General features: G+C 41.7%; 1 protein-coding gene and 1 long non-coding RNA gene across 4 annotated transcripts; both read left to right on the forward strand.

Annotated features, from left to right (window-relative positions):
- Positions 1-20,657: 20,657 nt before the first annotated feature.
- FOXG1 (forkhead box G1) lies at positions 20,658-23,384 on the forward strand. The gene has a single exon (XM_064148227.1). The coding sequence runs from the start codon at positions 20,998-21,000 to the stop codon at positions 22,375-22,377; it is 1,380 nt and encodes a 459-aa protein (XP_064004297.1). The 5' UTR covers positions 20,658-20,997; the 3' UTR covers positions 22,378-23,384.
- A 1,455-nt stretch (positions 23,385-24,839) lies between these two features.
- Positions 24,840-37,583, forward strand: LOC135177814 (uncharacterized). Of its 3 annotated transcripts, none has more exons than XR_010303167.1 (6): positions 24,840-25,989; positions 27,428-27,498; positions 27,959-28,025; positions 33,430-33,474; positions 35,200-35,269; positions 36,213-37,583. It is a non-coding gene; the product is annotated as an uncharacterized LOC135177814 (long non-coding RNA). The 3 variants fall into 3 exon arrangements; XR_010303168.1 differs by lacking the exon at positions 24,840-25,989 and adding an exon at positions 35,627-35,644 and having other exon boundaries at positions 26,078-27,498; XR_010303163.1 differs by lacking the exon at positions 24,840-25,989 and having other exon boundaries at positions 26,091-27,498.
- The last annotated feature ends 34,506 nt before the right edge of the window (positions 37,584-72,089 follow it).

Raw genomic sequence — 72,089 nt, forward strand, 5'->3', positions numbered from 1 at the left:
TTCAAAAAATGGCATAATATGAATCATCCTTTTTTAATTTTTGTTGCTTAGGAAATATTTTTTTGTTAGTAAACTACAAAAGTCTTTCATTTCTTAACATTAGAAAGTGACTTTGTAAAAGAGCAGGGAGCAGAGTTGCAGCTAGCACCACATGACCCTCAGGCTTGTGGTGAGGGTGTGAGAAATTTGTTCTTAGGAATCTTTTGCCAATTCATGAACATATCTCACTAGCTTCCTTTTGTCCTATTTCAAGGGTCTCACTAATCCATTAGGAGCCTATGTCCACAAGACATTATTCCTCATCCAAAAGCTTGTGAAAGTCAGTCATAGATAACCAGCTTCCTCCCAGCCTCTTCCAAATGCTGTACGTTGCAAGAGAACTAAACAGTATCTTTTCCCCAAAAACTAGGGGTCTAGGCTGATTATCCTCCCCTTCAGCCATTGGATAACAACATAGATATGAGCTGGTTCACATAGAATCACAGACATCTTTGTCCTTACCTGATAGAGGGGAAACTTTTCATCCATTTCATGTCACTTCATTGTTATATGGGGGAAAAAATAGCAGGCTAGTTTCAGATAGTATTAAAAATCAGCACCTTATTCAAAGTACTTTCCTTTAAAACTTCCCGACAATCAGAATGCTGCACACTCAATAGAAAATAGCTACAGCTTGGTCACAACTGAGGAGACTCAGCAGAGAACTGTGACAAAGCAAAAGATCTCTTTTTTTTTCACATTTTGTGACTCCTTCCTTTCGTGTTTTGGAGGTTCTTAATGAAAAAATGTGCACTCGAAGATATAGATGAGCTTTTTACAGTCTGGCATGAGCAAAGAAGCAGCTATTCATAGAGGCAAATGCCCAGCAGCTTACTTGAAATACTGTTCCCACTGATAGCAGAGTGGCATTCGGAACAGGGAGTCTGTGTTTTGGACAAAGCTTTTTTGCCTTTTTTTGCCTTGTTTTTTTCAGTTACTATGTGATATGACAAGAGGAGAATACAAAGAAAAGCAGTAAGAGGAAGGCAAGGACAGAGCTGGTGTGGTTTCACCAGAATTACTGTAATTACAAAAGTTTTCAGAAGTACCGTGTACGTGGGTGCACTGCTCTTTATTGAGTACTTGAAATGTATCGCCTGTACCCTGAGAATGCTGACAGCAAATTCAGTACTGGCAGGAAGGTGTGGGGACCTGATGGCATTGCTAGTCAGGCTGTGAATCTCCCCTATCATCATGGTTTGTTCCTCTGCTCTTGCACATCGTGTTCCAGCTCCTTGAGTGGTGTCAAACCACCCAGAGTCACTTTCAGAAATGGGTCCACAGCAAAGCAATTGGATCCCAGCAACAGTTTTGTTGGCTCCAGAAGACTTAAAACTTGGTAGGTGTTTTTCTGCTTTCTGCATCCAGACTCAGTTCTCATATTCAAGCTTAAAGATGCCACAAAACATTTCCAGAGAACACTTCTCTATCGTTTAAAAATGCATGTAGCCAAAGAAACATAATTAAGAAAGCATGTTTGGAAAGGAAAAGAATATCTCCATCTCATCCAGAGCAATAGACCCAGGACAGACCACATTATTATAGTCTCATGGTTTGATATTGTCCATAAACTTCCCAAAAAGGGGCAGCTTCATTCACTATAAAGTTGTTCCTTCCTGCTTAAAGAAGCTTTTTTTTTAAGAGTAATGGAAAGCACTTTAGTACCATGGCTTTACTTGCATCTTGGTTTGTTGTTGGTTTTGTTGTTGTTGTTGTTAATTTTTTAATACTAGCTGTGACTTTTGTGTCACAGGCATGTTGAATTTCTTACAGAAGCTAGCAAAGGAGTCATCATTAACTCACTTCATTCTGTCTTTGTTAAGTCATGCAATAAGCTAGTAACATGTCAACTGACTAATGCACTGTGGAACCTTTTCTTATTTTTTTAAATAATGATGAGGTCTTTTTTTCTCTCTCTGTCCAAGCACTAGAGGTCTTGTATGCTGTTTCCATTAATGTAGCTACTTATGCTATAAAACATCACTGAAATCAATGGGACTATTTATGGAGTCATTTGCTATTCAAAGGGCTTGATTCTCTGATTATTTATTCTAGTTTTTCACTAGTGTTACTCTGCTTACTTGAACAGAGTTACTTCTATTTTAAATGATGCAAAAAGAAGTACAGTCAAAGGTGACAGTCTAGCACTAGATTGCTTTGCAAATAGTTGCTTCAAAATAAAGAAAAATAGTATCTTTGGATAACTGCAAATCATGGTGTAACAAAAGGACCAATCTGAATTTTGTATCTGCCATTGGATATTCCAAACAAAAATGAATGTACGAAGGTAGAATCACTTCTGAAGCCTGAACGCTCCCTACATGCCTGACAAATAGCATCTGTCTAGAATTAAATCTTGACTTGCTGATGTCAGTAGGAGACCTTAAACAGAGATTAGATTTCATCCTGGGGAAACAGATTTACAAAGGCTTTTGTTATCAAAGGTCTTAATTCCATAATGCAGAGATGCTTGGTATATGGGCTGTTACAATATAGTTCCGTTATCTAATTGAGTCCAAAACCTACTTTCAGCTATCTGCTTTCCCAAACACATCAAAGATGTGGATGGAGACCAAACTGCAGGTGAGATGGATAATTCTGATAGCTGCAACTTCCCATTTCACAGAATCCTGACAATTCAGTCCTGATGTCCAAAATACAAACAGTCTGATGTCCTGACAGGTTCAAAGCTCATCCCTTTGCAGGGTGGGGTTCAAAAGCTCAGCTTTTTGACATTTCCAAGGCAGGCAGGGAGTAAGAAAAGATCTACAACTACCTCTGTACAAGCTATTACAGGAAACAAAAGGGATTCTAAGAAGCACCAGACTTATTGTGCCTGCTTTGTATGGGCTCTGCATAAATATGTGCATACTTTCAGATGTTATGCACATGTGAAGATCAGCTGTCCTGGGTATGCATGGTGGGTGGCATGCTGTGGCAGGAAGAATGGGCTCCACAGTGGTAATTGGTAAGCTTCTGATGAGCTGACTGAGCTGACTGAGCACAGTACACATCATGTAGCACTTTTCACATTGCCAAGTTAACAGCTATCACCAGAGGTAGAATTTAAACTGCTGAAATAAACAAAGTCAAGGGGAAGTATCTTGCTGAAATGTCACCTCCCACAGAGCTTGTGGAAAGCCATTGCTATTGTAAAGATGCATATATGAGATTTCAAAATGTATAATATGCCTTAAAAGATATACTTCAAGAACGCAAAACATAGGCAAGGACAAACAATTCTTCCCCAGAGTTTAAATAAGGTTGACATTTTTTATATGTTGGAAACTTCCTGGTAGCCTTCAGAGAGTTTATTATACAAAGGAGTCTTTCTAACTTGGCTAAAAGAGCAGACTTGAAAATAAATAAATAAATAAATAAATAAATAAATAAATAAATAACTGACATAATTTGTGTTTATAAACTATGTAAAATTTTCATTTGTCTGCCTTAATTTGTCTGAAAGATCAGAGAATTAACTGGCTTACAAATTAGAAGCACTGTATCTGAGTGCCAAGAGTGCTATTGTTGGAGATAGAGATGGTCAAACAATAAATAATCCTGAAACAAAGTAGCCTCAGAACTGTAGATCTCAAGGACCCCACTTTTCAGGACTGTAGACATAAAGACACCTTCAGTGTTTTGCTTATGGCATGCTTTTTCCTGAGAGAATGGAAGACCACTTCACCCAGACCAGCTAGTTCTGCTGGGCTTCGGAAAGGTAGACTGAGGAAGGGCAGGACCAGAAACCAAGTAGCATGTGAAACATCAGCCCTGTAGGTTCCCTGGGAATGTCTGACACTCAGGTCCTGAACAGGTTGTGCTGCAGAAGGAGAGATCTGCAGGGCTGGAATAGTGGCTCGTCTTAGTTTTGAGTTTTGTCGCCCTGACAGATCCAGCAGCAAGGTGTCTTGGTCCATAAGAAGTATCAGCTTTACCTGTGGAGCAACTAGAGGGAGTGGGAATGAGTGAAGAAAAAGATGATTGCATAAGTGCACGTTGCTGGTCAGAGAGCTTCCAGCTCTGCTCTCAGCCTGGGACAGAACCTCGGCCTCGGCTCTGGCTCCGGTCCTGGCTCGGGGCAACTCCGGCGGGGCGGTCCCGAATCGGGAATGTGCCTGCTTCTCTTCCGTGTAAGCGGAACAGTCTTCAGGCAACAAACTGTAGAGCATTTGCTGAAGACCGTGACAGCAGTACTTCTTTTTTCCCCCATTGCCATCACAGGTCACTCAACCTGTGGCACTGTCACACACAGTCGCTGAAGGCAAAATATATAGCTGGAATATGGGAAATAAGGAAATTCAAAGGAGCTCAAGAGCCGGCAATGGGAAAGTGTTACCTTGTCGTAAAGCCCTGATCTGTTTGAAGTCTTTGACACACGCGAAGAAGTGTATCTTTTTAGTTCTCTGCGCTTTCCTGTCCCACTCGCTGGGGGTGACCTTCACGTATACGATGTATACGATGTACGTGACGTGCACTATTGCCTCCACTGCGAATTCAGAGAGCAGTATCTATATATTCCTGGTCCTGGCATCATTCTGCTTTTCGCACTGTGAGGGGAAACCTGTCGGAAATGCAGCCGAAGTGTTGCTAACGAATTATGGAAAGTAACAAACCTCAAAAGGGACAGAGAAAGGGCAGGAGGGGTTAAAGCATTCCTCAGTCCTGCGCTGAGGAGGGCAGGCGATACCCAGCAAGCCGGGCAGAGAAAGTGGAAAGTGGAATCCACGGGACAGAGAGGACAACAGGGTTACCGAGGCCATACCCTAGGGAGACCCGCCCGGGTTCCTTCCCTCCTGTCTGCTTTGCTTTTTTGTTTGTCTTTATCAGCGATTTCGAGACCTTTTTTAACGTGGGTTGTTTTGTTTGGTGGGGGGGGTTTGTTTGTTTTGTTGGGTGGTTTTCTTTTTTATGAAGGGGGCAGACAAGTAAATTATTATTTTGCTTCTTGCTTGACTTGAGGGCTAGAGACTAATTTATTTGGCTCTGTCGTTGATTTGAATTGATGTTAGGAGGAAGAAATGCACCCGGGAAAATTAGACAGGAGAAGAATCGCCTTTTGCTAAAAATGTATTTCCGTTACTTTAATTTATTTGTGCTTATTTTCCCCACGTCGGTTCTCCGATTGTAAGGAAATATACCAAGTGTGAAATAAACACTTCGACAAAGCTAATAACTGTTATTACTTCCACGCGTCCATAAATATGGCATAAAAATAATAATTGATCACATTACTTTTCCTTTCCCTGCTTCCACTTAGCGAAGGACACCGTGCCACGAAAATCGCCAACGGTGTTCAAGAAATGCAGCGTGCTTCGGAGCGAGGATGGCCCTGCTCAGAGAGGTGGTCCTGACAGACAGGGGTGCTGCGAGACCTCTTCCTCTCAGAAGAGTTTGAGAGGGCTGTCTGAGAAATGTGCCAACGAATACGATTGCTATAAAACAGAAGGGCTGGGGAGATGTTCCCCTGGCTGATGGCAAAGTTTGAGCTAAGCCTGCGGGAGCGGAGGGCGGTCTCCCCGGCTTTCAGAACAGCATTTTCTTCCCCAAACCCCAGGATTCAGCTTGGCAATGCAGCGGGGAGTCTTGGATGACATGCCAAGGGGTGCGGGAGGAGGGGATCCGACGGTTAAACCAGGGCGGCCGCCTAAGAGCTCCTTTACGGCCTGGGCCGGCCGACTCCGCTGCTCCCACCACCTCTAGGGGCAGGCTCCGCCGCGGCCGCGGGGCCAGGCGAACGCGGCTTGCCGAGGCGACTGGGCTGCTGCCGGGGTAGGAGGGTTCCGCCGGCGGCTCCGTCGTACTCCTCGGCTCGGCCCAGCCTGCTAGGGTGGCAGGGCCTGGGGATGGAATAGGCAAGGCTTTCCCGCCCTCGCCAGAAACCGTCGGTTTAGACAAGATAGATGGGAATGCACCAAGGTATTCTCTTCGGGACGCCTCTTGTGATGCCCTCGGTGTGTTTTAGCCTCCTCCTCTCCAAAGGAGTCGAAGGCAAAGTTTTGCTTAGTAATAACTGACAAGATTAAACACACTAGCGGGCTCCTAACGCCCCAACAGGGAAGCTAACATGAAGCCTAAGATGTGATATCCAGCAGGCGCCTTTGCCCCTGCAAGAGATCAGCAGTCTCGTTTTCCTCCCCTCCGCTACTGCAGCGATGGGTTGCGGAAGATGGTTATCAGGTTATCATCTTGAGGAATCAGGCAGCCAAACCTACTCATTTCTACGAGAATCGGGAAAACACAAGGAATGTTTTAAAAAAGAAGAAGAAGAAGAAGAAGAAGAAGGAAAGTGAAATTACTGGTCTCGAGTTTTCCTTAGTTTATCTGCCAAGGCTCCCAAGCAGGAGAGAGAAGGAGCCTTTGGCTTATTGCTAAAGGAATCTCTGCGCATTCTCGACCGGAATGAGGTCTCTACGCCGCCAATTACCTCTCTTTCGAGTATGTTCACATTAGATATGATGATCATAATAATAACAACAACCCCGAAAATTATGAGCCAAGAGCACGTTTGACAGTGTTTGAGAAATTCAAATACAGCTGCATCGGCTTTGTCTCTGGTTCAGTCACATTTGTTTCCCCAAGCTAGGCAGACAGCCTGAGTGAAGCATGACAATGAGTTTTGTAAATAGCAAATGGAAGGGTTTGATGGGTTGTTGAGTTTGTGGTTTTGTGTTGAGGTTGGGTTGGTGGTTTTTTGTTTTGTTTTGGGGGGGGTTGGATTTTGGTGTTTTTTTTTTTCTTTCCTCTCCTCCCTGTTTGATTTTACTCGCAATCCAAATAACGTTCCTCAGTGAATGTTTCAAATAAGAGGAGAGCGGGAGGGGACGAGGGGGGCTTGTAATTGCAGGTTCCCTTTGGAGCTGGAATTGAAACGCTGACGGCGTATGTTGCAGAGAAAAGGTGCAGAAGCGGCCTCCGCTCTGACTGCAGGACTGCTATGCTGTCCCTGCCATAGCGTTTATTTACAGCCAAGCACTTGAGTGCAAACGCCGCTTCAAAAGCAAGGAAGTTGTGGCCCCCGCTCCCTATGCCCGAGGTGCCAGAGTCCTCCGGGACGGAGAAGGACCCACAGAAGGAGACAGACCCCCAGCGAGACACTCGGGAACGGGGCCCTGCTCCCTCCGGTAGGACTGAGCATCCCGGCACCACAGCCGCGCAGGGAACGCCCCGTGTGTGGTGCTGCCTCTGGGCAATTCTGCATTCGCACCTTCCCTATTGAGATCTCCGATTCCCGAACCGGGCTGAGAAAAATGAGCAGCCAGAGATGACTTAAAGGGATCTTAATCAGTAAAGAGGTGAACATTGAGACAATTCGTTTCGATCTTGTGAGGTTCTAGTGTCCTGTACTTGAAACTGCTCACAGACCAGTATTCCTGCTTTCGCTGGGTGAGAAATGCAGTCCTTAGTTTTATCAAGCTCTTACTTGCACTGTTTCGTCTTCTGTTGTCTCAGAAGGAAAAAAAAAATGCTTTGTCTTCAGGGACAAGTTAAAATACATTTGAAAAAAGCGTCTGCAGCACTTCAAAACTTTCCCTGCTTCCTTATCTAAAGCCACAGTCCTGGCGGGAGCGTCGGGGGAGCTTGTTTGTTTGTTTTGGGTTGGCTCGAAACCCTCAGACTGTTGCCTGTTTGTTGCCTAGCTTGCTCGATTCCTCATGGACGGCTTCCCTGAGCGATGCTGTGGTCCTGGCAGCTGTATCCGGGCCGCTGAGTACTTCACCTGATGCACAAATAACCCTCGAAGTTTCCCGCAGAGACTATTGTGCTTTGCTAAGTTTGGCTGAACATACCAGTAACTATTTTTCTTGGACCCTTTTTAGCCTCCAAGGCTTCAGTGAAAGCCTTTTCATGTGGCTGCCATTGCAGCCCCTATTCATGAGGGAGGGCAGGACACGAACTCTCTAATCCTTAACTTTTCCTGGGAGGACAGGAGGAAGGAACGGCGGGGAAGGCGTTGTGCCTTCGAGAAGTTCGTCACGATGCAGGCAAAGCCCGTTTTCGCTCTCTGCAAGGCGACGAGCGAGACTGCAATAATAGAATACAAACATGTGTTCTGCTTCCCATTAAGTCAATAGAGACCAGACAAGGTCTTACTGAGGGAAAAGATGACTTGAGCTGTTAATGAGAACTGACATTAAGAATTAAATAGTGAGGGCTCGTTTCTCCAGCGATGTATCAACTTTTTTTTTTTTTTTTTTGGGGGGGGGAGGGGGGGGATAGAGGGTTGTTTTGTTTTGTTTTGTTTTTCTTCTTCACAGCTCCAGGAATTGCCCCTGCTAGGTGAGGGCATTGCACACAGGAAGAGCTCCCGCCCACGGGGACACCTCGGACAGGGACGATGGACCTCACTGGGACTGTCACTCCTGAGTTTATGCTTTATAATCATGGACGGGTCTTTCGGGGTATGGAGGGGGAGGTTGGGTTTAGTTTTTTTTCTTTTCCGTTTGGTGTGTTGGGGTTTGGGGGTTTGTTTGAGTTTGGGAATTGATTGTTGTTTGGGTTTTTTTTTCTGTTTTGTTTTGTTGGAGTTTTGTTTGCTTGGAGAGGGGCGGGCTAGGAAGGCGAAAGCGTTTAGATTTTGTTCTTCTCAGCGCATACACACGAAATAAACATCTACAAGCACGAGTTTTGTACTGGTACCGACACTGCACCATAAACTTTGGTGGGGGAGTGGAATTTTGAGTGTGGAATACAACGGTATCTAATCCTTAAAAAATCAAAGGGAAACCGAGTGCTGAGAGGCGAGAGATTGTGAGCTGTGTTCCCCCGCAATCGAGTAGACCATCCCACGGCGAGCTGTCTCCCGCGGCACCGCGGGGCAGTGTCGCGGCCGGCGCTGGCTGCCACTGGCCGCTAGATGTCGCCAGCGCCGTTCACATAGAGCTCCCGCCCCGCAGGAAGGCTCTCTAGCGCGGCCGCCGCCGCCGCTCCACGTCGCGTCGGGCCAGGGACAGCTTCGGGCAACGCTTGGCTCGGCTCAGCACGGCTTTGACCGCGGGGAGGAGCCGGGGCCCCTTGCCGTTTCTCTGACGATCTCGGGAACCAGCTTCCAGGGGACAGCTTCGGGAGTCCTGGAAGCAACAAGGCTTTCTGCTGCCCTGGCCGGGGCTTCCTCAGTTGCCCACACAGCGGGATGGGGAACTGCTAGGTGAAGGCTTTTTTTGATTTTTTTGTGTGTGAATTACACTGGGGCGGGGGAAGCAGCAATCACGGTCTCTTCGGGAGGCGCACGGAAAGTGCCTAGCTGGAAACCTCGACACCGTGTCCTCCAGGAGTTTGTCCTCCAGGAGTTTGTGCTTCTGGAGGTTTTGCGTGGATGGAGGGGGGACATACACAACAGAGACATATCCCGGGGCTCAGCAGTTCTCAGTTCCGAAGCGATCAGAATCCCATCATCAAGGGCTGCTAGGTATCCGGCTCTTCCGCCCAGGGCCCCGAGGCCGCCCGCGACAGAGGTAACGCACGAAGTCGCGGCTGGCTCTGGGAAAACCTCCAGGGATGAGCATTTCTGTTGTATGAAGTGCCCTCATTAGCAGCCCGAACACGTAGGAAGAGGCTGGCATCTGCAGTTTAGTACGAGGCACACGAGAAATGACAGACCTCCTAGTTCAGAGAGTCTCGCCTCGGCTTCTGGAAGGGAAGGACCCATCGGTGCCCGCTGCTCTTGCCGGAGTGACTGGCTTCAAGGGAGGGAAACCTCAAGTTTAAACACAAGGATACAACACAATCCTCGATGGGGGTCATTCACCGTCAATGTCCAGAAGACAGAGGGAGACCTTCGGTATAAACTTTAACCCCGACTCCAGTGAGAGCAAAAGTAATAACAGTTTCCGGGGGGTTGTTCGCAATTTCCAAAAATTGAAGATGCGCCGTGGGTTATTCATTTTTCTCGGCCTTTGTGCCAACGTACGTCTGTCTTTGACTCCTCACTGCATAGTTCAACACACCGATCAGAACACACCGATCAGTTTTCCTAAACTTGTCCATGTCTCTCGCCTGAGTTAGAATGAAGCCAGGGCTACTTTGTCTGCAAGAATCCTCAAAGGCTGTCTGGCTTCTCCTGGTCAGGGGAGACGTTTGGGCTGTGATGGCGTGGCACAGTCAGATCGCAGTGCCCTTCGTCTCACGGCAGCCGGGTTCCGCACGGGTCTGTCCCTTTTAAGAATATACACACAACAGAGGCAGGAATTCGGAGACTTATCCATATGGGAGGGTAAATAGGAAATAAAATTTAAAAAAAAAAAAAAAAAAAAACCACCCAACTCCCCGAAAGTTTCCTCTAGCTGTTCGCTTTTTTTTTTTTTTTTTTTTTTTTTTTTTTTTTTTTTTTTGTCTTGTAGTTTGAACTGGAGCGCTGGAGTCACGTCATGGAGGACATGACATCTCAGCGGATCTGTGTTTGTGTGATCAAAATATTAAGGGTCACTCTACTTCGATGGGATTCCCAGCAAAGGTTCTGAAAGGAGCAGCACAACTAGGTGTCACATTAAAGTAATAAGCTATGGGGCAAAGGATGCACTGTAGGAATAGATGACTCTATGATTGCCACAGCTGATAATTACTGACATTATCCAAAAGGAAATAAGTTAAAGAAATGTTAGATATTCCATGACACAACTCTTGCACAAACTGCTTTCAATCAAGTTGTTTTAGTTTAGGGGCTCTTTTGCAAGCGTTTTCCACACAGTTGGTTGAAGGGAGAGATCTCATGAGCTGTTACGCATTTTCAGATCAAATCAATCTTGGGAGAAAAGAATCGCTTAAGAAAGGGAGTTCAATGTATTTTTTCAAACACCGTATCTCAGAGAAAAGGCCTCTAGTAACGGATTCCTGCATCATGTCAAATTATAACAAACTGAATCACAATAATCAATTACAAAGCAAATATTGTGATCGGTGTTGTGGGTAAAATCGGAGCTGGTTTAGAGAGGAATATTAACTCTGGTTTTAATTTTTTAATTTTTTTTTCTAAATCAACAGTGATTGGATTTGTGTTAAGTTTAAAGACCTTTTCCTGTAGATGGCGTCCTTTGGGTACTGAGCAATCAATAACAGAGTCGTACTCAGGAGACTTTATTAAGCCTTGGATAATAAAATAATTAATAATTTTTCAAATATATCTATTTATTGAAAGTGGAAAAGCGTTGATTTATCATAAGCAAAAGTGTGTTTCTCCTTCACGTGGATGCAAATAAAAACTGTTTGAATAAATAAGTTGCTTCTGAACATTTTGTTGTCAATGTGTTAAATGTCCCCAGCATTTTTATTCAAACACTAACATGATTACAGCCAATTATATATTCACCACTGTTCTTTATTTTAGAGTAATTCTACTTGTCACTAATAAAACAGACATAATGGATCGCTACTGTTCTGAATTTTAAAGCAATTTTCTGTAATTTGATTGAATTATACATCGTCTCTGCTACTTTTTTATTTCTGTATTTTGAAATCCTATTTTCTTGAAAATTGCAGCTCTATTCCTGTTTTGTTGTTCCTGAAGTAACGAAACCTTCTGTAACATTTATAAATAGAGCCTCGTCCCTTTTGAAATGTGGAAAACCATAATTTCAGCCCCAACATACCGAAAGCTTTAGACTTAAAATCTCGAAGTCTAGAGGAGCACCTAACCCAGAAACAGCACGATGTCCTCTTTGAGATAAAAAGCAGAACATAAGTACATTAATAAATAAATAAAATGGGGGAGAGGGGGGGGGGAGAGGGGGGAGGCAAAAAACCCACCACGACGTACATAGGAAGATTTGATCATTTTACTGCAACTATTTGGTGCACTTCTTGGAGCGCAAACATACAAACACGTTAAGGCAAGCAGTTCAGTTGCTAATATTTACCATGAGAGAATAGGTAAAGACGGGGAAGAGGGGATTTTTTTTTTTAATCTAACGCAAATTAGAGCATTCCAAGAAATTAGAGTGACTATTCGTATACTGTGTGTATACTTTCTCTTAGGTGGCGGATATAGATAAGAAGCCCAGGAGTGACTGTCTTTAGGCACAAACAATAAAGATGTAGAATGATACAGATGTATATGGAGACGCTGCACACGCATGGAAAATATTACGCTGCGTTGTGATACTCCTCCTTGGGTTGTTTTGCTGAGGATGAGCTCTCAAAAGGTTGCCTTTTGTTGTTGTTGTTGTTGTTTTTCAAAGACGAAAGCATGCCTTTAATTTAGCAATTGTATCAACCATCAACGCGATGAGATATGATCCGCGTTGTCGCCAAACACAAATCAAAAAAATGGTACAAAGGCTTTCACAAGTTAATTTCATATGACAAAACACATGCCCACCACAACAGAAAAAGTTAAACTATCGTTTGCAAACCGTGCGATTGCTTGAAAAGGTATCTCTTAGGTACAGTCAGGCACGAATGTTTTTTCCGCGGTTCTGTGAGGTAAAAAGAAGGGAAGGCGCGGCAATTCCGGTGGCTCAATGCGAGAGCCTTTCAGTGAAGCCTCAGAACAACATAATACCGACCTCAGAGAGAACATGCTTTTTTGCTTTTGTGGATTCACTATTTAGTATAATCATAGTATTTATGGAGGAAGAAAATGGGGGGGGGGGGGGGGAATAAAATTAAGTTACCTACTCCTAAACGGATATCGGTTTATTAATTCTAATGTGTGCAAGGACTTCTAAGCCTTTTCTTTGTCTTTTCATTTACGTTTTGAAGTAAGTGTGAATATAAAGTGTAATGCCATCCTCTGCTGGTATTCTGTCAGTAAGCAAAACGGAAATTATTTACTTGTCGCAGTTTCCGGAGCTACGGCATGATTTCATTATTTAGGTGGACTTCATACTTGATCATAATAAAGATTATTTTCTTCAAAATAACTAGGAAGCATAACCTCTGCGTGTGTGTGTGTGTGTGCAAGCCTGTGCGAGCGCCCCATCTAAAAGATGGAGAGGAGAAAACACACAAAGGAGATGCATCCCGGGAGAACTCTTTTCTTTGAACGTTTCTCCTCCCCGCATTGTTAGTGCACAGGAAGTCTGTCTGCAGCCGCTTCTGTTTCTTGGTCAAATTACTGTCGAGGCAAAACTACAAACCCCAGGCTTTAGCGAGGCACCGTCCGTGCCCGGTGGGAGGGACACAAATGGGATTTAACTTGTTGTCAGTCATTTTTGTGTGTTTGTTTGTTTGTGCTGGTGCTTTAAAAGCGAAACAAATTCCAGAAACAAGGGGGGGGGGGGGGGGGGGGAGGAGGGGGAGTAAAAAGAGGGGGGGGGGCTGTGGAAGGAGGAGGAAAACAAGCTCTGCATGAAAGACATATCATATTAAAATAATACGTGAACACACCCACTGATATCAAGGCTATGGTATCAGCCCTTCCCTAAGAAACTTATTCAGAAGTGGTAGCGGTTATAATCATACAACAAGCTCCTTACCATCACTCTCCCCTTCCTCCGATAAAGAAAGAAAAAGCAAGAAAGAAAACATGGAGACCACCCTGCCCGTTATAAAGAATGTTCAGAACAACCTATATAAAGAGGCAACTCCTGCGAGTCCCTCTCGTGCGAGGAGACCGAGGAGCCAGCAAAGTCTGTTTTCCGGGCAGCCTCCTCGGAGCTGGAGCAAGCCTCGTCACCTCTACACCCGCAAAGTGCGGGTCCCACCGCTACTGAGCACTGGCACCTCGTTTCGGCACCTCCTACTCCCGCCTAAGCCCCAGGCACGGAGAAAGCTAAAATCAGCTTTGCTCCCAAGCTCGCAAAACGCCTTCTCCTAAAAGGGTGCATAGCTGTTTATGGCTTTTGTGTTACTCTGGGCATTTTGCTATGGTTACAAGAGGGCCCCGGGCGGAGGGGGGGTGGAGTGGGGTGTGGTAGAGGAGGATGTTGCGCTTTTGTAGGCCCTAAAAACTGTATCTGCATCTCATCTCGCGGAGCCCGAGATGCTCCGAGCCGAGGGGTGCGCTGGAGGTGCGGTGCAGAGAGGGCTCTGACGGGGCGGAGCGGCTCCGGGCAGGCAGCGGCGCGGCCAGGTAGGATGGATAGGCACCTCGGGGCGCCCGGCGGCCCTCCGCGGGGAGCTAGGATGAGCCAGCACTGGGAGAGAGACTGCATCTGCCCTTGTGCTGGAGGAGGGGGAGAAGAGAGGGTGGCGTCTTTTCTCTCTAGTTACCGAAAAACTGAAAAAAATAGATCCATGTGTCATTTGCCAAAGACTACGTTTTTAAGAGGCTAAAGAGCTTTAGAACAACACCATGAAAATATTCCAGCAACAGTTTCTTAGGAGTCAAAGAGCACCTAGAAATCTCTTCAAGCACTATTTGACGGAAAGTCTTTCTCTTTCCCTGTATTTTATTTCGCGATTCTTTAGTTCAGTCTGATAACTCCAGCAAAACCACTATTTTGGTCGAGAATATTTTAACAGTGAATACAGAAGAAAATAAAGATATTTAAACCTCGAGAACGGTATAAGGTGTTTAACTTGTCCATTTCTCCCCGCGTCTTATTATCGTCGTCTCATAACTCTGTGGAAAATTCTTAAGAGATATTTTAATTGTCGGTTTGATTTCCGAGTTAGGTAGAGCTTTTGTTTCACAAAGACACGTATTGCCTCGGCAGGTGTGACGGCTTTCTTATGCACGCTGGCATATAAAACAATAGTGACATTTAGGATCGAAAAACATTCCCATCTTAACGTTAAAGTTGGCAGAAGGTAAAAGTATTCTATTCTGAAAAGTTCTATCAGTGGCAGTTCAACACACCAAATCTAGTGTATCCTCTACGCTCTCTAGCTAGGGTTTCTCTGGATGGTATTCTACGGTTTCAGGACTAAATAAACAAAATCTTCATCTTTTAATTAGGGCTATTTAATTCAGACCTCGCCACCCAGCGTGGTTGCCGCGAGAAACGTATACTGCAATGTTTACTCGGATCTCTTTCTGTCACTATTACGTTCTGTCTTACATTTACAGCATCTGCAAAGTGTTCTGGTCCCTGCAGCCACTGTTTCCCATTTCCACGCTCTCCGTCCAACTTCTGCTTGTCCAAGAAACTTCCTAAAGTTCAACAAGAGAGGAACTCTTGGCACCTAGTTGGTTAATGTCATTGTTTTAACGCTACCTCTCCCCTAGCTGCGCAGGCTTCCGGAAGGTACGGAGTGCCCTGCTGGCTGTTCTTTATGGTGCATTGCAGCTTCTCAAAGATCATCGGATGGAGAAATTTAGCTCATCTTAAAACATTTAAGCAACTGAGCAATTAGTTCTGAATGGGGGAGGGGAAAAGGAATACTAGAGAGCTTGGGGGGGTAAGGAGGGGGGGCTGGGAGGAGAGGAGATACAACACAACTAGCCCGAAAACAACAGGGGTGAGGACGCATGGGAGTGGGACTTAAAATATTTGTATTTAAAGGGTGCTTGCAAGGTCTTCCGCACAATATGTGCTGCTCTTCTTCAAGGGGCACTAAGTGCCAATAACCATTAGTCAACCAGTAGAGACTTTTTATTACAGATCTATCTTTAGAGGGAGTTTCCCGAAGTCTCCGAAGGGAACTTAGCTGAGGCTTTCAAACCCGGTCCGGTTCCAGTCACATAGTGCCTGCGTACCTGCTGCAATAGAAGGGAGAAATACTTACCAGAGTTTCGGGAGTGCGTGGATAGCAGATCTGTGCAGTGCTCCTTTCCTCTGCGGAATACTATATTGCATCCGAGGCAGTTCCCAGTCGATATTTGATGCTAACATTTATGCTATCTGAAACACGAGGCTCTCCCATAGACATTTTTTCCAGGGTTTTCAAGCAAATTTCTCGGTGCCACAATGTTATGATGGAAGGATGCTGAAATGACAGGCCTAGTAGACGCTTGTCTTAATCATCGGCTTCTTAATTTAGTTTTAGTGCTGTGGTTTTGTGTGTGTGCGCGTGTGTGTCTGCGCGTGTGTGCGCGCAAGAGAAGCTTCTGACAACCTGCAGCTTCCTAATGACTGACGAGGCAGGGCTGCTGCAGCAAAGTAACACTTCCCTGGTGTGAAGACCTCTTACTGGGAAGTTTAGTTCGCTACAGTTCTCGCAATCCTAATCGTATAACCTGTAACTAAAGCCCGTGGAAGAAGGATACAGCATGCTAAATAGACTAACTTCTAATCACTAAACGGTAGCGCCACTACCAGCTGTTGAGGATTAACTGGAAGCTGGCTAGAGAAGAACACCTAAACTTAAATCTGCAAATGCGGATAGAAGGATAAACCATTGAATATCTCCTCCTCTCCCTCTTTGCTTCCATTCATCCATCCATCCACCTTCACTCTTATTCACTTCAAAATGTTTGACTACCTCTTTCTCTTTGTTAGCGCACGACTCCGTCCCCATTCGCCATGTCCTAGCAGCGGGGTATCAATGTCTGCTGAGAAGCCCTTACCTTAATTGCCCAGGTAACCTGGAATAAATAAGGCAAGATTAGAGTCAAAGGGGAATAGAAATGTGCATGTGTACATCCAAGCATTTACTCTACCAAATGTGATGTTACTGATTGCTAAACCAAAGTGTCCCGACTTGTTTCATGGAAGCATGATGCCACCGAAGCGTAGTTATTAAATACCCTTTCTTCATGGCTGAAAAAACCCTCATTCATTTCTTAAGCTGTCAGTACATTTTAGCAGCTTAACCCCTTGAAAGAGCCTGAGAGTACAGAGCGGCAATACTCGTGTGAAGGATTGAAGGCTGGAGCTGAGGGGTGGCAGAGGGTACGTTGAGATTACAGAGAAGAGGGTCTGTTTTCCCTTTAATTATTTTTTTCTTTATTTGGAAACAAAATAAAATAGAGAGGAAACCGTGCACTTGAAATGTTATTCCCACGAATTACATCCAAGAAGTGCGCAGAGATAGTTTGTTGAATGGCACTTCAGCCTGGATGTTTCAGCTGGGCCATTAGACCCCATCCTGACCCCGGAGCCGAACACTTTCAGTCTGTTCCCGCCGTTCATTGCAACAGGGTCACAGCGCAGGCAAGCGCTCAGGTGAGGGACTTGGATGTCCGTTCCTCCCCGCACATTCACTCCTGTTTTGTAGGGTTGGATCTGTGCACTTCCATTTCAGGCACAGGCTTCTTCTCTAGACACTCCACGAAAACTTCTCTGTTAAAAAATGCTGACACAAGGGACTTTCTTACAAGAGTTTGAGTTTAGCCAGAGCAGAGGGGTCAAATCGCCCGTTCACGCAGTGCTCCACTGAAATGAACAAGAGTCGTGGCCAAGGCAGAGCTCAAGGAAGAACTGACGTCTAGAGCAAGACTCACAGAGTAAATATCTGCAGTGATATAAATGGAGAATTCTCTACGGAAGGAAGGAAAAAAAAAAAAAAAAAAAAAAAAAAAAAAAAAAAAAAGAGTGATTCGAAAGTTAAAGTCCAGCAGAAATAATAATTGACGTGGCTTCTCTTACATATCCTTTTCTGTCCTGTAAACAGTAAATTAATCTTCATGGATTCAGAAAGCTACGTACTACGTATTGGACACAACATTGCCATTTTTGGTAGAACTGTATATCAACGGCATTAAAAGACCATAAATCTTAAGTTTGTGCCTCTCTGAACTCGTGGCAAATTACTAAATGTAGATCTTTGAATGTTTTAAGAGCTTATTTCCTTCTTATCCCTTTGCTCAGAAATGCAAAAAGATAAATCATATGTTTTGTTCCCTGCTACAGTTTCATTCCCAATTACAGCACAAAGTAAACTCAGCTTTGACCTAAGAAACACCTCAGCGCATTAAAATTTCAACAGGCAATGTCAGTGTTACATTAAACGAGAACTCCTCCAGTTCGCTGCAGAGCTGGGATTTGAATAAAACGTTCAATGTTAACAAACAATACACACGTTTGGCACTTTGTGTATTAAATGGATCAAAGGGATTTGATAAGGCACAATACAGCATTTGTACAGACCTGATTGAGTTAATATAATATCAGCAAATTTTACAGTGAAATGAATCTGTTTCTTTTCTTTGTGTTTAAAACCAGCACAGATTACAAATTTTAATGATCTGAAAATGTTTGGTATACAAAATCATGCTTATTTCAGTATTAGCAAAAACACAAGAAATTTTTCAACACAAACACCCAGCTGTGTCTATTTTAAAAGCAGTTCAATGACAGCTTGCACTTATGAGCATGCAATCAGCTAATTTCGCTTTTTTTTTTTCTTCTCTGTTAATCAACACTTTCCTTCCTGCATATCAGAGTACAAATAGTATAGTTACTCCACATCAGTAAATGTTTACGTAACCTGTCCTTTCTCAAGAATCCGGTTACACTGAATCATTACATGCTAGATCGAGTAGGAAAATGCACTGGGCCTAGCTACCCTAATAGGATCCACCATAATGACACATATTAGTTAATGATCATCATAATCATAATAATATGCAGCAATCTTACCTTTCCTCTTACCCCTTGCTATGGTAGACCCAACTTACAATCTTCACATCACACTCTTTCTTGAGAATTCCTATACATTCACTTCAGTGTAAAGCAATGGAAGAATTACTAATTGACATGATGCTTTTTAAACTGCATTTCTTAAAAGAAAAAAAAGAGTGTAAAAAATAAGCATGCTTGATCATTTACTTTTATCTGGTTTTAGTCAGTAGCAACCTGTTATGAAATTGGATAAATAAATATAATTGTGGAAAGGTCATTCGAGGTTAATCCAATACACAGAGTTCATGCCATTCCCAATTGCAATTGTTTATTACCGGTCCATTGTAATTGTTCTCGTTTATTTACTCCCTCTCGCACTCTCCCTCCCTCCCTCCCTTACAGACGTACACAAACACATATATAAACCGTGCATCTACACACAAGCATATTTGCTGCACTGAGCTCAAACTTGAGCTTTTCCAAGATAAACTGTTTTAGCCGGGGTTGAACTGTATGTATTTTTTCTACGGAGCACTTTTTCTTGCCACACAAACGTAGGCTTTGTGAAGCTTAACGCGGCGCTGTACATTGCCTATAGCTTCGGTTTGGATGTGATCAGATGCTCCCTATCTGTTATATATCCCTTTCTCTTTTCCAAGAAAGAAAGCTACGCTATTTGCTTCACTTTGTTTAGGGTTGAATTTTTCTTTTCCCCGCCATGCTGATAAGTAAGAAACGATGTGATTTGGACCATTAACACCCAGCTCCTTGGCCCCTGGAAACTGCAGCCGTAAAGTCTGGGTCTCTACCACTGCGTACGGTTACAGGACGTCAGGCAGAAATCGACTATATCAAACCGCCCGCTTCATGTGCCCCGGGAGCATCCGAGCCGCTGCCCCCACGCCTTCTCCCCTCCCCCAGCACGACTAAACCCCGGGGAACCGAAATCCAGTGGCCAGACACCACGGATGGCAGCAAAAAATAGCGATATAAGTTTAATGGGTTATAAATATTATTATTTATTTTTAACACCTGACACGCGGCCTAAGCTTTCCTGAACCACCCGGAGGTGCAAAGGACTGCGACGCCCCGCATCGTGCTGCGGTGCTCCAGCGAGCTGCCGGGGAGCGGTGGCTGCGCGGAGCCAAGGAGGGCGCAGGAGGCCGCGGAGCCCGGCTCTGCCGTAGTTCCGCGCCCGGCGACCAGAAACAGAGGCAGAAAGCGGAGAAATGAGAGAAATGAGAGCGTCTGCTCGTTTCCGTGCCTTCCCAACTCACATTCCGGAGCGTGGCAGACACGGACCGAGCGGCAAGAGGAAACCGTCTTCCCCAGCAGGCCGCGGGGAGCGGCCTCCGTCCCGCCAGGCCACTGCCGGACCCCGGGCTCGAGGAGGCTGGAGGCCCACCCCGCCGTCTGTGGTTCCTCCAGCTGTTTGTTTGTTGTTTGGTGGGGTTTATTTTTCCTCTGTCTCTCGGTAAAACAATAAATAGAAGTAACAGACATCGGGGCCTAGAAAAAATAAACTCCCCGAGTGACTTTGTCGGGATCCGCAAAGTAGTACCTCCGCCGCCGATGCGCCGCGGTTTCCTCACCCACCCTGACCCCCACCCCGCCTCCTCCGCCGCCAGAGGAGGGGGCAAAAGAAGGACGAGACAATGTAAGTCCACCGGAGAAACTACGAAGTAGGAAAACCGGCCAGACCCGCAGCCGTGGGACGAGCGCTGTTTGTTTGGCGTGAGGGGATTTGTGCTTGCAGCAACGTGTTGGGGGGACACGGAGGGGAGGGGAAGAGGCGCAAACGCCGCGGTGATGCGCCCTTGCACCCGTATCCCTGCGCCGCGGGAGCCGTCGCGGCGGCGGTGGAGGGCGGGCCGGCGGCAAGCGGACGCGGAGAGAGGCGGAGCGGCGGTCCGCCATTGGCCGTCGGGCGGGCAGACGCGCCGGCACGCCGCCGGCCCTGATTGGTCGGCCGGTGGGAAAGGTTAAACCAAAAAATTTTTTACAGCCCCGGTGCGTGTCTGCAGCTCTGAAATTAATTGCGGCCAGGGCGGTCTGTATAGCCCGTCTCCGCTCGCTCCTCGCCGACCCGCGGCTGCGGCTGCTCCTTCCTCCCCCCTGCTCTGCCTTGCTGGGGGAACCAGGCAACATGAAGTAGCTTTTTTTTTTTTTCCTTTTTTTTTTTTTTTTTTTTTGTGTGTGTGTGTGTGTTGGGTTTTTTTTTTTTTTTGGTGTTTGGTTTTTTTTTTTTTACTTCTTTTTTTGTTCGGTTTTCAGAGGGTTTTTTCCCCCTTTTTTATCTTTTTTTTTTTCCCCCCCTCCACTCTGACTCGGTTTGATTTTACCTGATTGGTGATTATTATTACTATTATTTTTTCCCTCCCCGGCGGTTCCTGTCATTGCTACATGACTTGCCAGCGCTTGAGACTGCGGTCCAACTGCGCTGCCGCCGCTGCCGGTGGTGCCGCTGCCACCGCCGCCGCCTCGGCCGCCGCCGCCTCGGCCGCCACCGCCGCCGTCGCCGCCCCGCGCGCTGCTTCCTCGGCCACTGCAACTTTCACCCTCAGACTAGTGTGTGATGTTGGACATGGGAGATAGGAAGGAAGTGAAAATGCTGCCGAAATCCTCCTTTAGCATAAACAGCCTGGTGCCCGAAGCCGTCCAGAGCGACAACAACCACAGCAGCCACAGCCACCACAACAGCCACCACCCCCACCACCATCACCACCACCATCACCACCACCACCACCCGCCGCCGCAGCAGCCCCAGCGAGCCGCCGCGGCCGAGGAGGAGGACGAGGAAAAAGGCCAGCTTCTTCTGCCGCCGCCCGCCGCCGCTGCCTCCGGCGCCCTGGAGGTGGCCAAGGCGGACATGCTGGCGGGCAAAGGCGACGCGGGAGCGGCGTCGGCGACTGCGACGGAGCTAGAGGAGAAGGAGAAGGCGGCGGAGGAGAAGAAGGGGGCGACGGAGGGGGCCAAGGAGGGGGAAAACGGGAAGGAAGGGGAGAAGAAGAACGGCAAGTACGAGAAGCCGCCGTTCAGCTACAACGCGCTCATCATGATGGCCATCCGGCAAAGCCCCGAGAAGCGCCTCACGCTCAATGGCATCTACGAGTTCATCATGAAGAACTTCCCCTATTACCGAGAGAACAAGCAGGGATGGCAGAACTCCATCCGTCACAACCTTTCCCTCAATAAGTGCTTTGTCAAGGTGCCCCGCCACTACGACGACCCGGGCAAAGGGAACTACTGGATGTTAGACCCCTCCAGCGACGACGTCTTCATTGGAGGCACCACCGGCAAGCTCCGCCGGCGCTCAACCACCTCACGGGCCAAGCTGGCCTTCAAGAGGGGCGCCCGGCTCACCTCCACAGGACTGACATTCATGGATAGGGCAGGATCGTTGTACTGGCCTATGTCCCCCTTCCTCTCCCTGCATCACCCCCGGGCCAGCAGCACTTTGAGTTACAATGGGACCACGTCCGCCTACCCCAGCCACCCCATGCCCTACAGCTCAGTGTTGACTCAAAACTCCTTGGGAAACAACCACTCCTTTTCCACGTCCAATGGGTTAAGTGTTGATAGACTAGTCAATGGAGAGATACCTTATGCCACTCATCACCTCACAGCAGCAGCTCTGGCCGCCTCAGTGCCGTGTGGCTTGTCAGTTCCCTGCTCCGGCACCTATTCCCTAAATCCCTGCTCTGTAAACCTCCTAGCAGGACAGACGAGTTACTTTTTCCCCCATGTTCCTCACCCTTCAATGACTTCTCAAAGCAGCACTTCAATGACGGCCAGGGCAGCCTCCTCCTCTACGTCGCCACAGGCGCCCTCCACTCTCCCCTGTGAGTCCTTAAGACCTTCTTTGCCAAGTTTTACAACGGGACTTTCCGGAGGACTTTCTGATTATTTCACACATCAAAATCAGGGGTCTTCTTCAAACCCTTTAATACATTAACATCCATGGGATCAGACTGTAAGTGAACATTTTACACACATTTGCATTGTAAATGATAATTAAAAAAAAAAAAGCAAAACAAAAAAGTCCAGGTATTTTTTATTAAGTCCCCCATTTTTCTGTACGTTTGTTCAGTCTTTAGGGTTGTTTATTATTACACCAAGATGAGGAGTGTCAGCAAGGTGCAATGTGGGGAGATTACATTGTAGACTACAAGGTTTGGAAGACAAAATTATAGTAGAATGTGTATCTAAATAGTGACTGCTTTTGCAATTTTTTATTCAAATACGATTAAGTCTATCACTAAAAGCCGCCAGATTCTCCATGTTTGCAGTATTATAAGTTATCATGGATATGTCGGTGGGTGCAGACCTTGAAAGAAAACAAAACCAGCAAACCACTAAATTTATGAAAACTACCAAAAAAAAAAAAAAAAAGAAAACAAAAGTAATTTGTATTTAAGCAAAATTAATGCTGAAAGATGCCCAAAGCCTACAGTTTGGCCATTTATCCATTTATTATTTTATATTTTTCTTTACAGAACTGCTTTTTATTTTTTGTTGTTGTTGTTTCTTTCTTTCTTTTGTTTGTTTGTTTACTTTTAGACCAAAGATTGGGTTTTAGAAAATGCACTCAGTGTACGGAGTAATTTAAAAAAACAGCAACGTTATTTCATTTTGCAGCACTGCCCATTCAAATGACTCAGAAGGGGACAAAATTAATGATTGCCTTCAGTTTGTGTTGTGTATATTTTGATGTATGTGGTCACTAACAGGTCACCTTTATTTTTTTTTCTAAATGTAGTGAAATGTTAATACCTATTGTACTTATAGGTAAACCTTGCAAATATGTAACCTGTGTTGCGCAAATGCCGCATAAATTTGAGTGATTGTTAATGTCGTCTTAAAACTTCTTGATTGTGATACTGTGGTCATATGCCCGTGTTTGTCACTTACAAAAAATGTTTACTATGAACACACAGAAATAAAAAAAATAGGCTAAATTCATATATACTTGATAGTTTTTTTGTCTCATTTATGAAGTAAAATTAATATGACAGAGGCTTTAAAGTTACAGGGAGATCAGAGTGCTGTTTATTACAGCAGTCCACCATTTTTCATATTCTTCACCCTTCCCCCCGCCTCCCCAGACCCTGATCATACTGTCTTTAATAGTACTATTTTAAAATGTAAAGAGTCAGGGTATTTAATTCAACACCATGGCCACTATTGTGATGTCTGTTTTGGGGCATAAATCTTATCAAGTCTGCTTTAAAATTGTTAGTACGTAGTAGGATGTGTTAATAAAAGCTCTGAAATACATTGGAGATGCTTAAAATTGCATACGTATATACATACCTGTATATATATATATGCATACATATAAAATTTAAGTATACATATATATGCACACAGGAAAAAAAACAAGGTGCATTATTAGATAGATACGTGTCGTTCTTGCAATCTCTGAAATGCATTCAAAGAGATATTCTGAAAGAAATTACTTTCAACTCCGTGATAACTGGAGATATATTGTGAATGTGGGTATGTGTATATACATACGTATATTAGCTTTCATATAATCATTTGGTCAAATTCAGAAAGCTATGATATGTATGTGTATAAAATGGAATCCTTATTTTAAAGGAACACTGTTCCGGAAGTATCTCTAATAGATGTATTTATATACTTTTAATGCTGCAAACACTTTGGCTTAAATATTGTGAAGGTAGCGATGGTTTTTTTCATCTGGGAGCTTTGTGCTGTGCCACTTCGGCCCTGTCCGGGAAGGACATGAGCAGGACTGGGGTGAAGTTGCAGAGGGTTGCGTTCCGGGGAGGCAGGGAGCTGCAGAGGTCACGTGATGTATGCCGATGTTTAAACGGTTTAGGGTTAAAATAAGAAAACATTTTTTAAAAGGAAAAAAAAAAAAAAAAAGATGGTGGTGGTGGTGGCAAGACAACCAACAACCCCAAACCTGCATGGATGCACTTAAATGTAAAGTTTTGAGACGTAGCTCTTTTTTCACTCTCTGCCTATGAAAGCGCATGCCAGCTCCGTTGCCCAGAGAATCAACCCATTAGTTTTAAGGGGGGCAATGCTAGAACTAATTTTAAGAAGCGTTTAATCCTACAAAGAATTGGTTTCTTGATGAGTTTAGGGAAGCTTGTAAAAACCGCAACTCTTGAAAATAATTAGAAAACTTGTGCAAAAGGTTTAGGAACTAATTGGATCCCGCGGTGAGTCCGCAGAGGACAAGTTGTTCATTTGTTAGACTACGTTTGCGTAGTCTAAACTGGGCTCTGCTACAGTGCAATAAGCTGGCGACTGCTCACAATAGGCCCAGTGAAAAATAATCTCCGAGTCGGAGATGTTATCGCAAACACTTTAAAGAACTGATCTTAGAAAGACAGAAAAAAGGAAGAAAAAGAAAATGCGGAAGGGGGGAGAGGAAGGAGGGGGGCGGCTGGAGGGAGGTTGAGGGTGTGTGTGAATAAAGAAACACTAGCCTATCTGAATTCTTGAAACCAGAATATTTGTCATAATGAAAGAATAAGGGGAGGGACAGGAGATCTTCCAAATAAAAGTAATAAATAAACATATGCAAGCACGAAAAAGAAAGGAGTGAAAGGTTATGGGTGAGAGATGGAACAATTCAGCCCTATGTGGTGGAGGAGAGAAATCTCTGATACTCTTGGCTTTCATTCTCACTTCTGCATTTCAAAATTAATCGTCACTATAAGAAAATGGTGGCATTGTTTAGTGATGAAGAGATGATACGACCACTTGGAAGCCGTTGTCCCCTCCACCCCCCGCAATTCTTCACCCTATTGTCTTTAGAAAAAGTGATAGCAAAAAAATCCCTAAACAACAAACCAACCTAAAACCAAAGCTCCTTCGCAATAAACCTATAGGAAATAATTAAACGAACTAGGTGTGATTTAAACTCCTGAAACCTTGCGACCCCGTTCTGTATATTTTTGCCTAAGCAAATTGAAAGAATGGCATCTGATGCAGCTGACAAGGGAAATAATTTATTATTTACCACTTGCAATTGGTTTTACACCGTGGGAAATCCAATAGCACGCACTTAAAAGTATTTTTTGGTTCACGATGTAAAAAAAAAATCCACTGACAATGTACTAAAGGGAGGAAAAAGATATATCAGGTTGGAAGGAAGCACAATCTTGCCATGTCAGAGTTTGGGGCTGGCATTAATTAGATAAGCGTGATGCATAATAATTCCTGAAAAGGGTAACCCTGATGCATGCCTCTCTAGACTTCATTTAAGCAAGCACTCCCTCTCTATGTTCTCCTTGAGGTTTAGTGTAGCAAAGTGCTGCCTAAGCAGTTCAGGTGCCACAGACTTATCCCTTTTTCTCTTACACTGGGGAAAGGGATGGTTATTGAGCTGATTTCCATACACATATTATCAGCAAGGTGACTGTCATTGTAAAGAAAAAAACAGAAACACCTCTAAAGTTGTCGTGGATTGCAGCAGGACTGCTAAGGCCCCAAACATGCCTTTACCTTTGCTTGCTCCACAGTCAGAGAAACCCTTTTGTTTGCTGAGGCTATCCTGTGCACAGGCTTGCTCGGTACTGAATGTGAGGTAGGCAATTTGGTTGTTGTTCTGTTTTTATTATTTGATTTTTTGCTTGTTGTTTGTGTGTTTGTTTGGTTTTTTTTTTTCCTGTTTTAATTTGTTTTGGTTTGTTTTTAAGAAGCAAGAACTCTGATATTTGTTTCCATTGTGATTTGTATGTCAAACTCTCAAAGCTAAGATTTTAGGATTTTTTATTTTAAACATACACATTTCTAGAATGTTGCAGTGTCTTAACGTCGTTTCTTTAGTGTTTCCAAATTTAGAATGTTTATGGGGCACGAGTGGCTTTTATGGAATTAAGAAGCTGTTGTTATATTCCTAGCTGGTGTTTGAGGTGATTAACTTTGCTCGCATAAATGATGGAAGAAATTTGCTCATCAAGAAACCTGCAATTGCAATTTTAAGATTGCTTTCATGAACATATTTGAGGGTAATAAGTGTAACTGGAAACCACGATACGAGATTTGGTCAACCAATCTTGCAATTATTTGAGATACTTCTCTTTTATTTCAGCAAAAGGTCATCCATTATGTGGAATATATTCTCATGAAGGGGCTTAAAAGAAAGTGAATAATAATATATTTTGCCTTAAATGGCACAAAATACTGTTTTGGGGGAGCGATATATTTTTTTAATTTGGTACTTGGGAAAAAATAGTTTAACCAGAACGTCATTTTGCTCTTTATAACTTCTTATGATGACTATTAAGATTTATGTCAGAAATTATGATTCAGGTACACACCCCCTCACCGCTTTTGTTAATACGAGGTCTCAATCACCATGTATTCACTATTCACTCAAGCAAAACTCTTACTGAACTCCAATTACGTTTTGACTGAATCACATAAGATTTTTTCTTAAGAAAGAACATTGAGCGAGGTTCATTGTTTTAGTTGTTCGTAATTTCTTTTAGGTTAGGGCGGAATGGGGGGACAACAAAAAAACGGCAACCCAACCCCCCTAAAAAACGAACAAACAAAGCACTCTGCCTATATATAGTCACTGCTATGTACTTAATGGTATAGCATGAATAATACACGCACCCAAGATATAAATGCTCATGCACTACTACAAATTGAACAAACGGCAATAAATACGTATGTGTACACATAGACACACAGAGAGCCCTACAGAGGTGTCTATCCGTGCGGTAGAGTCTGTAGAAGCTTCTCGGCGGTTTTGTGTATTTGAATTTTCTTGTTTTGAATACCGCCCCCCCCCCCCCCCCCCCCCCCCCCCCCCCATCCGCCCCATGATGAAGATGTCTGGGTAAATGGGTCAAAAAGTGGTGGAGAACTGGGTTAGAAAGAGGTGAAGGTGAAGATCATTAGAGGTTTTAGGGCTGGCTGTGGTTGTTTTGCTGGGTTTGTGTGACTGTGCCCAGAGGGCGGAGTTCCTGCACATTCCTACCTCACCGGAGAACCTGCCCTCAACTCCACTGCAGCTACTCCAGAGAGATGGGACCCTCCAGAAGAAACCTGCCCAGCAATCCCAGCAAGCCTTCCCGCCAGAAGGGTAGGTGCACTTCAAGAAAACCTTCCCTACTTTTCTCAACAGGCGGATCCATGTGATACGAATGAAGAGATGACAGACTTCTGTCTAACCGTACTGTTCCCCCATGCCCCCTAATAAGCAGATCGCCCGTGCAACTGAAGCACAGTTTCAAAGCACCAGTTACACCAAAACTGCGTGTGTGTAATGTTAGGCTTTTTTGCCCCCCCCCCCCCCCCCCCGCTTTTTTTTTTTTTCCCTTCTTCTTTTCTTTCCTTTTTGTCGGCTGTTTCCTCCCCCGGCCTCCCCCCTCTCCTTCGGGCTCTTTCGTTTCAATCGGTAAGTTGGAAGTTTCTTCGCACGTTTAGTGAAGAAAATATGTAGATTTTAAAGCCCGTTTCGTTATCGTGGTCTTTGTTTGCTTCTTTGCCACTAACGACAGAGAAAGTCACACGGGCGCAATGCTGTGTTTGCCTTTTTTAAGATGCAAGGAGAACCTGCTTCTACCTGCACGATGGCACTTGAGAATGGGAGTCTTCCACCGGCACAGGGTGAGTGTAGATTTTATTCCTCTTTTACATTCAGGGATCAAGCATTTACACTCGTGATTTTGTGTCCGCTGGTATCAGGATGGGAGGGAGAGCGATTTCGGCAGACCCCCTGAGCACGCCGTGCCTTTTTGGCCATGGTTGAGCATAGAAACGTTATGGAGACTAGGCAAAATGCTCCGCCATCACCATTCCAGGATGAAATTTGCTCCTTGTTTCATCTCAGCTGTGAGGGGGACGGTTTTATTATGGCGGGTATAGGCAGATTCTGTAGTGAATTGATTTTAAAAATCCTGAGCCGGTGGTTTAATAAAAAGCCATGGGTTCTCGTGCCTTTCGGGGGTTGCATAAGCAGTGTTAATATCCCTAGAGTCTCAGAAAAGTGACTAAATGCCAAAAATTCTGGGGGAGCTAGAAGGGAGACCTTGTACAAAGCGGTACATCTAAAACTGAGTTGAGTTCTCCTTTGAGTGCCCCAATAGAGCAAATACCGTCTTACAACCGCCAACCCGACAACGGGCAACGTTTACGGGAGAGCTTCAGGCACTCCCTTTGTCTTCCCGCTCCACGGATTCTGTGACTACGTTTTGGATATATGGAGATTTAGGTGCCGCACATTGAAACATCGGCTTAGGGGCCAAAGTTTAAACCACTGATTTGCTCAGTTTGCTCATGCTGGCAGGCGGGAGCAGGCGTCCGGTTGCGTGAGCAAGACCCGAGACGGGGCCCTCTGCGGACAGGCTTCTTTTCGTTCACTGACCTGAAGTGGCGGAAAGAGTGGATCCACCCGTTGGATGACTTTAAGCCCCTATTACCGATATTTGTGACCTCGTGAAAATAATTAATTTTTCTAATATACAGCAGATTAAGTTTTCCGTGACACCGTGAGCCTAGAGGCAGCGGTACCGAGCGGCTGTCTCCTTCGCACCGCAGGAAACGGCACCGGTGCACGGGGAGGCCCCCGCTCACACGCACAGCACACGCCGGCGTTAACTTCTGACGGAACCGGCGGCGTGTCGTCTGCCCACAGATGGGGCAGGGCTGTCCCGTAGGTCCCGCGAGGCACGAGCGGAGCTCCGCACCCCTGCGCTGCAGAGCGCGGCACCCACCCCCGCGCGTCCCCGTGAGAGAAGAGCCCCGACACTGCCAGACCCTCCGGCAGCCCCAAGCCCAGCGCATAGCCGCCTTGCCGGGACTCGCGTGTCCGCGGGGCGAGGCGGGAGCCGGGACGGCGGGCGGGGCGCAGGCGGCGGCGACTCAGTGCCGCGGCTGGGGGCGCTCTTGCCTCGCGGGAGAGCCGCCCCCGGGCTTCGCGGGGCACTGTCCGCTCACCGCCCGCTACCACCGCTTCGGACGTCCCTGTGTACTTGGGGCCTCTTTCACCTCTCGGCGGTCACCTGCCAGCCGGTAAAACTGCGATGTGCAGGCGAGATGAGGCGGTTTTATTTTGGACGGCTTGAGCCCATGTCTATTCCCTCCCCTTTAGAAAGAAGGAAAATCTTGACTTGTCCTCCGTGCAGACTTCAGTTTGCATCTTGGCATCTGCCAAGAGACACATGCTGTCGTAGGGGAAGGCATTTAAAGTCCTCTTCCAGTGAACTGGCCTAGGATGCTCCGATCCAGGAACGCTGTTGCAGAAGTCATCTCCCTCTCCACTGGGGCAAAATGAACCTCTCGAAAAAGGCAAACAAAACCCAAGGAAGTAAATCGGCAAAATAAATAATCAAAGCATTTACCAGCAACTCCCTCCCCCCTTTCTTAATTCTTTATAACAGAATACAGTATCAGGCTAGCGAATTATACTTAAAGTGAGCGGATTTTCTGCTCTCAATCGGGAAAATTAATGCAAAGTCCATTTCAAAGAATTATATCTAGGGAGTCCTCCGAGTGTATTTGGGGTTATCCGTGATTTGAGAGGAAAGACTAAACGAGAAGGAGTCTGAGAAAAGCCTGCCATTGTCACACTACCCTAAGATGAGTAAAGCATCCCTGTAAAGTTAGCAGCAAAGAACTGCTTAACCTAAGACCGAGAGGTGAAAACTCTTCTTACCCGAGCTGCCTGGCCAGGCAGACTGAGTTTCCAGCTACAAAGGCGGCACGAAGCCTAGGCTCTCTTGGGGTGGTGTTTTTGGTGTGGGTTTTTTTTTTGTTTGTTTGTATGTTTTTTCCCCTCAAAGGGGAATTCAGAGCGCATATTTCACAGGTACATCTTTTACAGTGGGGTAGGAATACGTGAAAGGAACCCTTCCCCTCCGGGGCGCTCCCGAGTTGGCGGCGCTCGTGGCCACTCTCCCGTGACGGTGGCAGAGGGATGGGGGCTGCAGCGGCAGGTTTGCGGAGAACATCTCACCGAGCTTTCCCTTAATATGATCCTCCAAGTTAAAGTTTTCACCCTGCGCTGCTCGTTATTGGAAGGAGAAGAACTCGCAGACCTCTCATTGCTCCACCACCCACCCCATGCCTGGTTTTCACTCAGAAATGATCTTACTGCAAATATTTAAAGATTAGCTAGTCTGCTAAAAATCATATCCAAGAGGAGACAAGTATCTGCCAAAGAATCTGGATACAGTCTGAATGTAGAGTGAAAACAGAGAAAGCTTTCCTCAGCATTGGAAGACAGTTTTTAAAAAAAGAGAGAGAGAAAGAAAACAAAAAAATGCTTTCTCATAAAAATAAGCAAACCCTCGTCGTAAAGCACTGCGTGTCCCAAGAGGCTGCAATTCTTTTGAGAATTAAATATGGGTAATAGTTACCAAACAGTTACCAAACTGTTCTTTTGAAGCAAAAATCTTTGTGATACTAGCCTAGAATTTACATTTTCACTCTTCTTATGCTGTGGGCACACTCAAACACCCTCGCATCCCCACGCCAGTCTGTTTTCAAACTCCTCCGACGTTTTCACTAGACACTAAAAGAAATAAAGCTGAGACAGATTATTAGAGCAGTCTGTGCAGGGAAATGGTTTAACGAATCACACAATCATTTATATATATGTATATATGTGTATATATATAATGTCATGGGTCATAGGTAAATTTAAACCACACTAGTAATAAGCAAAGTTCTTTTTAGGTTCCTGAATTGCACTTCTGATGGCATGTACATTTGAAGGAGAGAATCACAGTGGCACAGAATGGCAAGGATATTTTTATTAGCACATAGTATACACACACTCACATGGGTCTATGAGAAAACAGACTAGATTTATGCGAATAAAAATTGCATTGTTTTACGAATCAATCCCCCCCCCCTCCTCTCTATATATGTTCACGCGTGTGTATATATGCATGTATATATTTGCCTGGTCTTTTCTGAATATGAAAATGTCCTCTATCATTCATCAGAAAAGACAGCCCTGTATGTTCTTTTTCTTGCTTGCTTATTTATTCTGTTTGAAAACAGTTGTTTGTTTTACTGGGAAGTGTAAGCTGCCTTTAGTTGTGTCATCATTATAATTTGCATTTAGAAAGAAGGCAAGTATTTATTAACTCTATTTTTATTATTAAAACAGTGAAGGTAAAAGTACTAATAATTAGACACCAATCTCTGGTTGCAGGTTGGAACAGCAAAATCGATTGTCTCTTCATCAATAAGACAAGCCTTGAGTAGCTTGCTATTGATTAGTATGTTTATTTATGCAGAACTTCAGGTATTTGCTTACATATTTCAGGTTCTTTGTCTACTAATTATTATACCATATTGGTTTGAAAGAAAGAGCTTAGAACGGGAAACATACTTGACAGATCCATTCTTAGCTAACCTGATAGTGGATTATTGCAATCCAGTAAGTTTAACAAATTACTTATACGTGCTTGCCTTTCGAGCAATTAGGAAACTGTTTCAGATTAAAATCCCTTGTTGCATTCGGGGTTGGTTCATTTAAATAAAAGGACATTCTGTTTAGATATTTTTTTCCAAATGAAAAGTGATTTTCTGGATCCGCAGAGGCTGAGCAGCAGCCGACCTATGGCTTCGCCTTCCGGGCCCTTGGTTTCTTTTGTAAGTGTAAAACATCTTCCCAGCAATAGAGTGGCCCCTGGGGTTTCTTCGTAGATGGAATTTAAGAATCGGGGGTAATCTGAATAGAGAAATCAGGAATCGGTATATTTAAATAAAATAGAAGGGTCGGCATTCAAGTATCGGAGGGTTCCAAAGCAGGCAATAGTTCAAGTTTCTTTTTGGCTTTGTGATTTTATCTATTCAAAAGAAATTGCCCCAGCAGCTTTGCTAAACGGTCTTGTTTTCAGCCATCCCCTTCTAAACCGCTGACATTTTGATATATATTTTACATCATATACCCCCCCCCACCCCCCACCCCGCCCCGACACTGGCACTTTCTTTTGCCACCGTTTCGAGGAGGGGTCTGCTTTATCAATATTTTATCTTCTCCGCTTCTACCGTGCTAGCAGAGGCGCCTCGGCGGCAGAGAGCTGGCTCAGACCAGGGTCAATGGAAGGCAGGGCTGCGAAGCCCAGGTGCGGGCAGAGCAGCCCCCTTCCCCAGGGCCCATGCCGACCCGCGCCGCCTGAGCTACTCAGGGCGCAGCTCCACCGGCTTCCCAGAGCGCAGAACCACCATCTGCCCGGGGCGCAACTCCACAGGCCGCCCAGGGGGCAGAATTACGGGGGCATTTGCTACCGGCTGCCCCCGGAGCGGCGCCGCGGGAGCCCGAGCTACAGGTTGGGAAGAGGGAGCAGGACCCGTGTGCGATGCTGAGCAAGTGCCAAGCCCTTCTTCGCGACTAGGAGCGCTCTTCATTTCTTCCTCGTCTTATGCTTTCAGCAGGTTTTGCCGTGTAGGGGGGAGGGGGAGATTTTTTTTTTTTACCTCTAGCAACTGCTGCTTTACAACCTGTAGAGATAAGACGGTCTCGCATCAGATGATCACAGAGATAAGTAATCTCTCCCCTCGGCCCGTGGTGTAGCTGGCCTTAAGCGCTTGAATCTTAGAGCGCTAAGTCTTTCCTGTGAATGAACGAGAAAACACTCGACAGGTCGTGAATAATCGTTTTAATGAGTGTGTAAAAGCGTGCGACGGGGTGCACGGAGCTGTCGGGTTAAACAAACAACTTGTATCCTGACGAAATCCGATTGTTAAAGTGCAAAGTGGTGTCAGTCCAATTTCCATCCCAGTTCTAAAACCCGCAGATCTAAGTCGCGGGAGTCCAATTTTCCCCATTAAGAAAAATAGCAATATTTTCTGAACGTAAGTGCGATCGTCTCTAATGTTAGCCTTTGACGAAGACGACCAGTTGCATATCCTCAAAACGCCAAAGTTCTTAATGTTAAAAAAAAAAAAAGTTTTAAAATGTGTATTTGACACTTTCATAGATATTATAAGATAGGTGCAGTCAATATTTCACTTTTTTTTTTTTTCTGTGTTCTCCCCTCCTATTTTTTTTTCACAGATCACTGGAGGCAAACATCGAATTAATTGGATCTCACTGACTGAGGTTGGTAACTTCATATTGAACTAAGGTTATCTCTGCCATAGTGTGCAGGTGTTTACAAGATATTTCAGGCGCTTCAGAAAAGGCGAATCCACAGAACACGTATAATAAAATCAAAAGGAGGTTACAGTTTTGTATACTCCAAATCCAAGTTATTGGGGAGGTAATACTTCATGGTCTGTAACTATCTATTCAGAGACTATAAACTCCGCAGAAAAATCTTAACCTTTTTTTTCTCTGTGTGTTTTTGTTTTGATTTTTGGTGGTGCTGGATTTTTTTGTTCGTTTGTGCTTTGCCTTTTTAAAAAATATTATTATTTTATTATTTTTAAGAAAGGCTGCAATCAGAATAGCCAGGTCCTTTTCTTTTATAACTGAGAGAGCCTTACGGTAGTAATAATGCGTATCATTAATGTTTATTGTTACTAGAGGCCTCCAGATAGACTACTCGTTTCTTTATCTCTGTGAAAAAGTATTTTTAAAATGAGTCCTCCCTTTCTTTGAAGATACTATTCTGGCAATGCGAGGCAAGGTAACCTCAGCTGGAACCCAAATCTTTAAAAAATTTCTTCATAGCACGGTTCCATTTTACACTCAGATTAAAAAAAAAACCAAAAAAACATGACAATGGAAAATAAAAAAGCATGCCAAATTGTACTGATAGGCTATAGAAATAATGAGAATCCAATGTAGGTTCCAGTGATATGAATGGGAAATTTACTTTTGATACTGGTGGAAGCCGAATCTGGCCATTCATGAACGGGAGTATCCAGATGGCTTTGGTCTCAAGCCTATCTCCAGTATTTGTAGCATTTGGAGTTTAAACAGAAGTTTTTTCACAGAGGCAATTTTGTGTTGTGCTTTAGGAACGATGTAAACATTCGCAATGAATGTCGCTCAGTTTCGTGTCTCCCATCAAGGCAGAATCGCCTTTACTTACTTCCCTATGAAATCGGCATTAGAAAGAAAAGAGGGAGAGAAGAGAGGGAGAGATGTGGGGGAAAAAAAAAAAAAAAAAGATAACAGCCCCACTGGATTTCGTAGCGGATCTATAACTAATGAGCCATACGATCACATAACAGTATTTAACAAGCATCTGACAAATGTTCCGAGCATTTTCAAACATGGCTTTGTTCAGACTATATGGCTTGGAACACATCGTTGCCCAAACCAGTCTGAACGCTGAAGACTCTGAAAACCGAAATGCTGACTATTCCCGCTGAGTTGGGGAGCTTTTCCTTAGCTCCCTGTCGGCGGAAAAGGGATGTAGGCTCAGCCTTACGGAGAAAAGCTAGAAGAGAATGAAAGACAAAGCGCAAGGACATGTGCCTTGCAAGCACAACAAGGACAGAAGGCTGCATCCTGAGAGCTGGGAAACAATTCTCATCCCAATGAAAGACTAATGCCCTCCTCCTGCAATTGCAATTTCCTTTCGACAGAAACGTGCGTAAAGTGGGCACGGTGGATAGAGAAGACCTATCAGTTTCCTGCTACAGTTCCTGCTAATAAATAAAGTTCTAAATGTTTAAAACACCCTATCTGTCACATTCACAAGATAGGTACTGTAAATTCCTGTTGCAGATATACAAACAGAGATCTCAGAGGTTGCCTCTGTTTTTGTATCTCTCTCTTAAAAGAAATGCACTATCAAAACATTAATTATATTTGAAAGGGAGCAGAGTATTTGTTTGAGAAAGAATTACATTCTTGAATTTATATTCCACGCAGATCTCTCATCCTGTCTGCTGAGAGGGTTGAACTGTAAATCTGCCTCAAATGATGCACCCCTAAAATGTAGGTAGGTGTGTCACATTAGAGTAGTAGAGAGATGAGAGGTAATCTGTAGGTGCTTTTAGATACCTCTGTGGGATGGGTCGTTAGGGGATGTTGAAATCAACATGAAATTGCAAATCTAACATGTGAAGAACATATACCCTTATTCTTTGACAATGGAAATACAAACACACACAGACATACACGGTTGAACCTAGTTATCTATTAAACACCGTGACTCAAGGAAATTTGGGCTTGAGCTCCTGTAGTGTTTTTTGTTTGATTGAATTTTTTGCTTAGCTTATTTCCCCCCCCCCCCCCCCCCCTTTTTTTTTTTTTGGTTTTAAAAAATGCCACATACACAACGTGCACTTGGCAATAGTTCCAAGCCACCTATCAAGTGAGTAATAAGCAGTAATTTAAAGATTTTAGCTATTTCCTGGTTTTTTTTTTTTGACTAATAAAAGGACTAATCAGATGCTCTCACATCTCCACCCTCCTTCTGAGAAAAACGGTGGTCTGCTGAAACTTTACTGGGACCCCCTGTCCTCATCGTCTCCTTTTTTCCGTTCATCTGCTAACCAGCTACTTAGTATTTCCTAACCCATCCTCACAAGCCGTTAACTATCTCAGCAACATCGTACTTCAGCATTGCAAGTACTTTGTCAGACACTGACAGCCTGACCAGGAAGGTGTCTGGGACGGTTGCGTCACGCCCTGGGAAATTCGTCCCTAAATCAGTGCCCTTTGCTTGGGACCCGGCAAAACCGCGTTAGCACCAGAGCCTGCAGAGATGGGCCCTTTTCTCTGCTTCTGTATTTCGTGAGCCCTGGGAAAGCCAAGCCATGGGACCTGAAGGACGGTCAGAAGGAGCACAGCGGCGGGGGCGGGGGTGGGATGTAGGGGAGGGGGGGCCCCGGGATTTTCTGCCTGCGGCTGTGCCCGGGATGTGTTCTCTCCCTGATTAGGTATCTGGAGGAAGAAGGTGACGTGACAAGAAACGCCTGACAGGCAAAGTGGGGAACTGTCCAGGAAAAGGATCCGTGATGAATGAGGTCTGCGTGATCACGATGCAACGGCAGAACAGGACAGAGTGCTGCCACCAAATGCTGGTTTTTGTTCCCCAGAACCGAAAAGAAAAATGGAGAGGGGGAGGCGATGGCGTTAAGAGGGAGAGATCGAAGAAGTTAGTGACTGTCTGCAATGTAAACACGAGTCCATCATCTCCTCTGGAAAAGGGGAGGCTACGTTTGTCAAACACTGTAGAGCCCAGCGAGAGGCAGGGGCGGCACCGGACCGCTCCGAAATGCTGCCGTGAAATCTGGATCCAAGATGAATCTAAGGCCAGTACTACACAAGTCACATGTCCGAGGTTAAGCCAGCCTCTTTGATAGTTGACCAAAAATCGTAGGGAAGAATATTTGCCCCTGGGTAAGGAATCGCTGGGAGGGGGGAGGGGGGAGAACTCAGGGTGGGAGAAGCGAGAAAGACGGGACGAGATAAACCAAATGACACTAAAACTGCAAACAAGATTTAATTCCTTGGGTAACTTTGTGCAGATCTGTCTTACTCGGCCTTGGCGGGAAAGGCTGCCGCGGCGAGCATGTAACTTCCAGTGTTGTTTTTGACCGTGCACTGTATTGCCATAATGCCAATAAACGCATACAATGCGTCTGACCAGCGGCCAGCAGATGATCCATCTTCTTAGGCTCGGAGTACAGGAGGTCCATCCCCTGCCAGGGCTACGAGGCCGTTCCCTACCTTTGGGTACTTTGGTGCTGTGGGAAAATAAGGGTGGATGGGTGAGGAGCTGTTTGCCCCGGCCGCTGGGTTTTCATTTCTTGGAGGGGCCATTCTCGGTTTGCTTCGTTTCGGCGAGACCAGGATTTCAGGACTTGTAAGTGCAGCGGCCAGAACCACCCTTGACAGAATTTTGCCCCACTTAGCGGCTGCCTATAAAGAGAAGCAGCTCTCCCAGGGATGAATTCGCTGGTGTGAACCATGGTGCATATCGCTCACCCTTCCAGCAAACGCCAGCAGATGGATGCAATTAAACCTCGGCGATCCTTCGCGGCCGGACACTGATACAGCGTGTGAGACGGTTGGCCATTGTGCAGTGCCTATGGTCTAGTACTCACCCCCGGCAGCTGCAATAGGAAGGAGGAAAGAAACGCGGGTACTTCCAGCTTCTCCTTCCCACGGCGAGGGAAGCACAGAAGGACCCCAAAAAGTTCCAAAAGGGCCAGAAAACGAGAAAAAGAAGGAAAACTGAACACGTGTTGGGAGCATTCAGATTTCCGTGTAATATTATAAATAATAATAAAATCCCAGCGAAACAATGGCTCTCTTATGAGGGAAATCTGAGGAGTGTAGTGGGCTAAGTGGAAGCTCTGTTTCCAAGGGAAGGCAGGATTAGTTCACTGAACATAATAGCCAGTGTGTAGGAATTGCAAATGAACAGCACCAGCAGTGCTGGAGTTACCCTTCCTAAACTAATATCGAGATGGCTTCATTGAGATGTGCAAGCAATGTGCAAGCAATAGTCATCTCTTAGCTTTCGAGGGGAATGAAAATTTAAAGAAATACATACAAGCATATATTTTGCCCTAGTTAATCAGTGCAGGAATTTGGGGTAACGCTCCCTACGACCTGTTTTGTGTGCCATAACCCCATCAACAACAACAATAAAACCCCAAACATGCCCGACTCCCGGACAAGCGCGATGTAGGCCTATTCCCTGGCCACAGCTGGCGTGCAGCCGCGCCCTGCTCCGCGCCGCTCTGCTCCGGCGACGGGCGCCCAGCCTTCGCCCTCCCGGAGCTCGTCCCCGAGGAGAAGTAAATCCCGACTGAGCCAATACTTCTACCCTGTCACCAGACATGCAAAGGGGGTAAAGTAATACATTTGATCTCCCGCTGCAGAGAGAGGAGAGCTCCAGGGCTCTTTCAAGCACTTCAGGAATTAATGGGGGAGGGGAAGGGGATCGAAAGGATAGCTGCATTAAAAATGGTAGAATAAAAACATGATATGAAGATATATTTACTGTCAGCTCAGAGCCAAAACATTTATGCTCCCACGCTTTTTTTTTTTTTTTTTTTTTTTTTTTTTTTTTTTTTTTTAAAGCAAATGGGAACTTAAGTGATGCATTTTAATTATTTTAGGAAAATAAACAAGAAGACTCTTTTCCAGAATCTAAATAAATAGCAGAGTGTTCTGTGCTGCTGCTGCCTCTGGCTCGTGATGGCCTCATGTATGCAGCCACTACTGTGAGGTCTGAAAATCTAGCAAGAATAGGGTGTTACTGGCAATTTCTGAAATGAGCTATCCACTATTTGTGGGTTTTTCTGAAGCAAATCATGCTAAGAATTTTCTAACAGTCTGAGAGGTGAAAAGGGGGGCCAATATTTTCCTAAAGCTTCAGCTCAGAATGATGGTACCTAAATCTTGCTATTGTTTCAAGCCTGAGGTGAGGAGTGATTTTCTTTGGTTTTCAAATAGTTATTTCAACTCCTTGAAAATAGTAGGGAAAAGATACATGTTTCCCTGACACAGAAGGGACTAGATGCCTTGCAATTTCTCAGATCAGCTGGATGATTTTTATTTTTTTTTTAATTCCTATGCCCCCCACTCTGCCTGATCAAATCTGTGACAACTTTCTTACTGCATACACTGTGTCTCTAATTTTCAGCATATTGCAGAGAACTTTCTGCAGGAGAATGGCCCTTAGAAGGGCCATTTTTTACTTTTATTTTGGGGATAGGGGAGAAGGGGAATACTCCTTTCACCCAGAAATAGAACCTATTTGAGTGTAGCAAAAAAAGCCCAACCCACGGCCAAATAACAACGGCAACAAAGAAAACCCCACCAAAAAAAAAAAAATGTAGTGAGAACGTAGCAGAAGAGAGTCCCTTTAAGTTCATAGTTAAAGAAAATAATGAAGCAGTGTATAACAGTTGTGGAGAACACTAAATCACACACTCCAGCAGTTACATAGCAGAAAATACTAGTCATAAACTCCTTGTATTAAAGAAAGACAAGCCAACGACGGGTTTCAGTTCTCTATAGGAACACCTGACGAATTTAAGGTCAGCAGGAATTAGTCTACAGTTTTCCCTTCAAACAGAACATCCCTTTACACATTTTCCAAAAATTTCCATTATGTTTCTTATGTTTCTGTCCTTTACACTGAGTTCCATTTTGGATAGGGTAAATGCTGTCTTTCAAACACTGTAGTCAGTTTCTGTACACTTAAAATGAGCACAGTGAAAAGTGCAGAGTAGCTCTAGGCCAACTGCTTGCTTTCTCTTTGTGGTGTGTTTGTACTGAATCATCAAGACTCACCAATGAGAGGCCCAGAGTTGTTGCTTTGGAGGCTGCGCCATCAGTAGAATAAGAGAATAAACAGGAAAGAAATCCTAACGGCAGTGAAGGCAAGCAAGTAAAAAAGTTTTACAGAGCAAGGTACTACTGATTCCCAGTGAATGTAGCTCCTAGCTCAACGATGGGGTGTGCCACAGTTTGTAGCACCCAGACAGATGACAGTAGAAAATAATTCTGGTCTGTGGCTGAGTACTGCCTCTGTTTTGCAGTGTATAAAGTCACCTCTGTTACTATCTGTTAAGATTTCCCCAACACATTCATGGCCCTGTAAGGAAAGCAGAAAAGTGTTTGCTACCTTGTTTTTATGTAGAACTCCCAAAGATCCACTGTGACCTTTATTGAAAGTATAAATACAATATTACTGGTTTGCAGGAAGAAACTGGCATGGAGAGTTCCATAAGGAGGTATGTGAGTGAGAGAATGAGTGAATGCGAGAAGTGTGCATGCAACACAATAACAACTTTCATTTTCTTTTACTACTCCTTTGGAGTCCATTGAACCTTTGCCTCCTTGCCTTGTGGTCCTGGAGTATCACTGAGAGATATAGGCTAACACTAAAAATGTAAAAAATAGCTTTGAATGCTCTTGAAATATTCCTGATGGATGGATTAATGAAATCTGGAGGAAAATATTCTTCAAGTAAGTGCTGGAAGCCTCATGAATCTAACCATTTGGTGCCACATTTCTGGAAAAACCTAGAGAAAAATTTAATCTGAGGAATGTCCTTTAATTGAAAGGGAACAGACAGTCTAACAGCACCTTTAAAGTGTACATTTCAACTTTTATACAAACATATCTCAAATTAACACATTATCTTGGGATAATAATAATGAAAAAAATCTCCAGTTATTTAAACTTTTTTTTTGGGCACTGTGTTTAGCCAAAGATGAAAAGGAAGCAATACTGACAGCGTTGGATAGCATTGACTTATAGTGTTATCATTATACTTCAGAAGTAACATATTATTGACAAGAAATGGAGTTTTTCAATCTTCTTTTAGGGATGTGGATTAGGAATTACTTTGAAATTTCCTTCTAGCACCTAGAATAGAACCCTGCATCCACTCCTATTGGGAAGTCTGCTTGATGCTTGGAGGAGCTACACATTTCATAGAATGGGCTGCTGGGGTCTGTATAAACTGCTGAATGATCTGTTCCATTTCTTTTCAAGATCTTGATTTATTATTGAGATAGCACAGAAGCACTGTTCCCCCTGCCCATGTCTAGATTCATGAAATTAATCCTCAAGCCTCCATAAACAAAAAGAGAAATGCATTACGGAAACACAAGAGGACATTTAAACATTTTCTCTGCTTTCTGTGGTTCGCAATTAAAATCCCTTTAATTGTCTTGTGAAGTTTCATCAAGTATTCAACAAATATAATTTCTGTATAAAACTTCAACTGATTATTGAGTGTGCAAAGAACCAAAGAAAAAAATTAAACAAGTTTGTCATATGGTATGTGTTTATCTTAACCTTTCTTCTTCAAAAATCTCATCTACTAAGTACTTTTATCAGACACTAATTATACTCCTTCTGAAAAGAATTTCTCCAACACCCTTCAGTGCCTACACCCTTTAATCATATCTCATTACATCTACCTAATCCATCTTTTTTTCACATTGCCAGTGCTCATTAATAGTTTTAAAAGCCAGTCCTGGACGTTATCTTTCCTTTCTATAGAAATATAAATAATACCCAGTAGTGTCTTATTTCTAGATTTCATAGGTATTTGTAATTAGATTTTTAAAAATTGATTTGGCAATATTGAAATTCCCTCTTCAAATCACTTTTAAGGGTGTAATGGAATAGCAGTATGAAGTTCTAAGTCTTTTCACAAATGGTTGTTTTATAAGCTGTTTTAACAGTGGATCAATAATCACTTTGAAAGGAAGCGATCCTTGACTAACATGTAGCAGATATTGTGCTTCACAGATGTTTTATAGGCGATACATGTACCACCTTGTAAACAATGTGAGTAATCCAAAGAATCACTACCAAAAAAAAAAAAAAAGAGGCAAACAAATGGCCTTTCTTCATTCCTATGCTGCATGCATGCCTTACATCACTGCAGTATGAAAAGCTTATAGAAAATGTCTCTACTAGAGTATCAACTAAAGTGAACTGATCAACCTGGAATGAATAATTGACATGGCAAATTTTGCCCCCTTCCCCCACCCCCTCCCTGTTCTCCAATTATCTGCAAATAGGCTGCAAAATTCTCTACTACTTTTACCCTTAAAAAAATACTTGTGAATTGTTTCAGTGGATAATCCTCTGTCTGTAGACCCTTCCTGTTTGTTTTGTGGTGAATTTTGGCAGTTTGCAACTTACATTGTATTAGTTAATTAGGTAAGCTATATGAATTTATTTGTGCTCTTATTTTTAGGATGGGGAGGTCTACATTACGCTTACTCACCTCAGCTGAAAATCTGAGTAACAACACAAATGCAGGCCATATTGGTTCTTTTTCAGAAGTTGTAACATGCCATGATTGTGGCCTTGAGATGAAATTAGCTGCCAGCTTTTGACTAGGGAGATTGTTTTTTTGCCCAATCTGGCTAAAGGAACCACTGAATAGTTTTCAGGGTTTTTTTTGTCTCCTTTTGTAATGAGGAATATTATTGCATTCCATGGATTAGGTGGGAGCTCTATCTAACACATTTCAGTTTTTATTACAGGAACCTGTAATGTTTGTTTTCAACTTCTCACTCATCTTAATCCTAGCTTTGGACCTTCTAATCCTAAATTAAGGTAATCCTAAAATTTGGGGGAATGTTTTTTGACCTGCTTTGGCAGAAGGCATAGATTTTCCTTGGACTGCTATTGTACTTGACCACTGTGAAGAACCACAAGCACAGTTTGCAGTCAACATCTGTTCACACCTTAATTCCCTAGCAGCAGGTAAAGCAGCCAAAACTTCCTCAATTTCAGGGAATGTGGAATGACTGAGGCAAATTCATATCACCCCTGAACCTATTTAATGAGTAACTGATTATAGGAGTAGCCTTATGGATCCTTTCAATTCTGTCTTATCCAGCAAAGCAAAATTCTTAACTCATATTTTTTACTCCTTAAATAAAACCTATTTGTGGAAACTGGAGTGAGTTCAGTGAAGGACAATAAAGTTGGTGAAGGGCCTGGAGGATAAAATCTGATAAGGAATGACTGAGGGAGCTGGTGATGTTTAGTTTGTAAAAGGGGAGGCTGAGGGGAGATGTCATCGCTGTCTACTGCTACCTGAAAGGATGTTATGAAGAGGTTGGTGCTGGTCTCTTTTCACAGGTAAGTAGTGATAGAACAAGAAGGAGTGGCCTCAAACTGCAACTGGGTAGGCTTAGATTGGATATTAGAAAACATTTTTTCCCCAGCAAGACCGGTCAGGTGATGGAATGGGCTGCCCAGGGAGGTGGTTGAGTCACCAACCCCAGACGTGTTTAAAAGTCATTTGGATGTGGTGCTTGGGGATATGGTTTAGGGTGCACCTTGTAGAGTAGGGATATTAGTTTGACTTGGTGACCCTGAGGGGCTTTTCCAAATGGAATGTTTCTGTGGTTCTGTGAAGCAAGTATAAATGTGAAATGAAAATATCTCTGTATGCAATATAACTGATACCTCATACACAGGCAGTCAATACAACTGACATTTGAAATGTAATTGAGCATAATCCTCAGAGTTATCTGTGTGTGTATAGTACTGGTTTGCTACAATTTTGTGCTGATTTATACAGGCCAACACAACATATGCAAAACATTGTAGATGTCAAAAATTATAGTCAACTGAAATTTGTCTTTGTGACTACTAATGAATTCAATCTGAAAAATATTTCTCTGAGTATTCTTTCTAACAGACCTACTGTACTGTGTGCAGGAAACAAACACTAAGTGTCACACTTAGAGCCAACCTAAGGGCAATATGCTGCTTTCCAGTCTGTGAAAATTTGCGTGGTTTGAGGTGACTTTTTGTTCTACACTGGAAATAAAACTTCTGTGGACATTTTTATGTCACAAAAATGCACATATCTGTTTTGGGTCAAAAAAAGATACATTTTATGTGTGTGTGACCCTTTCTTTGTTTCATTTTCTCATTAGGAAATGACTACTCAAGCTCGAATATTTAGAACGCTCACTTTGAAAACATCATTAGAACTCACACATTTGAATGAAACATTCTGGCTTCAGTGGAAAGACAGATGAGGAATAAGAAAAGTAAAACAGTACAACTGGTTACAAATGCAGACAAATTAATGTTCAAATTTGAGCTACTACTTACATGGTATTTTTCCTGGAGATTCTTCAGATCAAATAATTTGAATAGACTTGAGTAAAGCCAATGGCTCTCCACTCAACGACCAAAGCTGTTGAAAGATTACTATCTTCCACTGCAGTAAGAAAGATTTGGGCATCACAGGAAATGGGAAGATATGGAAGTTTCCAGTGCACTCTTTCATCAACTCCATCTCTGCCATTAGATTAATTGTATTATGGTTACGTCAGGGACTATATTTAATTGTTTTTATGTTTGCTAAGAAAGGCTGAATTACTTCACAGGCCTCACCAATATTTTCCGTTCTTTATCTATCAGTCACTGCATTTTTTCCCCTCCCACATAGCTAAGCTTAATGTCAGCATTCTGTTTTAAAAAGATGGAATATGATGTATTTATTATTTTTTTCTGGTTACCATTTGGCAGGGCTCAGCACCCACCATTGACTCAGTTATTATATGGCCAGTTGGATGGTTTAATGGCCATAGGACCTCTCTTTGAGTGACAAAAGACAGCCAATGATGTACAATGCATACTGTTTGATGATAATTGCTGGGCACGCTATACATGGTATAGAATAAAGGGTGGAGAATGTAATGTGTTTAGTCAATTGAATCTGCTGGTGAATATTCAAAACCGAGTTGACATCATGGCAGCTTTAAAATGAAAATCCTGACTGGAGCAAAGTGTCATGGGGCTTGCAGTTCTCACTGTAACATGAGAGGCTTCCTGTTTCCAGTTGCTGCTTTTGGTTTCTGGTTTGGGGAGTTTGGTCTTTTTCACTGGGCTGACTGTGGGCTTGAGAGGTGGGAGGGATTGCTTCTGCTGCTTCTGCTTCTGCTTTTGCTGTGCTTTTCTGTGAAATAGCTGAGGTAAATGTACATTTTATTATTTCCATTAAAGTCTTTATCTCAATCCTTTCTATGTATGTAGTTATTTGTTCGCGTACTTATTAATTTATTTGTATGTTATTTTCCCTCCTGATATTTGTGTTGGCACCTTGCTTGTGGGAGTGGGCTGTCTTAAACCAAGATACATTAAAAACAACCCAATACAATCCCAAACCATTAGAACCCAAAGAGAAAACTGCCAAGTCAAAGGTATAAGATAAAGCTATATATAGGTGAGGACCAGAGGTGTTAAATGTCTACAGTGTTTACATGTATTTTAGTAGAACAAAGTCACTGAATTTTAAAGGTTACTATAGGTATAGAATTTATTATGTTTCTTGGAAAGCACATTTGTTCAAGGCATAAACTAACACCTGGCTTTATTATGGAACCACAGATTTTGGTTCAGTTTAAGTAATTGAGCAATAAAAAACCCATGAAAATGACAAAAAGAGCACCTAAAAACCTAACGGTGGGGTCTTTTTGAAAGACATTTGCAAAGTATAGACAATGAGAGTAAGTGCTTGTGAACCTGGCCAGGTACTCTTTGAAAAATGGGTCTGAAAAAGAGGTTGGCACTGTGGGACAGATACAAAGTTGTAGGCAGAAACAGGATTGTCAGAAAACTCATATAAGTGATCCATCCAGGAGTGAGATAAGAGAGACGTGGTGTGGGATTGTAGTTGCAGGTGGAGTGTTGCTAGGAAAAACATCAAAAAGCTTTAATTTTTATGTGGAAAGTCAGACTGAAGGAGTTCAAAAATAGAAAAGTTCTGTAACAGATGGTGAAAAAGATGGGACAGAAACGCAGATGAAGCAGGTAATTGTCAGTTCAATAAAAGAACATATTTCTGGTGGCAGTGGTGGTGAGAGGATTACTAGGATTAGGCAATTGTATTGGTTTACAGGGTAAAGAGGGTAAAGAATGAAACTCTAAAGTGGCTTTGTTGGTTGAATACAGAATGAAAGTAGTCCTTCCAGCTGCAAGAGAGAAATGGAAAATATGCTTCCTTCTCTTTTACTGCTGCTGCTAATAAAATCCCTAGATTACTACCGACGAGTATGAATGCTGCCTTAGGTAATATAAAATGCCAAGAGGATATACTGATTTTCATGAAACTCTTACAAATCAAGCTGAGAAAGACTGAAATTTGTTGGTGATGCCCTAAAGTGCTGTGAAAATGTTGTGAACACCTCTGTAGTTTGGAAGATTAGTTCAGTATCAGCCACTCTTACTTGCGTTTCCAAATTATGGAGCTCAAGGACAGAGAGGATTGGAGGCTATTCAATTAATCAAGATGCATGATTTTATGAAAGGGATGGGGTGCTCCTTAGAGCTTGCTTGAGTATAGCAACTCTTTAAGATTAGTTGCTTTGACCATCAGAAAGAAAACTGAACACAATTTGCAGCAAGAAGCAGATTAAATCGACATTAAACTTCTTTAAAGGTAAAAAAGTAGCCAAAATTTGCTGAACTACAGGAATGAAGCAAATTCATATGTCCCCACTGAGATGAGTGATTTTCAGCATCACAGTTTAAACAAAAGTGCAGAGGAGGTGTTTGGGGTGATAGGCATAAAAGCAAGTGGCTGACTTTTCTGGTCAACACCACATGCAGGCTGGGGAACACCAAGCTGAGTTGTGTTGTTGTATGCCAGAGGGCCGTGATGTCATCCAGAGGGACCTGGACAAGCTGTAAAGGTATGCTCAGGTGAACCTCATGGGGATGAACAAGAGCAAGTGCAGGGTCCTGCACCTGGGCTGGAACAATCCCTGCTACCAATACAGACTGGGGGATGAGGTGATTGAAAGGATTTGGGGATGCTAGTGGATGAGAAGCTGGACATGAGCAAACAGTGTGAGCCTGCAGAAGGCCAGTGTCATCCTGGGTTGCATCAAAAGATGTGTTGCCAGAAGATCCAGAGAGGTGATTCTGCCACTTTGCTCTGCTCTGGTGAGACCTCACTTGGAGTACTGCATTTGGGTCTGGAGCTCTTAATGTAAGAGGGACATGGACCTGATGGAGCAGGTCCAGAGGAGGGCCACAGAAATGATCAGGAGGTTGGAGCACCTCTGCTACAAGGACAGGCTGAGGGGGCTGGGGTTGTTCAGCCTGGAAAATAGAAGGCTCTGAGGCGATCTAATAGCAGCCTGCTACTGGGCCTACATGAAGGCCTACATGAAGGATGAGAGGGAGTATTTACAAAGGCCTGCAGTGACAGGGCGAGGGGCAATGGCTTCAAACTAGAGAACAGCAGATTTCGATTGGGTGTTAGGAACAAGTTCTTTGCTATGAGGGTGGTGGAACACTGGAACAGGTTGTCCAGGGAAGTGGTTGGGGACCCATCCCTGGAGATATTCAAGATGAGGCTTAACAGGACTTTGGGCAATCTGATCTAGTTGAGGGTGTCCCTGCTGACTGCAGAAGGTTGGACTGGATGACCCTTGGAGGTCCCTTCCAGCTCAGACCATTCTATGATTCTGAGTGGTTTGCTTTCTCAGAAGTGAAGGAAGTAGAGCTTGATTCAGGAACAACTGTAAAGTTCAGCTAAGGATACAGGGAGAGAGAGGGACAGAGGGGACAAAACAAACAGAAGGGTTGGAGTAAAGGGCTGAAGTGATGAGTATCAGAGCAATTGGTTAAACGTGTAGCTGGAATTTACTGATTGACTAGAAAGACTTTCTAAGCAGAAAGATGGAGTGTAGAGAAATATTAGAAGGTTACTATGAAGAGTTTGTCTGTTAGTTTTATGGTCTCTTTCATCTCCTATGAATCATTTGTTTTCATATGCCTATTTAGTGCTGTCTGCTCACCCTTCTAGAGAAATACAACAAGGAAGACTGCTGTCCTTTTTCTTCAACAGACTTCACAGGATGTATTAGCAAATGTGAGCGCTTGCTTTTGATGTCTTTATATCCTTTGCAGAATGATGAATCTTGATGAGATATGTCATGGAAGACTCTAAGGAAATCTCCTATTATCAGAAAGATGAAAAATTCATCTTTGTTAACCCATATACACTTCCCCCCCCCCCCCCCCCAAGTAAATTAACAATTCAAAAAGCTTGCACTAAACTTCATTAATGTTCTTCATGAATAATTCCACTGACATCTAAGCAATTTCTGTGTGAGAGGATGAGAAGACTTGCTCTTTTATATTGCACTCACTTGTATAAAGGTAAATAAATTAAAAAGAACTAGTCATCTGCCCACATTTGACAAAGGAACGTTGCTGTACAAAATAGTGAACACTTTTGACACTTACTGATGTTTTTTAAAAAGTATTATTTAAACAATGTTCATGTTTGACTTCATTGTCACTGGAAATATGCTTTACAGGCATCCTCCAAACTGTTAAATACGTTGGCTAATGATGCAATGAACTCAACTTACTCCCATGGAGTCTCATTAGCTACAGCAGGAATAAAATAGAAAGTTTTTTGTAAGAAGAGGTGCTGTAGTCTTGTGACGCTTTCACTCTTCAGTGTAAGCTTCATTTAAGGTCAGCTGTTAAGAGAAAAAAAAAAGAATCACATCTTTAGTGATTACAGCTTGCTTGTGGACATTAATTAGCCTTTGACTCAATTTCTACCTAGCACTGATGCAACCATCCCAAATATTCATACAACTTTACCCACAGTTATTGTTCAAATCCATATCTGCTAATTTTTGTTCTTTGGTCATAGACCAGTTAAAGCAGAAAGTGTTTTTTCTTAGCGCTGGAAGTCATGTCTCAGTGTAACTTTAGACCTAATTAGCATTCATTGGCAAGTGATTTAAGATTGTATGGAGGTTGACTTAAAGACATTTCTTCCAAAACAGTTGTTACATTTTTTTTTCCATGTTGCTGCATTGTGGATTTTGTGCCTAGCATCTGACATGTTTTCTCAACTACTGCTTTTTAATGAAAACATGAAAGTACTCGGGGGAATGTGATAAAAGCAAAAATTCTATGATCTCTGCAAAGTAAATGACAGCACTGAAATTGTCACATCTGGATGGAAAATATTTCTTCTGTTTACCTAAATAAATGTATCTAAATGCAGGTAATTAAAACCGTGACTCACTGTATGAGTCCCTTAACGGCTTCTTCTTTTTCATTGATAATTTCAAGTGGTCATAAGCATTTAAATTATACACATCTTGCCTTTCTTCATTTCAAATAAGCAAAATGTTAAAAAAAAATGTTTTTTGTGGTTTTTTTTTGCATCTCATTTTTTTTCCTATTAACACCTTGCAATTTTTTTTCCTCCTCATAGAATATCCTGGCCATTTAAATTTGTTCATGATATACCTGTAGGGAATGGTACAAGCTGCTTTCAAGAAAACAGAATAAAACTCGTCAACAATCTTGAAATTATTGCTACTTTGAGAAGAATATTTGGTGTTTAATTTAGGTGATATTTTCCCCCCTTTACTCATACTGATGGGACCACTTAAATGAATTACTTAGGTGGGCAAACCATGTGGCCTAAAGCATTGGTCCTTTGTCTACTTACAAGCATCTCATGAAATATAGAGAAAATTTGCTGTGATGTGTTTACTAATCATGCTACCATTTTAATTCTAAAGTATGCTAAAATTGTGGTTCAGTTAAGACACTCTTCATCTTAGACTTAACTTGCTCCAGGACTTTTGTTTGATTGACTTCAGTTTATTAGCCAGATTGCCATTTGAAGCAAGAGTTATCCTGGGAAGAGATATTTTTTAAGTTGCATTTATTATGTTATTTTTTTCTTTTACAATAATACTTTTTAATAATTGTGAAGCCTCCATAGGCTTAAGTATTTTGTTTTGCTTCTATTCACATATCTTGCTTTGAAATTAAGATAATCATACCTCCTTGTTGAGCTGAATTTTTCATTTTATTTTATTGTATTAAAAAAAAAATGGTTACTGGTCCCACTATTTAATTAATATAATCATTCCTTCTGCTGCTGCTGAAAAATTAAAGCAGTTGTTTAATTAAACATGCTGGTTGTTTATAATATAATGGTTCTGAAATACTTGTTTGAAGGAGAGGCTAAGGATTTATATCAAACATTTCAATCTGACAAGTAAATTACATTTCCTCTGCCATAAAGAAAGGTAAGGCAGGAAAATGGCTGCAATAGAAGAGTAACTAAGGTGGTTGCACTGTGGAAATGCACACTTGTTCTCATTGCTCAGAGATAGCACATGCATCAGTTTACAAATGTGACCTTTTACACTCCGGAGATTGAAGCTAAACATTTAACCTCCTTAAAATAAGGAAACAGACATGACATTATTTTTATGCCCTTTTTTAGTAGCTAATCAGCTCATGCATGGGGAAAGAAAGTTTTTTGAAAGTGGATGAAATGTAGAATATGTGCTAACATTTTGAATTACAAGAAGGATGATGCTTTCTCTAAGGGTCTGCAAAGGTCTTTCTTATCATTGCTTCCTTCGCTAACATCAGACTGTGATATGGTGGGTCCAAGACCTAAAATATCAGGATGCAGGAATAGTCTCTCCTGTACTGAAGCTGACACGATTTGCAGCTTGTCCTCTCCTGTAGGCAGTCTTTCCCATAGGAATTACTGATACCAGAAATAAAGTATTTCATGGATTCCTACAAAATCCTGATTCTGCTTCTGGTGTAGGTTACCTGTCTGGTGGTCTGCAAGATTTTACTGAAGGAGTCCAGTGATTCCTTAAACTGATTACAGCTTAATTGAACCAGGTTGAAATTAAAAGATATTTTGGAGGGATAAAAGGATTTAATCAATCTGTGTAATCAGGATGTACAGGCAGAGGTTCTCGATGTCTCATTGCTTCAAATCACAAAACATCTCAGATGATAAAGCAGATCATTTGAGGAGAAAGGAGGGAATGGTATCAGCCTGTCATATAAATCTTTTTCAAACTCTGAAAGACTGCTGCAGTGTGCTTTGATAAACCACCCTGGGCAAAATGCACAACTTGTTGCTGGTGACTGAGGAAACAGGAAACGTAACTGCTTTCATCATGTAATTAGTATAATAAAATAACAAAAACCTTAGCTGCAGTTTCATTTTATGCCTACACTTCAGAAAGACTTTGCACAGGCATGGGGGTTTTTATTTTTCCCTCATGAGCTGCAAGAATGAAGATGGGTATGATTTTTGCAAGGGTGAAATAGGTTGTCTGTCAGTTGGGTTTAGGCGACAGTCTGTCTGCAGGCCGTAAGATGATCTGCATAGTGCCAGAGGAAAGCAGGCAGAATTCCTGGCTTGCAAGCATAGATATTGATCTACCTTAGCCACCTAAACAATGCCTCACCTGTTTGCCTTGTCCATACCTTATTTTACGCAGTCTAATGCTTGTTTTGTTTGACTTTTCTTTTATTTCTGTGGATCTGAGCTTTGATACACTTTGGGGAGTACATAAACACGGTGTTGTACTTGAACATCACCATCCTGCAGAGTACTCTAGTGGCTCTGGACCACCCCTCCCTGTATGAGAACAGCACTGTTATTGAAAATTATGAGTGAGCAACTAAGTAAGTAGGCCACATACACAAGCGTTTGATCTGTCAGACTAGTGTCCGATGACATCGAATGTGAGATGCTACTAATTACTGCACTACATATTCTCAGTTAAAATGTCCTAAATTAGAGCTACTAAAAGGCTCTATATTTAGACTTTTCCCCCCCCCCCTTGCCTTGAATCTGATGGTTACAAGATAAGCCACCACAGTATTTAAAATCCTATCCACTTATTTTGAAAACAACTAGGTTATTGTGTACTGTCTCAAGCAGGAATGAAATAGAAAACGCCATTCATTTTCCCAGTAAACTATAACATAAATATTTTACCACCATTTATTATTAGTTTGCCATTTCCTGCTGACAGCAATTCCAACTTTGCCAGCAGGCACTGTGTCTCACAATTGCATTGTGTTTGGAACAAATTAAGACAAACACAATTTCTTACAAAATAAATGAACAAAATTTGAACAAAAAAAACCCCCCTCCAACCCTCTACTGAAGCTAAATGAGCATTTCTTTGAAGTGCTGACACTTGGTATTATTTAATTTGCATACAGCACATTTCACTTTTGCTGGAAAACAATTAAGTTAACGAAGAACTAAGTCATCTGTACTTTCAGGGATAATTGAACATTGCTCGATTTAGAACTGTTTTATGTTAATGCTGTGAAGGAGCAGCCTACATTGTGGTAAGTTTGTCAGCGGTTTTGAATGCAAGCATACTTTTGGCCCACTGACATATGAAGTGGATGGATCCAAATGGAATACAAAATAGATCATAATGACACTTGAGCTGATATCGAAGTACTTTAAATACAGGGGCTGACACTGAGCCTTTTTCCTCCTATGAGACATCTTTCTTATTTTGCAAGATTATTTGATGCTTTAGGGGCTTATAAAAAAGGGAAATCTTTACTTCTCCTTACTTTGGGTACTTTCTTTCCAACACCAAAGCATTTTTCTAGAGGCAAATAACAAAAAAAAACCCCAACCTTTATGCTGAGTTTGCATTCCAGTCTTTATTACAAGTGTGTGAAACTGCAGTGAGTCCATGACTCTGAGTTTACACTCTGAAGACACACTCTACCTTTAGTACTGATCTTGAGAGTGGAGTAGTTTGGCTGTGGTCTGCTGGGCTTGGTTTTAATTGTTGTTTTAATTAAAATTATTTATTTAATTTATTTTTTAATGTAAGGCTTATTAGAAATGGATGATTACAGTCTTAAGCTGTGACACGGCAGATTTAGACTGGATGTTAGGAAGAAGTTCTTCACAGAAAGAGTGACTGGCATTGGAATGGGCTGTCTAGGGAGGTGATGGAGTCCCTGTCCCTGTCCCTGTCCCTGGAGGTGTTTAAAAGGAGACTGGATGAGGCACTTAGTGCCATGGTTTAATTAGAAGGTGTTAGGTGATAGGTTGGACTGGATGATCTCGAAGGTCTTTTCCAACCTGGTTAATTCTGTGATTCTGAGATATTTTTGAATTAGAAGACACACTCTACCTAATAGTAGTGATTTTGAGAGTGTGATTGTTTTGGTTGTGGTTTGTTGTTCTTTTTTTTTCTTTTATTTTGCATTTAGACTTACAGGGTAGAAAGAGATAGTATTTTTTTTTAAATTTCTGCCATAGAAAATTACAAATAAGACTCACACACAGAAATAGAAAACTTAGATTTAGAACTACTGTGTTCTTTTTTAGAGACAACAGTCTGTCCAACAAATTCGTGCCTCACTTGATCTGAGTTTGATCTAGAAATGAAAGCTTCGAGCTGTCCATTTCCATTCTGATTTTTTGCCTTCCTGTTTTGCTGGGTTTGCTCTTACCAAAGGTGCCAACTGATAGCATAGGAAACACAACCTGAAGCTCTCGATGGAGCATGTGCATCATGATGGAAAAAACCCTTTCCTGCAAAATTCTGCAGATATGCTCCAACCTATAAATCAAAGAGTCTACCCTTACAGATGAAAAGCTGGTTTAACCTCTCCCTGCTGATTCATTCTTTGGCCGCTCAGCTGGGAATATCAATTGTGATAGTAATTCTTCTTCTTTAACTAAATTGGAAGGGTGACAAATTACAGCTGCCTCAGAGAAATTTTTTAGTCAGAAGGAAAAGCGATTTTTAAAATATATTCCTTTAAAAAATTTAAATAAGCAATACAATTAGCTAAGCACTTACATTTTATTAGCAATAGCAAGTAAAATTAATAAGTAAATTCAATGAAAAATGATTATGTGTCACAGTATATAGTTTTTACATTGACATTTCACATAATCTGACTTTGCTGAGAGGAGAAATCACTCGTCTGTTAAAATTACTTTTTAAAAGCTGTCAAAATTGGAAAACCTGCTGTCAAAAATATGATGAGAAAAGTTTAAAAATGGTAAAGTATGTTGACTTAGACAAAAAACATTACCTTTAGAGTGGAAAACTTGAATATTGTATCATTATCTTCTACACCGATGAAAAATGTTATCTTTTTCTGAGCTGGCCTGGGTTTTTTTTTTTTTTTTTTTTCTTTTTACCTTTTTAGATTTATATTTTGCATTTACATTTCAATATGAATGGGACTTCATCCAATTTATACTGCACCAGAAGCTGAAAGTAGCAGGTATTTGGCCATTTATATTTTAATTGCGTGTTTGAGTTTTACTACTTTTAAAAGTGACAAGATTAACAGCCCTCTTAGGATGAGGTCCACTGTCCATGCAAACTGCTGTGTATGAGGACCCTTGGAGAGTTTGCTGTTGAGCTGCTAGCAGGAAGAGGTCCATGCACAGTAACATCTCCAGCCTGCCTGTAAGGCAGTGGGTTTGGCATCACCAGCTCCCCCATGGCACAACACAAGCCCTGCTTCTCCAGCGTGTCTCTGCCCTGTTTAAGAAGGACAGATTGGAAGAAGGTGACAATTCATTCTCCACGCGCATTCAGTCTTTGGCCTCTTTGTTGAGACTGCCAGTAAAGATGCCAATTAGTGCCATTCAAACAAAGACCAGATATGCTGTGGTAATAACGAAGTACAGATTTAGAGGAATACAATCCAAAATCATAATTAAATGGAAATGAGACAAAACAGAATCAGAAATCAGATTTGACTAAGAAGTACATCTCTCAAAGCATAGCTCAATTTTGTCAGTTACTTTTTCAGCCATTGCTGCCTTTAATATTATAGAGCCTTTAATCCTGCACTGTCTTTCATAGAATGTTGTCTCCAAATCACAGTCCCTGTGTGTGTATAGGTAAAACTGGCTATGAGTAAAGCAGTGAGAGTCACTACGAGGGACTGCACATGGCAGTGGAAGCTGGTGAGTTGATTATGAGGCCTTAACCAGAGTTCTAAAGGATTAAACTCAAAAGGCATTGGACTGGATGAGACTGTAGGTAAGCAAAAAATTGTTTTGTTTTTGCCTTACTAGTATCTAATGTATTCTGGCTTGTCATGTTCTGCTACTTTCTCAGCAGTGAATGAAGGGCATTTGCTCTCAAGTCTGATTCAATGTCACTGTTCAACCTAGATTTAATGCATCTCAAAATAGATATTAGTTGTTTTCTAGTTTGAAGAATGGCTACTGAAAAGTGCTAAAGGCAACCTGACAAAACTTATGGGCAAGCTATGAATGGAAATTATATTTTCAGTCAATTAATCTTTTCCTTTTATGTTCCCTCCTCATCTGAATAGTTCTTTACCTTTCCATGACCATGCACCCCTAGAACACTCTTCCTTTTAGATCTTCTATGTAAACAAACCCTTGAAGCTTCCCTCTGGCACTCTGCTTCTTTTGCTTAGACATATTGACTAATATATTTCTTTAAAAATAAATTGCTATTGTGATGGCTCAAAAAAATCTGAATCACAGAATCACAGAATTAACCAGGTTGGAAAAGACCTTTAGGATCATCGAGTCCAACCTACCACCAAACCTGTCTAATTAACTAACACATGGCACTAAGTGCCTCATCCACTCTCCTCTTAAACACCTCCAGGGGTGGTGACTCCACCACCTCCCTGGGCAGCCTATTCCAATGCCAGTCACTCTTTCAGTGAATAATATAAGCTTTGCTCTTTTCCCATCCCACATTTCCCCCTTTTATCCCCCAAACTCACAGCACCTGGGTGCTGTTGCAGTCTCCTCCCACCCCAGGTGTAACCACTTTGCCCTCCCTGCTTGCTCCCCTTTATAATCAGCCCCAGAAGAGGCAGTAGCCTTAGGCTTGCCCAACTGGGCAGAGGATCCTCCTCCGGTCACCACTGGTAAGTCTCCTACCTTGGTGCGTGCACACTGGGTGAATGGTGGAGGGGATCAAAGGCCGGGGGGCCTGGTGGCCCCCCGGCTATGTAGGGCTAGGCTTGATGATTGCTCTAACATCACCCACGGGTGCTGGCTGAGCTCCTCTGTGTTTAGCTGCTGCCTTCTGCTCTCTTGTCACACTGTAGAAAGGGCAGGACTGAATCTGTGAAGCATTTTGCGAAGCATTGAATGAGCATGGAGGGAATGTCTGAGAGTCCCTGCTTAATCCAGTAAGAAGTATTGTCTAAAGGACTGAGCATACTTTGCTGCGGCTCACGGTGACCACAGAAGCGATTAACAATTTTTAAACTAGATTGAGCAAATTATATATATATATATATATATTTTAGCAGAACAAATGGGAATTTAGAGTCAGATGTGGGAGGCTGCATCTCTTGCATTTTATAATCATCCTGACTCACTTCAGGCTGTGTGGGGGCTGCTTTCTTAGTTCATGAATACCACCATATCAACATAAAATTCTTTGAGGTCCATCTATCTGTCTGTCTATCTGAACTCCCACATTGTTGCTTGAGTATGTGAGTGCCTGTGGTGCATGTTGCCCAAGCTTCTTGACACTTATTTACTGCTTCAAATTGCTCTATAGTAGCAGGAGGAGTACTTTCACAATAACCTAACACATCTAACAAGAAATCACATTTTTAGGCTGTTACCAGAGCCTATCTTTAAAGTAACCCTAATTAACACAACTACTGTTGTCACTAAACCTAACAGTGATTAAAACAGGTAGCTGGCCTCTAGTAGTTACCTGTCAGGTGCTATCTGCCTTACATAAAGTGTTATTTTGGTCTTTGCAGGGAAATAAATTTATCATAATGACAATCCATGTTGGGTTAAAAGACGTTATACAGTTACATGGTTCTAAGGCCTGAAATTCTAGCAATGGGAGTGCTGCTAACAGACAAATTCCCTGGGAGCCATAAAGACAACAATATACACAAGGATCCTGAATTAGTATCGAGAGAAAAAGTGAAGCATTATAAATGAAGGTTAGCCCCCTCAGCAACAGCACTGGTGTGTCACACATAGAACGCCTTGTAACATTTTCTGTCTTTGTAGTATGGGAGAAACTAAGTCTGTGTTAGTGTGGTGCAATACAGAACCACATCATTACTCTAGGAAAGATGAAGGGGTACATTTTTTTAATGAAAATGGTTTGGGTCTATTCTGAAGGGAAATCACAAAGGAAGAATCTATCCAGACCTAGGGCATTCTAGGTTGCTAATAAAGCTATTACAGAGTCTGGCCATACATGACAAGACAAAATATGTAAACCCGAAGCTGAGACAGGATGATAAAGAAGTGGATCGAAATCAAGAGAAAGGTGGTAAAATACTGTTTGCAAATGGGATGTTTGAATTTTTGGTTGGGAGAAGATTGAGCAGCATTCAAAATGCATGGGTATAGATTAAATATATTAAAAGAAATAATGGAGCCTCCCCTTATATAGGAACTAACCAAGTGTCAGAACAATCACAAGTGTTCATAGAATCAACCAGGTTGGAAGAGACCTCCAAGATCATCCAGTCCAACCTAGCACCCAGCCCTATCCAGTGAACTAGACTATGGCACTAAGTGCCTCATCCAGTCTTTGTTGAACACCTCCAGGGACAGTGACTCCCTCTGTTTGTAAATTATCAGTCTTTATGATGGTCACTTGGAAAGGTTGGGTCATGCTGAATATGATTCTTGGGAGTCAGGGAAGAAGATATATACAAGTGTTTGAAGAAGCTGAAAAATGTGACTGAGAGGCTCACATGCCATTGGAATAATTTGTTGAGGAGGTAAACAGATGAAAATAAAAGGAAAATTTCACTTGGGCTGCTGAAACTCACAAGCTTTCTGTTTCTGGACCTTTTAGCAGGCCTTTATGTGGTAATGATCCAGATTTTATTACAAACTTACCATAAATATATTTTGGTAGAAAGATTTAATTGTTAATTTATACAGTCTCCTTTATTGGCAAGCTTGTTTTAGTCATCTTGCATTCCTTACAGGTAAGATTTCAGTAAAGATCACATTAGTTCAGGAGCTGATAGAGAAAAAAATACCAATAGTGTCCTCAAAACCTCTAAATTCTGTTATTATTGTTCCCACTTTCCAGGACTTTGCATGTGAGCATATTTCATTTGGATGTGGTTTGTGTGTAGCTTCATCAGCAGACTGTCAGCTCCATTTTTTTTATCTTCCTGATCATCTGAGTCACTCTGTACAGGAAGAAAGAACAGCCCATGTTTATAAAATCACTCCGTGCTGTCAGTAGATCATCATATTGTTAGAATGCACTTTTAAAGAGCAGAAAGCTGAGACATAAGCAAGGCCTATAGTACCTCCATGGAAACCCAGTCTCATTTATGAAGTGCTGCAGTTCTTTTTCTTGTTACGTGTTTTTGGCCAAACAGTGTTCTTAATGGCAAGTTTGCTCATCGCTGAGGAAATTACACCAGGGAAGGAAATACAGGACTGTATATTGCATGGTTATGTTGCCAAAATAAGAGAAAAAGCATTCTCAAAGACAGAAATGAACAGCATTTCTTTGGCTAAAAAGACATCTCTTAACATTTTCATATCGCTTAGAAAGAAAGTGGTCTGTGGTTTGGTCATTCTGTGTTGTACCAGAGCATGTAGAAGTTATGAAATCTACATCTCCTCTGGATTAGGCGACGCCAAGAATGGTACTGAAAGGCTTTCAGCAAATCAGTTTCCTTCCTAACCCGAAGGATGCTAAGCAATACTTGCAATGTACACATAACTTTCTTTAACTTAAAAGTCTTGAGCAGAAATAACTTTGCAATAAAATTAGCATAATTAGTGATTTGCCATGCATGAGGTATTCTGGGTTAAGTGTCTGAGCCTTTATGCTTACTGTGAAGCTAATTCAGAGAAGCTCACCATCATTATCATGTGTGCTACAGGGTTTCTCAGACGCATATTTACCATGAATCAAAGCACATCTGATATCTGATTGCCCTGTAATAATTTATTTGTGTTTCAAAGTACTTTGGATTCCAGAATATTATGCACATACTTGAAGAGTTCAAGAGATATGTAGCGAGTGTATAAATCATGAGATTGTCCTTAAAAATGTGACACAGATGAAGAGGAAAAAAGAACTGGAGACACAAGTAGAGATGAAGATGGAGGTGGACAGTCACAGGAGTAGAGGCAGAGATATTTATGGTTCTTTTGTCTCCCACTGGTTTAGATAATATTTTCAAGAGGTTTTGCTCAATTATTTTTACAGTAAATGGAGGTGAAATTAAAAAAGTCAGTAAGATTTAAGATTCATAACTTTCATTCTTATTTTTAATAAGCCATCAAATTATTAAGACAGGTTTCCAATGAAATCACAATATTCAGCAATGCAATGCTATTTGGTTTAGGTAACTGGCCTTTAGACTACACTTGAGATTAAAACTGACTTTGTGTTTACTTTGATTTTAAAATGAAGGTTGTTCTGTGTGGATTCTTAGAGAATGGAGTCATCCTTCAAGTAGCATTGCAGCCAACTTACCTTTGATGGAAAAATCATTATCATGTCACCTTCCCGTGTGGTGCTCAAAAAAATTTGATAAGCCACTCCTAAAGGGCAGTCCTCTATATTCAGATACTGGACAAATAAAGTGGTTAAGAACAGAGAGTGAGACTTGTAGTGGGAATGCCTGTAAACGTTTCTTTTTTGGTAAGGGATATTAAAAAGGAGTCTGCATTGATCTGAAAGAGTTTAAGATAGAGGAGTTTGATTGCAACCCATGGCAGCCAGTTGATATCAGTAGTTTAAAATCAAGCTACAAATGAACTGCAACTACTAAAGCATGCATTGTCTATTCATTTCCTAAAAGTAACATCTCCAGCTCCTAATCCCTGTTGCATTCCAGTCATTAGGGAGACCCTGTCTGCAGGGTAAGCATATGACTAGGATTCAGGGAATTCAATATATTTGTACATTCATGTATTTTTCAGGATGTTTGCCATTTGCTCTGTCTTAAATTGTAATCAGTAAAGAGAGCAGGCTGTGGACCTGGATCCAGTAGAATCCAGGGATCTTGGAGTTTGTTGCTTTATGGAACCAAGAGAAAAATGGTAAAGTTCCCAAAACAGAGTTTTACTCTTTTGCCAGTTTCTCCTGACCAGGTTCTGACGATAATTCCTGTAAATCTCCACACTAACTTGAAAGGCTGAGTTCAAAATATCAATTTTTTTCTAAACCCATAGATTTCCTAAATGTTCCAGGAATGGGTTTGTAGTTACATTTACATAAAATTCTTACAGCATAATTTCCTTCAGCTTTATAGTGACAGTAGAAGTGACATACCAAAGTTATAATCAGTTCATAGCACGATATATAACCCACACTTTCAACTTTGCTATCATGAACTTTTGTGTAGGAGGCTCAAATGTTGGCTATTAATGTTTTCTGGAAGAGGCAAATGAAAAGAAGAAATAGGACAATCCTCTCTGGTGTCTCTCTTAGGAGGAAATCAGACAAAGGAGAGCCTTTTGGTCAAAATGAATAGTCTAGCATTTGAAAAAGTCGTGTGGATGAAAGCATTTCTGAAATGTCCTCACAGCAAAAGGATTTTAACAAATGAAACAAGAAATTATAATTCCCTATCAAAAATCTGAAGAGGGAGGGAATATTTTTGCTGTGTGCAAGCTGAATCAAGTTAATGAGGCATCTAACACTGCAAAAAGAGCGTTCTCTATAAATAAATCCTGTCTGATTGGGATATATTAGTCTTCTGATAACATTCTATAGCCTACAGATGCTTTGAATAGAATGTGTATGTGTGAAAATACTCAGATCTATTGGAGCTACTGTTCTCCAAGTCCTTGTCCATCACATATATTACAGTAATTTTCATATTTAAGTGCTGAATAAAACCTCAGTTTCACTCCACTGCCCGGTTTGAATAGGTAGGCTCAGCCCTTATGCTCTGTGAAAGCTCTGGAGATTGAATTTCACACACAAAGATGTGGCTAAAGAGCAGCTGTGTAGTCTTTCTGTGGAGAACTCTTCATTTGCTTGCCAGAAGTAACACTTGCACTCCCAAGAGCTCTAAAGGGTCAAGGAGTAGGGCCTCATGTCAGGGAATACTTTACCCCCATCACAAACTTGGCTGCGTGCTTCTGTGTCTCTTTGAGACTCTGGTGCCTGTGAAGGTAGCATCTGCAAACAGTCAGGAGAAAAAATAGATGATGTGAAGTCACAAGGTGTGGTAGTTTTCTCTGAAGTTAATGTGGTAGTGAAAGTGGTAGTGTTGGTGAGAGAAAGGATTTGGAAAGTTCTTTAAAAAACAAAGTTACAGTTTGGACTTTTGTCTGTTGGCTTGGTTTATTCTCCAGGGAACTGAGAGGTCTGTCTTCATGAAGCACCATACACATGTCTTTCCTTGAAATGGTGGTGTACTTTCCTATTCCTTATGTTTTCACAAAGGATTTATTTCTTTGGAACTCTTATAATTTTCTCAGTTTTTGAGAGCAAAGTGAAGCAGGTGGATGAGGTGCTGGTGTTGCTTTTTTCTGGTCACCCAGTCCTTTCAGTGAAAAGAAACATTCCAGATTATCTTCAGAAAGGGTAACCTCAACTTTTAGGAGTATTAGGTAGCAGGTCATAAGCTTTAGGAGTATTTACTCATGTAACAACTCAGGATGAAAGAAATACACACCCAATGCCAGGAAAGAACTCAAATCAATAGCTCATTATTAGTAATACAGTTTAAAAAAAAGTGAAGAATTTTTGTGGCTGTGGTTAATTTTTTTTTTTTTTTTTTGTGTGTGTCCCTAAGGCTGGGCAGCAGTTTGGTTTTCTTTTGGTGGTCAAATTAGTCTTTGAATCAAAATACTGAAGTTCCCATGAGCTTTTAAGTAGATATTAAGACACTGCTAATCTGAGATCACAAGAATTTAGGGCAGAGTCTTTTTCTGGAATTAAGTTCCCCTCTGCATTTTGAGGGTCTAGACTGCTGGGTTTGGAATGATAAGACTAAGAGTGAATAACCATACAAGTAAAATGGTACCAAGATGTCTGGTTACAAAACCCACACTTGTCCTGCAGTTCAGGATAATCTGGTTTTATTTTGCAAGTGTGATCAATAACATTAATGCTTTGAGACATAGTTTGCCTTTACTACTTTCATTTGCACTCAGCTTTTATAGTACTCAAGCTCAAATTAATGCTGTTTAATAAATAAAGTCTTCAAACTCTATGATCACAGCTATTATGCTTTTTGAAGAAGACCTCCCTGAAAAGTTGGTATCAATCATTCTTGTCTAAGGATCGAAGCAAATGTAACCTGCAAAGGCTGGTGGCTGGGCTATCTGCCATCATTGCTGGCAGTATAAATGCTCTGGATACAGTCATCTAATAGGAGGAATATGGAGACCAATCTGTCTGGTTTTGATGTGTGTTACATTTCTGAGATTAATTCATGTTGCTGTGTGTGAAAACAGTGGTCTAACTCCAGGGTCTAAGGATGCCTTTTCCACTACTGTGCCCTCTGGACAGTTTGTTGCTCCATGGTCTCTCATCTTCTGCATTGTGTAAGACCATCCTCATTTTTGAAGAGTGGCCTGGGAGAGAGAGATATTGGTCTATTATCAAGAGGGGGAGCAGTCTAGGAGAGGTTGGTTTTGTTATATGTATGTACAGTGCTAGCACAATAGAGCTCCAACAAAAGCAGGGGTTAAATTATAGGTCACAGTTACAATAGCTTCTTTAGGGCACAAGTGGACACTTAACAGACTAAGGAGTGCTGAATATTTAATACTCAGTTATTTGACTACATCTTAGGATTTCCAGAACCTTCCAGAAATTTATTTATTTATTTTTAGAGAAAGAGGTTGTTAATGGTTGGATAGCAAGTATTTAAAGGGTTTAGTGTTTATTATTTAAAGTTTAGTATTTATTATGAGGCAAATGTGAACCCCCATTTTAAGTGATGGAAGAATGAAATAAGAGCATGTGACCAAGAATAATTATTTTAACACCGTATATATCACTCTGAAAAAAACCCTGATGACATTATAGAACTGCTCAAAACATCTTATAATAAAGACTCTAAACGTGCTGCTTTTCTTTTCATGCTAACAGGTAGCTTTATCCCTGCCCCCCACCCCCCAAAAAAACCCCACAAACGCAACCCACCAACCTGTCAGGGAGAGTATACAAAACTGCTTTTCCTTTGAATGCATATTTAAAACGAAGGCATGATGACAGCTTTCATTTGAGCACTGGACAATTTTTTTTCCAGTTTGCTGCTGTTCATGCAAAATAAGTTGCTGTGATTGCAACATATGTATTATATGGCACATATGCTACCTCTTAGATAAAAGTGTAACTCTTGTGGTTCCTAGCATTTTTCTAAGGACATTCAGTGTTTAACAGTAACAGATCTTTTTATAATATTTTTGCCATGTTTTTGGCAACTAAATATTTTTTCTTTAACCTTTCTCATTCATAAGTTAAATTTGTTGTTAGAGGAAAATGGAGTGTGGAGGTAGAAAGCAACAGTGTGAATAAGAGAGCAAGAGTGTTTTGACTGGCAGTTTTCTCTTTGGCTACCATTTTGGGTTTCTTTGTTGTAATGCAGGAGGGCAATAAATTGCCAGCTGCAAACAAGGGTCTGTTTAGCTATGTACTGTACAATCATATACAACCAATTATGGGTTAAAATGCTGGTGTGACACTTAAGAAATTAGGAATAAGAACTACTGTTAAGAATACACGGGTTTATTGTCTAATTTCTGGCAATAAAAAAATATATCTTTTTTTATCTGTTTGTTTGAATATGTTCAGTCCTTAAATCCTTCTCTGCAGAAGGGTGTGGGCTTTGAATTACGGTATAGTGAAATATATTTTCACACATACGATAATGAATCACAGCAAAAAGACAAACGACCAAAACTCCACCCACAGTACCAGTGATTAAGTGTTTTTTTTTCTCATGACTATTCCCATGAAACCAGCAGAACTAACCATACAAATACCTTATACTATGTGCCAGCAAGGAAAAAAAAAGTGAGCCCTACTTCAGGCTTGAACGAGAAAGCAGCTTTCTTTAAAGGACAGAGTTATTTGTTCCCTACATAAATCCTGAGCAAATGGAAGTGGACCTTCAGTCTTCTCCCTCCTACTCTCAGAAATGATCCCATTATACTGGTAGTTCATAAATATGCAGTGAAGCCCATCTGTTCTAGCTTGTGATTTAAAATAGTGTCTTGTAACTCTTTGTAATATCTCTGGGTCTGATCACAAAGGTATCAGAGGCAACGCTAAAGCTACCATTAGCCTCAGATGTGTTAGCTCAGCGTTCCTGAGAAGATTTGCCAGGAGTAGGAATCTCTACCGGAAGGGATCTGGTGCCCCTTTCTGCTGCCCAGCGTTTGGGAGAGTGCAACTTTCACAGAGCACTTTCTAAAACCAGGGCTACCTGTGCTCCTGGAGCTGGGGGGGTCCTCGTGGGGCTCCCAAGCATTTGCATAGTGCATAGCTTTCCTCTGATCGGGCCAGAGCATGCAATTACACTGTCAGGCTCTATCTTCAGATGGAGATGACTCTTTAGGCAATCTGTAGATCTGAGTTTACTGTCAGAATTATGAAAAGCCTTGGAAGGAATTCCATAAATGTTCAAAAATAGCTATTCGTAAGCCACACAGAATAGAAGTACCAGTTTGAGAGATTTTTAAACTCCATTACTTCCACATATTTATACACTATAGTGCCTGTCACGGATAATGTACAGCAGATTTATCGTGTGTTATCATTTTAAAGAAGAGTTGGTTCTCTGAGTGACGTATGAAATACATTGCAATAAACAAGATACTGCTTAATAAAACAATTAGTCATCTGAAGACTATGGCAGTGTTGCTTGAATTCTTATCAGCTCTGGTTTACAGCTGTAACTTCAGGATATAATAGGAGATTGAATATTATACAGGCAGGGAAACAGATGATCAAATTCACAAGGGATCGTATCAGGCTTTTTCCAGTACCAACGAAACGTATTAATCCTTGTCACTGTTTTTTGAAATGCTGTGACAGAAATAAACCTGTACTGTAACTTGGCCCTTTTAATGAGCTTCTGGAGTGTGGGCTTTCCACTCAGCACCTGAAAAACACAACAAAACACCTTTTACATTAAAGATGTGAGGTTTGCTGCTGGCTAAATTTGTACACAAAAGTCTATAAACCAGTGCTCAGCCAGCTGGGAAGCAAGAAAGCAAATTCAGATTCTGCCATGAACTTCACAGACCAATTATCTACTTGGAATCATGGGAGTTTAACAAACAAATACCAGCCCCTGCTGAGCCTTTTCAGTCCAGCAGCTTATGGGTGATTCAGTTGCATCAGAGGCTTTTAGACTGATCAATTCTTAATCACAAAGCGCAAAAATTATTCTCAGACTCATGTCAGATTCTTTGGACACCTTTGTTAACAATCTGCCTCAAATAATTCCCCCCCCCCCCCCTTTTTTTTTTTAGGAACTGCAGACACTGTTTTTATTGACTCCCCACTTCTAAAATGTTTATAGCTTGTTAATTTATATTTACCCCTTTACTTTTGCCTGCAAATCAACATCACTTAGCACAGTTTGGTTACACTTTGTCCAAAGGAAATTACAGAAGCCTGCTATGGGGCTAAAATGAAGGAAAGCTGCGGAAAATCAATACACTGATGATTAAACAGATCGTAGCAAATTCACGGCTGCAAGCTGCAGCATGGAGACATCAGTGTGATGCCTATCTAGCAGCTAATGTGCTTTCAGCCAGTTGAGGAAAATTTTACAATAAGGCAAAATGCAACAGGACAGAAAAAAGCTACTACAGAGCAATGTTTTTTTTTTTTTACTCTGTAGGAATGGTTCTGCGATCCAGGATTTATTTTGCTACTTGACTTCACAGAAACTGTGGAAAAGGTTTAGATTTAAGGAAAAGAAAATCTATTTCATGAGGAAATTTGCTGTGGGAGTTTAAAAGAACTATTTGACTTGCAGCATCATTCACATCCATTGTAAGAGCTCTGCATTTACTGTTATTTTAAACCACTCTTTTCTGTCAGTGAATTTCAAGTGCGATAATTTCTATTTTAATCTTCCTTTGGCTTTAATTAGAAGACAAAAAGGTATAAGCATGTTTCTAAATAAGTATCCTAACAAGAAGGATAATATTTAGTGTAAATTGTATATTATTTAACAGAGTGATAATCTGTCACTACTCAAGTAATACAGAAAATTTAGACTAAAGCTAGGCAAATGGAGGATTTTTACCTAATTCTCATGTACATTTAATAGCACTGAATATGTATTTTCTTCCACATGGAGGGAAATGATCTCTGGAATAATAGCAAAGACCAGTACCAGAATATAGGAAGGATCTGGAGTGGGCCCAGGGACTTCCCATTTGTAGAAACTTCTCATTTATGGACAGGAAAAGTTTCGTTTCTTCCACCTATCTCAGTGCTTCCAAAGCATAATATGACCCCACGGAATGCATGTTTGCTCTGCTAACCAGTAGCCATGGGAAAATAGAACATGTAAAACAATCTTCCAATATTAGGGCAAATTCGTTGCTCTTGATAGAAATAAGGATATCAAAGAAGTACTAATTACAATAGAGGGAACTTAACAACTCTGACTTGAGTTTCTACAATGAGCATATGCCTATTTCAGTGGTTCCTAGGAAGAGATGGCCCACAGAGCCTGACTCATTCCCTCCTCAGAAAAGATATTCACAGAGGAAAGAAGATTATTTCTCTTTCTCACATAGCTTGAGTACCTGCAGAAAATGTTCACCCTGGTGAAGGAACATTTCCTAACTGTCCTCTTGGAGCCTTTCAGTCATTCTCCTTATTGTGCTGTTGCACTGTCATTGTGCAACACCATGGGCAGAGATTCCCAAATTTCTGTGGGGCATTTGTTTTAGCGTGCTACCAACTGCATCCACCTTTTCTCACACAGTTCTCCTCCTACTAGCACTCCTCAGAGGGTCCACACTGAGAGCCACTATCAGAGCAAAGTAAAGCTGTACTGTATTCAGGCTTTCTTTCTCTCACTGTGCTCTCTTTCCATCCACTCAGAATTACACATTTGTATAGTCACCCTTAATAAAACCAGCAATATTTTGGCCTTCTGAACCATAATGTGAAAACACTCCACCTCACCTACAAATACTGAATTTCAAGGGAGGATTTCCAAAAGAACTTTGTTTCAGTCTTTGCAATATGATCCTGCAATTCTTTGCCTTAATTAGCAGAAACACCACAAAAAGAGGAGCAAGTGGAGTGCCAAAAAGTTTACCTGTGTGCTAATGTACTTTCTGCTGCAGGTTTACTTATATGGGGAATTTAATTATTTATTCAGGGGAGAATTTTATCATTTAACTAGTCTTGAAAAAAAAATCTGATGTTTTTCTGAGAGATTTTCCATCAAAAATGGAGATTTTTTGGTTTGATTTTCAGCAGGTTAATGCATAATTGTCTCGATAAACAGTATTTAAGTGAAAAACTAACAAGCTACAAGTAGTTTTTATGAATGATGGCATCTTGTAGCCAGTGTGTGTTGAGGAGTTATGGATTCAGTAGTTCAATAAGATGCTTAAAAATTCCTAGTAAAACATGCATAGAAATATTGTCAATATTACCCCTTCTCTCCCCCCGCCCCAGATTACAAACATGCAGAGATAATGGTTTCAAAGAAAAAAGGCTTCTCTGAACCCAGTGCATGTCAAAATTCAGTCAAGCTTCATATTTACACCCACAGTTGATTTCCAGACTTAGCACAAGGCTGAAGAACATTCACAAATATGATGCACACCAAATACACAGCGCAATAAAAACGGTAATAAAATCTATTAGTAGCTAAAAGATTTTTTTTTTGTTTCTGCAACTCGTGTGACAGCTTAGAGTAAAAATTTCAACTACAGTTTTAAGAACAGTTTTAGTGATGCTTTCTGACACTAGAATCATAAACATGTATTAGAAAATTACATTTGAAGAGAGTCACTCCTCGTGAACAGTTTAATAGCCTGCTAATTTTACTGGAAGATGTAGCTTCTTCTCTGTTTTCTGTAGTTCTCTATCTAGACCTATAATGAGTAGGATAAAGTAACTGATAGTGAGAGCTGTAGTAAAACATGTCTACCTGATAGTGATAGATTAAGAAGTGAAACAATACTATTGGAAAATGTGAGAAAAGATCCGTGCCAGAATCCTCTTGGGTTTGCCAGTTTAATTGTGCTCCTGGGTATGCACTTTTCAAGATTTTCTTCAGTTGTGGCATTGAAGGAAAAGTAAAATGAAGTGACAGAACAGATTAGACGGCGATAATGGAAGGGAAAGTGAATAAACCAAGTGTAAAGTTTTGATAGGAAACACTTGTGCAACACCCACTAGTTACATGTTTGTTGGGGTGGCTGTTTTTTTTCCTTTTAAAATTTGTGTAGCTCCAACACTTTGATGAAGATGTCTAATGATGTTTTTTATCATATAGTGATTAATATTTAAGTAGAACTATGAATGTGTTAATAAAATATACTTCTTAAAGGAGCGAGCTCTTCAATGTTATCAATAATGTTAACTTTCTCTATTAAAATGGTACAATAGCTTTATTGTGGGGAAAACAAAACCAACAACCCACAAATACTATTGCTGCTCTTCAGTTTGTTGCTCTACACTAATTCCTCTTTGTCTACAATACATTAATTATGACTGGAATTCTCTTTAATTAGTAGCACATATAATCTATTTAATTACAGAAAGCATATGATTAAAAAAAAGAAAGTATAGCCACAATAAACCTTCGGATTTTTCTGAGGACCAAAAATCCAAATGCAAAGCTGTGTGATGATGTTTGGTCAAACTGGCTAGCAGCAAGAAAAGTATTTGAAAAGGTCAAAAGAATGCTTGCTTCTTTCTTTCTTTTTCTTTCTTTAATATCTTTCTGCAACTGATTAGCTTGCTAAAGATCACTGAAAGTTTGGATGGTTCCTCTGTAAATCAGATATGCCTCCTACAAGTTTCACAATGCTTCCTTCAGAAATTAATTGTTTTGCAGTTACTTGTTAAAGAATCTCCCCCACGTGAAAAGCAAAATCTCACTAGATGCGGATTTTACACTACACTAGATCAATCCCAATACCAGTAAATGGATATTATTAAACAGCATGGGGTAGTGCAAACTGGGAAAGAAAACTTGTAGTGTGCTGCCTTTGAGCAGCCCTAGCTTGCATGCTGTGACAGGGCAATTGTCGACATGCTTTTTCATGCCAATCTGCAGCTTTTTCAACTCTAGATGCTATGGCAACCAGGGTTTAACAGACTAAGCAGCTAACAAGCTTCCCTGATGGAATTGTCTGGTTGTATGATTGCCTTGTCTTAGGGAAAATATAAAATAGACTGAAGATGCTTGTGGACATTTGTCAAACTGATTATAATTTGGACACTCAGCTCATAATTATCCATTATATATTGCATAGTATTGACCAGCAGTGTTTTCCATGCTGTCTGTAGAGAACACGAGTGCCTTTCTGTACAGCCTATTTCCTGTGGAAAGAATGGGGTTTGGTTAGGCTGAGTTGGTCAACATGGCAGGTGAGATCATGTGGATATAGAAAATAAATGCTACTAGCAGAGGGTTTGGTTTTTTTCCCCTTCTTTTTCTCTGTTTTCAGTAGGTTCTTTTATAAACAAAATAAACCTGAAGTTCACTATAAAGTAGTGATTCTTCACACACATAAACCCACAAAAGCCTACATTTTCAAGACAGATTTTTAAAAGTCTTTGCATTTCTTGGTGTTCGTTATCAGGAAGTTCTTTTTGTTTGCTACAATGTGTGGTTTGTGTTTCTTGCTTGCTTGTTTGTTGGTTTTTAATTTGTTCACAGAAGAAAAGGGAATTGACCACAAAACATGGGCCTAGGACTACTTGTTTGCAGTCTGAGATCTGGGGAATTTATCACTTTGCAAAGACTACTTAACCACCTGTAGAACATTTCTTTGTTGCTTTGAGTTTGTTTCAGTTACAACAAAAGCAAGCTAGGTAGACTTTTTTGTTACTGCTGTTGTCTGTTTTTTAAAATGTATTTCTTGAGGAGGCAAACTCAAAACTAGACTTTTCTGTCAGGACTTCTTCAGCGGCGTTGCCACTCATACCACACTCTCAGGTGAATGGGTTTGATTTGTTTGTAGTAGTCTTCAAGAGGATGCCAATAAGATTTGAGTTCAGAAGAGGACCTCTGTCTTTGGCAGGTTGATTCATGCAACTGGATCACCACAGATGCTCTGGATTGAAAGCATCTTCTCAACGGTTTTATTTTAGGAGTGCTCTGTACTGCTGTTGGTGTATGAGGCCAGGAAATAAATATCTAGCTAGTTCATTCTCTCCTGTAGGCAACCAAGTTCTTTATGCAGTTGTGCAGATCTGTGTGGAGTACCATGCTCAGGAGCTCTGGAGTTAATGTTACAATTGTTCAGCCTTGGATGGGATACTTGCAATCAAGCATTCTTCTTGCAAACATGGGAGGGGAGTTCATTCAGTTCCAAAGTGAAAAAACACCAAATGTTTTTACTCAATATGTAGATTTATTAGTTCTAGTATTTGAGATGCTGAGTTCACACATGGTTCATAACTGTTTATCCAGTTTATATGGAGGAGGATTTGTAGTTCATCTTTGTTAGTAAGACATCCATGAAAGGCTTAATCTTTAACTTGTGAAATTTTCGACAAACAGCTTTCCAGTTAAATTTAGAGACACCCAGCAAAGCCAATACCTCCTTTTAAGCTGCTCATCTAGATTTCCACTCTACTGGCAAGCAAGATAAGTCCAGTCTTTAATTTATATGAACCCCAGATTAATATCTGTAGCCTCCTCCTCCAAATAATGAATTTGTTCATCACAATGAGGCCTTTTTTTTCCTCCTTAAATCTAAATTGTTAGAGTAAAAACTTTTTTGGTGTGAAATCAAATTTATTTATATTTTTTTCATATCACCTTTTTTTTTCTCTGAATGAGTAAATGAATTAATAGTCCTTTCAGAAAGCTGAGTTTTAAAATATATTTAAAAGGTTAAAAAATATTTTAAAGAATTTTCTTATTATTGTTGACTGAATGGTAAAAATGCCATTATAGTAATAATTTCAGTGTCCATGTAATCATCTTTGGCTAATTGACTGTAGCTGTGATCTGAGGTACTGGTGGTAAGGATGATCTCTGATGATAGGGACTTTATGCCTCCCTCTTCGCAAGTTCAGATTTCTCACTGTTAGGTTTGGGAACCACATTTCTTTGCTGCCAAAACTACTTTTCTTTGTTTGCCCATGAGAGAGCTTTTGATAACTGTTTCATGTGCAGGGGCTTCCAGGTCTCAAACACCATCTAGCTGCAGTAGAAGCCATTGGCCTCTTTTTGACCACCTAACATTTGTACACGCACCACTCATAGAATTTCTCTGTGCCTTCAAGCATAAAAGTCAAGTTTACCAGTTACAGACACTAGAAAAAACCCTCCCAAACAAATGACTGTAGGTTTGATTTATAACCTTCTGATCTGTTTATGCTGTGATGAATCATGTGGATCCCCTCTCTCTAGAACTGTTCATATCCAGGTTGGATGGAGCTTTGACTAACCTGATCTAGTGAAAGGTGTCCTGACCCATGGCAAAGAAACTAGAGGACTTTTAAAGTCTTCTTCAACCCAGATGATTCTATAGCAATTAAATTTGTCCCTTTATAAAGGGAATGTACACATTTGAATGTGTACATTCGAATTGCATATGATTGGCACTTGGGCAATCAGATCATTGGGCAATAACAAAACCAAAATACTTTGGTTTCCTCTTTTTTTTTTCTGGACTTCTCAATGTATAATAATATTATACTGAAAGCAGTGATTTTTGGTCTCATCAGGGTAAGCAGATGTCGGACAGAAGAGATTTTGAGCTGTTGTAAGTGCAGTTTCACCTTTTTGTGAATTTCTACCTATTCAGTTTTAGGAGAGTGTGAGGCAGTAATTTCTGTCTATTTTTACCTATGGAGTTTACCTGATGAAAGTTCGCAGTGACATTGACCTTGAAGGAATGGACATCAAAGAAACAAACCACCCTATGAGATACTCCTAAAAAACAGCATCAAAGAGCATTTATACCACTGGGAAAATGAGGAACACATCATCAAGTTACGAGCAGCACACAAAGAAACCTTCCCAGTATCTTGTGACACAAGAGTAACTTGGCTTTTTTTTGGGTGTGTGTGTGCGTGCCACTGAACACTGCCATTTTTACTCTTGCTAATTTGAGATCACTTTTAAATGATTCTGTAAGCATAAAGGAGGAGGGTAAAAGCCAAATAAAATAAAGGACAGCGAAACAAAGTGAAAGAATAGTATGTCCCTGTCAGATTTGCAGATTTGCCTTAGATAAACAGTAATAGAGTAAAACTGACTAAAATCTTAAAGAAATTTAGCATTGTAATTTTAATTTCTAGTGACTAAAAAGTTATTAAACATTCTCAATGCCT

The sequence above is a fragment of the Pogoniulus pusillus genome, chromosome 1, assembly GCF_015220805.1.
Source record: "Pogoniulus pusillus isolate bPogPus1 chromosome 1, bPogPus1.pri, whole genome shotgun sequence".
Taxonomy (NCBI): Eukaryota; Metazoa; Chordata; class Aves; order Piciformes; family Lybiidae; genus Pogoniulus; species Pogoniulus pusillus.

Coding starts and splice junctions, on each gene's coding strand:
- FOXG1 (XM_064148227.1), top strand. CDS start 20,998: ATGTTGGACATGGGAGATAGGAAGGAAGTGAAAATGCTGCCGAAATCC.